This window comes from Hemibagrus wyckioides, linkage group LG02 (genome assembly GCF_019097595.1).
Source record: "Hemibagrus wyckioides isolate EC202008001 linkage group LG02, SWU_Hwy_1.0, whole genome shotgun sequence".
Classification (NCBI taxonomy): domain Eukaryota; kingdom Metazoa; phylum Chordata; class Actinopteri; order Siluriformes; family Bagridae; genus Hemibagrus; species Hemibagrus wyckioides.
In genome coordinates, this window is record NC_080711.1 from 9,595,673 (window position 1) to 9,667,761 (window position 72,089).

The window sequence follows — 72,089 nt, forward strand, 5'->3', positions numbered from 1 at the left end:
ATGATTTAGCAAAGCTATTTGAATTCAGATGAACTGTCATCTTTTATATCGTCACTGTTTCCAACACAAAATAAATAAATGCTCCACCAGCCAGCATGCAGGAGTTTGGAGATTAAAAGAAAATAGACAATTATGCAAACCATTGATTAATTTCTTTTACTTAACCCCAGTAATAATGTCTAATCATTATTTTGTTTAACTTTCCCATAACCCAAACAATCTGCCAGGCTAGACAGCATCCTGACTAAGCTTCTTATTCATTTTACTTATGCTGTATTATCAGGGTACGACACAAGGAACACCCAAAACCTGTGCTTACATACACAAAAATGCTACATATGGTCAAACCTTTATATTGGATACAAAAATATGCACTTAACACGGTGTATATTCACAACAGATTTTTAAAAAAAGTGACACTTTTAGCTGTGACTGGGTGTTGGAGCTCTGATTAAAACAAATTCACTATCACTAAGTGACAGTACAATCATTTTCATATTAGATATGCCTAGTAGTTTCAATTTACAGAGTATTATAAAACTTTAATACCAATACTTATCACTACAACCTAAAAACTAACCTCAGCTGGATAGATGGTATTACGTGAAAGGAATCAGGCAAGGAGCTGAATAGCCTTTGGCCTTTGGTACAGATGTGTGAGAGTAAGTGAGTAAACCTGTTGTGGGGCTCTGCCAATGAAGGTTTTAGGTTCCAGAAGGGCATCTAGCTGGTTAATTATAGGAGCAAAGTATGGATCAGCCAGCACTCGAGCAAGGAAGTCATTATCTCCTCCTTCCTGCTTCACCACAGCCGCTGCCTCCTGAGACAACACCCGGATCTTCTCGTGGCAATCCTGAACTCATGGGTAGACAGAGACATACAAAAGAAAGGATGGGGTTAACGTCAAGATATCAAACACTTTGTGCTATATACAATGCATTGAACATCAGTCAACTAGGACAGTACACATTGAAACAAAAAAACGTTCCTTCAGCACCATAAGGTTACATAAGGGGCTTTCGCACTGGGAGTTTTGTCTGTTGCTGAGCAAGGTTCACAAGAAAAATTGTTATTTTTAAAGCTGTCATATGGAGCAGGAAGCACATCAACCTGAGACTACCTGTAGTAGAGGCATCTGAATTCAGTTGAAACGGCAATTCAATAATAAACTATTCAGTAAGTAAAGTATCCTGCATTTAAGCTGATGACGACATCATTCGTTTCCACAACAGACGTGTAGCATGATGGGCAGGGGAACGTTGTGGAATCCAAAAGGAAAACAGGAACCTTACTTTGCATAATAGCATGTACTTTTGTCATAATGTAACACGAATGCAAATGTACCAAGGGCAACGGGGGGGGGGGGGGATAATCACACTCGGATATGGCAGTATCCAGTGTGAAAACCACTATAAAACTACACAGAACAACATGCGACCACACAGACCACTACAACTACCCAATCATAGTTGTATTAAAACTGCACAGATTAGAGTTGAGCAAAAAGCAAAAGAACACAGGTAATAATACGGCTACACAGAGGTTCATACCTGCCTGTTCCCTCCTGCCTTTACCATGGCCATTATGATGTTCTCAGTGGCCATAAAGGGAAGCTCATGGCGGATGTGCCTCTCGATCACCTACAGAGTGCGCCAGAAAAGTTAAATTAAGAACAATGAAGACTGCGAGACAAACACAGACCAAAAAAAGAAAGGTTTAAGGCATTTAGGTTATTCTGAATGACTCATAGTCTAGACTAAACTGTACATGCACATACCTTAGGATAGACCACCAGACCCTCAGTTATATTCTGTAGGGTGCTGAGGATGATGTCAGCTGTGAGGAAGGACTCGGGCAGAGAGATTCTCCTAAACACACACACACACACACACAGAGATTAGCTCAGATTAGATACTATGGTCTACAGTATGGTCTGGTTAGGGTCTGGCTCGGGAAACAGAAGAGTTAAGAGTTTAAAGTCAGTCATGTTTAGCAAGGTGGGTGATAGTAACAAAAATTCAATGATTAAAATAATTTGGATAAAAAAAACCCTTCTGAGGTAAATTAATCAAAATGCAAACAAATTAAACTGTCAAGTGATTTGATAAAAGATGAGCCGTGTTCATCGCGTATCATTCAGTATTAATATCGAAGAAAACCCCTGATTGAAAATTGAAAAAGAAAGAATGGGGATTTATTCATGTTAAAAAAACAAAAACAAAATAATCTTTATTAAATGTCACGTAAACCCCAGTCTTTCTGCCATAGCATAACAGAAAGCATGGAATTTACATGTTTAAAGCACTGTATAAATGTAACATGGTGTGTGTGTATATACAGTACCTGTTTGCACTATCATCCAGAGTTCTTTCCAGCCACTGTACCGAGGCAGTATGCAGAGGATCAGACACCAGAGCGATCAGGTGCCGAGCGAGACTACAGCAGCGCTCTGCACGCATCGGGTTCCTCTTATACGGCATAGCGCTTGAACCTGACACATGAACATAACACTGTTTATTTTTTCTTCCTTTTCCCCCCCAAATATGTTCTTTTCTATTTCTGTTGTCTTTTTGTTGCTCAGTATTTGACCATGTTATTGATCTAAATATGTTAAAGAGAAAAAATAACACTATAGAATAGCTCTACATCAATCATCCAGATATGCATCTGCTTTTGGGAAAGGGAAAAAAAAACAACACCACAATAAAGCATGCTGCCCTGTTTCGTACTAGGAGTTCAGCAATGTGCCACACAAACACGCTTACTTACCTATCTGCTCTTTCTCGAACGGTTCCTCAATCTCCTTCAGGTTAGCCAGTAGACGGATATCAGTACAAATCTACAAGAGGCACAAAACATGTTAAGACACGACAGACACTACTGCGAGGATACAAACTTGTGTTGCTTCACTTTATCTAAATAGAGGATAGCAAATATTCAGGAAAAACAGTGTATAATCGGTTCTAGTGGAACAGCTGGACTAAGCGAGAGCTTATTATCTGATTGCTGATCTGAGTCATGTCAGTCTCTTAAATGCTCGGTTTGAAATTCCTGTCAGTCTGGTGAATAAAAAAATTCTGGGAAAATTCTTCATCAGCTTGAAATTAATTATAACAGAGGCATTGCTCTGTATAAGCCTACTGAATCTTTTAAAAATGCTACAGTAAAGATGAAAAGCTGTGTGTGTGTCTTACACTAACCTTGTGTACAGTGGCTCCCAGGCTAGCCAGCACAGTCAGACAGTCAACGTCCACTTTACGGCTGTACGTCTGTCCCGTCACTATATATGACCTAAAACAGGATAATGATGACGAAGTGCATAAAATGAACCCCAAGAAAATTTGAGAAAAATGTCACTGGTATCAATAACATCTGAAATTAGTTGTATTGACTGGATCATAATTTACACATGACCAGCGTCACACTCACTTTTTAAATCCAGCCTTTTCAGTCACCATTCTATCCAGTTTCTCTACCTGTTCGAGAAATACGAGAATTATTATTAATGATAAAGAAACGGAAAAAATAACCGCTTCAAATGAGCCCTCACAAAAGTCGATTTGGAAGATTAAATGAAGTGGTGCTTCCTGTAAGCTCAGCTAAAATGAAATGATGCCTAAACACTGGCCTGATGCTGCATGTCTGAACAAATCAGCGACTCCCCTTAATGCAAATAAAGTCCATGGTCCAGATTACAGATTTATTTTATAAACATATGCCAGATATTCAAATATTAAACTGATTTTAATTTTTTGTTTATTAATATGTCATTTGATTAAAGTACTAAAGAATACACATAATAATTATGCTGAATGGACCACAAAGGCCCCTGGAGCCCACTTTGGGAAACACAAGCTTAAGTGGTCTCATGTTTATTCCTATTAAATCTACAGTCAGTTAGATTTTTGTCATTTCAGCCATACAGATCTAGTGCAATTCACCAGTGAAATGAAATGACATTGCTCCAGGACCATGGTGCTACATAAAACACAGATAGAATCCTACACAGTATTAAATAAAGTGCATGTGTTCAAACATGCAAGAAAGAGCAGGACAATGCAAGACAGCACTTTAGTACTGTACAATAGTCAAGTCATATCAAGACTTTACAAGGGCAGTGCAGTATATGGTTTTGTAATAAATAAAGTGCATGTGAAATAAATAAAATGCTGTAAAAGTAAACTTAAAAGACAGTTAGCAAAAGAAAAAAATAGATGGTCCATTTGTGTTGCAACACAGCCACACAAGTCATTTGGTGTTCACCTTTTCATGATCCCCCTCAAAGAGCTGCAGGAAGCTGGCTTGAGTCCCGGTGGTCCCCTTCACCCCTCGGAACCGCAGATCTCCTTGAGCTCTCTCAAGGTTGCGCATGTCCATGACCAGATCCTGCAGCCACAAACATGCTCTCTTGCCCACTGTAGTCAGCTGAGCTGGCCTGAGAGAAAAATACAAAAAGGGAAATTAAATTTTAAGAAATAAAATTGCCAAGGTTCAAGAAAATAATTATGTAAACATTATGACCATCTGCCTAATATTGTGCGATCCCCTTTTGCTGCCAAAACAGCCCTGACCCATCACAGATCATGCACTGTGTATTCTAACACCTTTCTACCAGAACCAGCATTAACTTCTTCAGCAATTTCAGCAACAGTAGCTCGTCTGTTGGACCGGATCACACGGGCCAGCCTTCACTCCCCACATGCATCTATGAGCCTTGGCCACCCATGACTCTGTCTCCACTGTTCCTTCCTTAGACCACTTTTGATAGATACTGACCACTGCAGACCGGGAACACCCCACAAGAGCTGCAGTTTTGGAGATGCTCTGATCCAGTCGTCTACACAATTTGGTTCATGTCAAACTCGCTCAAATCCTTACGCTTGCCCATTTTTCCTGCTTCTAACATCAATTTTGAGGACAAAATGTTCACTTGCTGCCTAATATATCCCACCCACTAACAGGTCACACGTCACCTCTCACTGCTCATAATGTTATGCCTGATCGGTGTAATATGGACATTAGTAGTGGTGAGGAGAAACACACTCACTGGTAGTGGGTGAAGCCCAGAGTTGGCAAGTCGGCATATTTTTCTGCAAAATCAGCCAATCTGTGAATAACACAGGCCAACTGAAGGGAGAGAGCAGAAGAAAGTCAGACAGAGAACTGGGAGATATGACAATACATCAATTATGTGATTGATTACAACAACAGATTTTTTTGAGATACGGTGGATATCATATCGTTTTGTTACAAATCAACCAGAAGTAAAAACGTTCTAAATAGTAAATTGATTACTTAATAATACTGTTGTTTCCAATTGTTGAAATATGTTTTCAAGACATAACATGCGATATATTTTTGTCCCCTAACCGGACCAAACTGCTGTGCCATAAAAGGAATAAAAGGCAATAATAATCTTTGGGAAATAACAGCCCTCTTCTATGCATCAGGGAGCATCACACAACCCTGTTGTTCTTTATTTTCCTATAATAGCATGACCCATCATGTCTTATTCCTTAAAACACTCCATAAAGCTTGTTTAGAGCTACAGTCACCTTGGGCAGCAGGAGTCCAAATCCATCACGAAGCATAATCAGGTCCTAGTGAGGGAAGAGATCCACTTTGAATTAATTCCACCAGTGCAAACATGTTTCAGTATTTAGTAGATACAGCTGCCAGCTTTTGCACTTTTATATTAATACACTCCAGTTTCAGGCAGTGAATTATCCTTATAATCCTCCCACCATGGTTGCAGGTATTAGCCCCTTCTTACTGTGTTGTCTCCCACATAACAGGACGTTGCCCCTAGATGGATGATGGGAGCTGCAGTAGGGCAGCAGTAGGCAAAGGTGTGGACGTGGGCCATGACATCATGTCGAAGTTTGCGCTCCTCCTCAGCTGCCATGGCAAAGTTGATGTCCTCCACGTGATCCTCCATCTCTTTTACCTGCTCATCAGTGATAGGCAGCCCCAGCTCCTGTAGTGCAAGAGACAGATAAATAACAGTTACAACATTGTGCAAGGTTAACCACCACAGTTTACATCAGAAAAGTCTAGAAAGGATTAGTTTTGCACTCCCTCATGTTACAGCTGTAAAAGAATAGTTAAAAATAAAATATGCTTCCATATGTTCATATTGCTATACACTACTGTCTCTACTCTCTGAGCTGTGTGTTTGCATGCCAGGAATAATGTCCGGGACACTCAGTCTCACTCTGACATTTCCACATAATGAATGTGAGGTTTAAAATAACTACATATGCAATGTGCTACACATTCCTCGTTAAAAGGGCACACACATATTACACAGAGTAAACATTTAACACACCGTTAAAATATAGAGAAAACAGTGTTAAACAGTGACTTTGTATTAGACCCAATATTTTTTTTTTTGAAGAATTTCCACTAACAGATGAAAGAAGGACATGCATATGACCAGAGTGAATGGCTTTTCCTGCTGTCCTAATGAAAACAGTGTGGTCTTCATTTCAGATTTTACTGACGCCAATAATGATCTGCACAGAGGCCTAGAGAGGTTAGAACAAAATATAAACACCAGTTCTGTCATAACCACATCGCACCATTACCATAGAGAAGACTAAAAGTCAGAACTACAGTGTTTTGAGAATATCTGAGTTTATGTAAATTCTATTCTGAATAAGAAACATCAGCTGGAAGACACCACCAAGATATAAAGCAACTCAGGACTCGAGTCAAGGACTCAGGAATTGTACAGTGTATTGTACACACACACTGTAATCCCCAAACCCTGGAAATTATTTTTATATGGTACTGCCTATTCATTGAGGCAGGAGGTCCCTTTCCAGAGCAGTCGAACTGACTGTCCCTCAGTGGCAGAATGAACTTTCAACCTCAATCTGGACAGCAAATGGGTCACTGTGTTCAATAAAACAGTTAAAGACCTACCTCTTCTGTGAACACTTAACTAACCCCAACTTGTCCCCACTCTAAAAACAAACAACTCTGTGCACTTTGCTCCTGTAGCACTCAATTACAAAAAATCTTGTATAGTAGCCCTACCTGTATTGTCCTCTGCTTTATTTTTCACTTTGCATGTACTGCCCCATTTATAATCATTTTGAAAAAAGAAAAAGTGTCAGAATGTAAATGTAACATAAATGTGTATATACACATACACCTATTCCACCAGGCTCACAAATGGCATTTTACACCTTAAAAGACATCATCACAACATATATATTTACTATGACAGATGTAGGGACCCTATATAGCATCCATATGCTCTAAGGTATTAGTAAGTTGTTTACCTGTTTTACTGGTGGACAAATATTTTTGATACTGTAATTTTATGAGAGTTGCTGTGTGTGTGTGTGTGTGTGTGTGTGTGTGTTGGAGCCAATAACGAAATACGCTCAGAGCATGTTTAAAAATCAGATGAACGCCACCAACATCTCATCTACTGAAGTGGTTAAATACAGTTAGACAGGGCGAATAAAAACATGCGTTATACAAGTGAATTTCCTTCTTGTAAAGATGCAGCAGCTAAATAAGAAGACATGCATTAGTTTAATTGAAATGCCTGCATGCTGTAAGGCAGGAAATAGAGAGAACATTGGCACTGAGTGCATCATGTGCCTGTGATTTAAATGAAGGGGATCAGCCATCACTAAACATGATAAAGCAGGGTTTTATTTTTTTTGCTGATGTTGGAAGTTAAGAGCTGATGCCTTATCTGGAGGATTTGTTTAAGGTAAGGACTCTGATCCTTATTGGGTGTATGGGTTAATCTCTAATGTTTTGCAATAAGAGGAATTTCTTCACCTTATAGGATTCAGACACGAATTTTAGAAAACAGTTCCTGTTAATAAGAATAAAATAAGTGCACATGCACAAGGCAGATTATTATACTACTAGAATAACTTCTATAGTCTATGATCTGTGAGTGCTGAGAGCCTCCTTCCCACTATTTATAGCAGGAAGCAACTTGAGATGCGCGACTCCTTCAAGGTCATGAACTTCAAGCGTTTCTTTGGAAGCAGGATTAATAAGAAGGTAAACGCTACACATTGTTCCATAACACAAGTGTTCATGTATATTTATATAATATGTAAAACTAGCCAACCTTCTCTGATTGGGCCAAATAAATCCACAGCCTTCTCCATGTTATGAACTTCCTTTTATCACTGAAGTTATAAGCCATTTCCTTGCTGGCGTAGCGGGAGACCAGCGGAGAGCGGTACTTGTCCTCCACAGGGCTGGCCATCGCTGAAGGATTTCTAAAGTTTACAATGGACACTGAACAACACCACGTTTCCTTCTTCTTCTTCTTCTTCTTGTATGTATTGGCGGTCGGCAGACCAACTTAAAGAGTGCATTTCCGCCACCTACTGTATTGGAGTGTGGAGAACAGCATCACGTGGAATCAGGGAGCGAGAGAAATATATATATATATATATATATATATATATATATATATATATATATATATATATATATATATATATATATATATATATATTTCTCTCGCTCCCTGCTTCCACGTGATGCTGTTCTCCACATATATATATATATATATATATATATATATATATATATATATATATATATATATATATATATTTTTTTTTTTCCCTTCAGGGGTCGCCACAGCGAATCATCTCTCTCCAACCTATCCCTATCTTCTGCATCCTCAACACTTGCCCCCACTAGCTTCATATCCTCATTTATTCCATCCATATACCTCCTCTTTGGCCTTCCTCTTTGCCTCCTGCCTGGAAGCTTCATGTCCAACATTCTCCTACCGATATACTCACTCTCCCTCCTCTGAACATGTCCAAACCATCTTAATCTGGCCTCCCTAACTTTGTCCCCTTTGTCCAACATGAGCTGTCCCTCTGATGTAGTCATTCCTAATCCTGTCCAACCAAAGAGAACCTCAACATCTTCAGCTCTGACTCCTGTCTCTTCTTCAGTGACACTGTCTCTAAACCATATCTAAACCGTATCTACCGTAACCGTATAACCGTATCTAAACCGGTCTCACCACTGTCTTGTACACCTTCCCCGTGATTCTCGCTGATATTTTTCTATCATATATTATATTATATTATATTATATTATATTATATTATATTATATTATATTATATTATATTATATATATACTGTCATAATATTATATTATATTATATGATATATGATATTATATTATATTATATTATATTATATTATATTATATATATATATATATATATATATATATACACACATACATACACACTACCAGTCAAAAGTTGAAGACATGAAGACCATCCCAGTAAAGCAAGACCAAAACTTACCTCTGCTGCAGAGGAGAAGCTCATTTAGAGGTGCCAACCTCAGAAATCACCAATTAACAGCACCTCAGATTAGAGCCGTTATGAAGGCTTTACAGAGCATCAGTAGCAGACATATCTCAATATCAGATAGAAACATGCTGGTGAAGGTCAAGTATGACGGATATATGAAATACATCAAACTTCAGTCTGGATTCTCATACACAGATTTCATCACTGAAGGTGAGCAACTGATAGCACTTTATTAGCATGTAGAATCCTAAATGTAAGGGTCATTCTGAAAGTATAAACTTTTAAACTTTGTCATTCACTTTCATTCATCAAGACAGAGATTTCAAATCAGTTTACTAATATTTATTTTGTCAATATTCATCTCTATGCATCAAGAACAGGTAAATGGTCTGTTCACAAACAGGTAGTGATTTAATAGGGAGCTGTGTGCTCGTGTAATTTTCATCTTCTCAAACTGTGCAAGAAAGTTTATATATCTTCAGTTTGTCTTTGCGTTGAGGAAATTATTTATTTTGCAGTCAAATGCAAATTTGGACTGTCAGATGGAGCTCGACTCTCCATGTTTGATGAGTCTTACACTGCAGTGGAAGACGACGTACTTCTTGAGCTGGTTGAAGCCAATCCTGACTTGTGCCTAATAGTTCAAGACAATGTCTGGTCTGTCTTTATAATTCAGTTGAAATAAGTGTGCATTTTTGTTTACTTTTAAAATACAAATCTTATGTTAAATAATATAATGCTTGATTTTACAAATTTATCCTTTACAAATACCCTCTCCCACTCGTCAAGTGAAGGAGATAGCTGCATTGAATGGGGTGTTCCTATCATTGGAGAGAGGACAGAATCTGCTTGTCCCAGAACAAGCAAATCAAACTCGGAAGCTGCAAAGGAGGTACTAAGCATTTAAATTATCCTTATTTGTTGAAATTCAGTGTTTGCAAATGAATATGGAAAAAAAACACGGTAGCATTAAGACAGTTTTGCATTTAGCTAGCTTTTCATAAATACTGTACTATTTCTGGAGCCAGAGTATCACTTCTCATCTCATTTCTTTTCTGTGATTAGATGGTCAGAGATGCTTTGCTGACAAAATCAGGTGGTCAGGAAGGGACTCTTCATGGAAGCATAGCACCAGAAGACAGCTTGTCAATATACTGGTTGCTCACATGATTGAGAAGCATGGGTAGATTGAACAATATAAATTTGTTTTAACTATTCACTCTATATACTCTATGCTGACACTCTTGCATGGCTTTTTAAATTTTGTTCATGCCAGCTTTCGGATTGTCTTTTACAGGAGGATCCCAACCCGAAGTCAGATGGAAAAGTATGCTTTGGGGATTGTTATGTTGTTTCCCTCTCTGAAGGATCCCTTCTCTCCAAAGGGCTATGTGAGTAGTGATTAAAGACTCCATTAAGCATGAAGGTAGAATCTTTTGTTCAGTTGTTGTTTTTTTTTAAAGAGGTGCTGAATCAGTCTTAAGGTAATTTTTGTCGTCTTTGTGCTGCTGTTGGACTGTAATGTGTTTTACTAAGAGGTGTAGTTCTGAATCTTCTCTAATTAGACAAATAGACAAAATATTAAAATCACTTCTTGTATTAATAAATACAAATCAAAAGTAAAAAATTATACAGTCACTAAAATGAATTTAATTAATATATATTATAAAAATGTTTGGGGTTTTTTTGGCCAAGTTTACTGTTGCCTGTTAGTGTGTATGTGACATATATATTACTGCATTTTAGACTCTAATGTTATGTCAAGATCAGTGACCTTTTTTTTTTTCCTTTCCTTCTTGTTGGCTGGTTTTCAATTGTTTTAAATGAAACATCACAGGAGCACTTCTATGATGCTAAAAAAGGTACAGGGTTCCTAGCTTGGCGGTTGAAGACCAGCACAAGAAACAGAGGTCAGCGTCCTGCTAGTCCACCCTCAGCCTCAAGCCCTGAACAAGGACCAAAGCGCAGGAGACATGCAGCTGCTACAGTGACACAGCTGGAGGGAGATGCCTGCAAGGAGGCTATAGCATTTCTTGTTCATGCAAGTGATGAAGCAAGTGTCTTTCACAAGATGAAAGAGACATTCAAACAAGTCTTTCCTAGATTTTTAGATGTGAAAGGATTGGTAAGTTCACACTAAATATTAATATTTACTCTTTTTTCATATGCATTTGGTATACTGACACAGAACTCTGCTCCCTTGTGAAAGCAGCTGAACAGCTTGAAGATGCTGAAACTAGTAAGGATACATATAATAGCTTATGTAACATATGTAGCTTTAGACCTCAGAGATGGCCTTTGTCACAGATGTTTCTTTTTTTTGTTAACTCTTATTTTCTGCCAGACTGGGACAGTGATATGGCCTCCCTGCTGTTGCTTCTCCATCTCCTGCCACCTGCAGCTGGACGCAGAAGGGTCAAAATAAGCCCCACTGATGCTGTGGACAAACTTGTGCATTTTCACAAGGTACACTTTAAAAATAGTTCTGCCTGTTTTGGCTTGAGCTATTGTTGAAACTGAGTTGTTGATTTAACATAATGGACATTTTGGTGGCTGGAGTATTTTTTTTCTTGGTGCTGAACCTAATTTTGTTAGTAGAAGTGTTTCAATACATCTGCAGTTAATATATTTTTGTCCTCCCAGTTCATATTAACGAGAATAGATGAAACGTTAAAACATATGATGTTACACAGTGCAGTTCAATGGCATTACAAAATGCAGCTTCACAAATTTACCTACAGTAGTTCAAGCAGAAATTGGATTACTAACTTTATAAGTAGGATGTATTACAGAACTATTGTTCAATTGCAGTTACTTTTAGATAGGTGTATATAATAAACTGGAAACTGAGTGAATGTTGGGTTTCCAAATACGTTTGCAGCAATCATGACATGGTTTCATCAAAGGTTTTGGGTCACTCCTTCGAAATGGTGCGTTAACTGTCTTTTTGTGGTATTGTGTGCTTCGCAGTCTTGCTGCAGCATTGATGACCACCTGAAGGGAAGAGAAGGTCAGCTGCCATACCTACTTGCTGTTGGCAGAACCAAGAGCGCAACTGACAGGTTCTACATTGTTGTGGACGAACAGCTCATCCCTTGCCAAGGAACCAGCTCCCTAGCTGCATTTGATGAATTGTTTAAATCCCACTTTGTATTTAACCTGTCTTATGAAGAGTCCCTGGCCCAGATGTACACCTTTATCCAGACAACTATTTATAACATTGATGTTGGAACAACAAATGAGACCCCAAGAGTTCGTGAACTATGGGCAAAGCAGCTCAACTAGTAAGCAATAAGAAACATTGTGGTATTTGTCAGGTCTTGTTTATGAGAAACTAATTGCTTGTACCTCAGTTAAGGTCTTGTAGTCTCTTGTTCAAAGCTGAGGTTTATCTGGGTATAAGTTTGCACAGGTAAGGAGTTTAGAACTGTGACATACAGAATGTTTAGGTGTTTCATCTGTCAAGATTTGCATGCAAGCAGCCAGTTATTGTTAACTCACTTAAGAACTTATCATGGTTTCTATCCCAGTTTAAAGTTCAGGCTAATTTGTGCACAAGGTGGCTGTTGACGTCAGTTTTCAACTTTTTCTGGTCTCAGGAAACACTTAAATAATAGTCACCAAAATAACTTAAATAGTAATACAGAGACTGTAACAGGCCAGACATCTCCAGTTGAACCCCAGGATCAGTCCAACAGTCCATCTTTTCAGTTTGGTGGCATAGAAGCAGTGTCATGTCCACAGTTAAGTGACGCAGATGATTGTCGTTCCTACTCTGAATGTTTAGAAAACAATGAATCAAGTGTGTCTCAAATACTGTAGATACAAAGACCATTTATGCCTCTATCATTGCAAAACTCCAGTCCAGTGGTGTTGCAAACAGTGTTGTTTCAAATATTGTGGGTGAACTGGAAGAACTTGCTGCAGGAATACACAGTCAAGTTAAGAATGATGTGGTGTTGGCTTTTCCAACTGATGACCCAATAAGATCTATGGTAGAGCACAGTCTAAATAAATTTGACAATCCACTGACAAATTTTAATACTGAAACAAAAAGAACCAAATATTTTAGCGAGAAGTGGGGAGTTATTGAGCCAAAAGAAATCATGTTAGGTTATGACACTAGGAGAAACAAACAAACAGGCACTTATGACCAGGTACCAGTTAAAGACACTTTTGTTTATATTCTCATTTTGAAAACATTAAAATCTTTGTGCCACAATGCTGATATTTGTAGGCTTCTTAGTACAATTAATGCATCGAAGTCTGAGCTTATTGAAGACTTTTGTGATTGAAATTCTTTCAAGACACATCCATTGTTTTCTAAACATCAAAATGCTCTTCAGATTCAGTTGTACTATGATAACTTTGAAACTGCAAACCCACTTGGTTCAAAACAAGGTGTTCACAAGATTGGTGCTCTCTACTTTGTCCTCAGAAATCTGCCACCAAAAATAAATTCAGCAGTAATGAACATTCATTTAGTAGCACTGTTTCATGCTCAGGATCTTAAAAAATATGGCTTTAATCCTGTTCTGCAGCCCTTAATTGATGATATTAAAATATTAGAGCATGATGGGCTTGACCTTCCAATCTCTACTGATCGGGTTTATGGAACCATATGTCAGGTGATGGGGGACAACTTAGGGATGCATTCAATTCTAGGTTTCTCAGAGTCTTTCAGTGGTCGTTACTTCTGTCGTTTGATTGAAAAGGATGATGCACAGTGTGTTTACAGTGAGGATGACCCAAAGATTGTCTTGTGTGGCAAGGAGGTTTTTGAGTTGCATTGCAAGGAACTGTCATCTGCTACTCACGGATCCACTGTCCTTGGTTTGAAACGAAATTCCACTCTGAACAGTTTAAATTTTTTTCACGTTTGTAATAATTTTGCATTTGATATTATGCATGATGTTCTTGAAGGGGTGGCGCAATATGAGATGAAGTTACTTTTTGAACATCTCTCAGAAAAGTTTTTGTCAAAACACAAATTGCTCTCCAGAATTTATGCTTTTGACTATGGACACTTGGAACGCAAGAACCATCCCACCAAGATTAATTGTTAGAAACCTTCCTCTGATTTTTGGTGATGTTGTGCCAGAGGGAAATCAAAATTGCCATTTATTGCTCCTCTTACTTCAAATATTCAACATAATTTTTTCTCCATCTATTACTCAAGGCATGACAGTGTATCTTAAATATTTAATAGCTGAACACCATGAGTTGTTTAAACAGTTGTATCCACATAGAAATCTTATACCAAAACATCACTACATGATCCACTATCCTGCAAATATTCGAAAAATAGGTCCCTTAATACATATGTGGAGTATGAGATTTGAGGCAAAGCACAGGGTATTCAAAAACACGCGAAAAACTTTAAGAACATCACAAAATCACTTGCAAAAAAACATCATATGGCTATAGCCTATCACTGGGAGACATCATCATTAAGGCACACTGAATATGGACCAATAAAAACATTAATTTTGAGTGATATTGATGATGGTGAGATGCTGGCAAGGTTTCTAAATGTCAGTATACATAAAGACATTTTTTCAACTAACTGGATAAGGCTGAATGGAACAGAGTACAGGGAAGGCCTGGTCATCTGCAGTTCTATTCAGGGTGACATGCCAGTATTCTCTAAAATAACCAAGATACTTCTGTTAGACTGTGTTATCTATTTTGCTGTCATGAAGCTTCGGATTGACTATTTTAGTGAACATTGTCATGCTTACAAAGTCATGGAGAAGAGAAGGATGTTATTAAGGCTGATAGCCTGGAGATTAACAAACCTTTTGATTTACAAAGTGCATATGGTACAGATGAGGGCCTGTACATTGTGCCTTTATTCTCACTGGTCTAAATTTCCCTTTTATTGCTCATTGTAACTATTGGATTTGATCACCAAAATGCAAAATGTACCATTTTATTTATTTATTTTTAGGAGAGCCAAAATGAATGGTGACTGATCCCTGACTGACCACCTTGTTTTAAAAAATAACCTTTGCTACAGTTTTGTCAGCTTTAATTCCTTCTTGTAATTAACTGAATTCATCAGTATGTGTCAGTGTAGTGTAAAAAATACTAACTGGTGATATTAAATAACACTGGGGATGTTGGATATTTAACACTAATGGTGAAAATACATGTATCCATGTAGTGTAAAAACACACTTTATGGTGTTGCAAAACTACACTGTGAGTGTTGGCAATTTGACCAATTTGACCTCCGTACATTTTAATACTCACTGTTGGGTTTGTTTTGATTTTTGTGAAGCAGATCACCAGGATTTTTGCCACTGAAAAGTGGAAACCCCATTCATTAGCCCAGTTTTCTACTATGCTGCAGCAGTCTGCAAACATTTCTCCACAAACAAGCACGTTTCTATGTCATGAGACAGTCTTATCTTATTCGTTTCTTCTTCTTCATCTTCTGCTCTTTTGCATTTGTTTATGGTAGTGCCATATCTACTGTACTGGAGAGTGGAACCTATTGTTGCCAGGTCTGCAGTTTTCCACCTTTTTTGTCATTATGCTTTCACCGTCCACTAAGACAGGGAAACCTGCATATTAATGCGGTTATCAAATCAGCCAATCATGTGTCAGCAGCACAGTGAAACTATTTGATTTACTATTTATATTCTTCCTGGCAGCTCAAAATTATCTTCACATTTTCCTCTGAGTGCTCGTATAAACATCAGCAGAACTGTTGCTTTTTGTATTTTTTGTTTTGTTTTGTTTTTCACACACACTATAGAAAACTCTAGAGAGACTCTTGTGTGTGAAATTTTCAGGACATCAGCAATTTCTGAAATACTCACACCTGTTAAATACTCATTTGTTACCAACGTCCATGCCATGGTTAAAGTCACAGAGATGGGGTATGTTGAAATAAGAGCATATTCCATCATAGAGTAGTGTGAGACAGCGCAATGCAAAGTAAAGCACTGTAACCCCCCCATAGTGGAGAATTTCCCCCACTTACCACAGGTGAGGCAGTGGTAGCTCAGGTGCAGCCCCCAAGGATAAGGTTTAAATCCTCAAATATCCTAAATCCTAAAATCCTAAAATAACATTTTCTACACAAAAGTTGTCATTTGATAATTCCAAAGCCACTCCAAACCTCAAATGATCAAATGAATATGTCCCTTATTTTGTGTAATCACATTTTTTTTGTTTTGGCTACCAGCTGGGGAAGAACAAGATTAACCAATTGGAATTCTGTATTTTTCTCATTTAACTCTGGGGTCAGGTATATTGAGATGATAGGTGATGAAGGACCATCCGAAGAACCACTTCTTTTTCAGCAGAACTGTCATAAAGGAATTTTACATTAGTGCTACTGATATATAAAGATTGGTTGACAGTAGATCATAGCTTAAATCGTTACAATAACTAATTTCTGCTCATACTGATGTATAACTACACATCTACACAAAGTACTAAATGGCCAAATGTATGTGTACACCTAATTTTCCATGCCATGTGTGGTATTCCCCCAAACTGTTGCCCCAATGTTGTATGTGCACAGTTGTTTAGAACATCTTTAAGTTCTGTAGCATTAAGATTTTCCCTTCAACTGAAACTAAAGGGCCCAAACCTGGTCCAGCATGAAGCTGCTCCAATACATCAACTGAGGTCCATGGAGACATGGTCTGTGTGTGATTATTATTATTATTATTAAAAAGTAGAAATACATAAACAAACAAAAAAAAAACACAACTTGACATACTTCACTGTATCAACAATTATACTTTTAATTTTATGTTGTTTTTTTTGTAAATCAATCTAGCGATAGCTTTAGATTATGCAATATCTGTCATATAAATTAGTTTTTACTACAGAGACAATACTCCGTTAATGAGCATGTCCATTACATTAACACGTTTGATAAATACATACATGCGCGCGCGCACGCACACACTTAACAGCTGACGCCTCTTTCAAATGCGATCACAACTTGATCGATTCCCCAAAGTTTCGATTCTTCGATTATGTCCTGGACATTTAAGCATTTTGTTAACCAGCCTAAAAAGTTACCCACGATATTAACTCATCGCAGTAGCTGATTTCCTGGAGCTCAAGTGCTACACAACTATCTGTTATTTCTTTCCTTAAATTATTACACTTCCCCTTTATTTATCTGATCAGAAACATGTGATTTCCTCCACAGAGTTGGTTCTATAGAAGTGTGGGGCGGGGATACTGCTGGAGAGGAAGAAAAGAATGTGAAGAGAGAGAGAGAGAGAGAGAGAGAGAGAGAGAAAGGGGGTAGGAGGGGGTATACAGAGGAACTGCAGCTCAGCACAAAGATGGCTACAGTTCCCTTCAGCTCAAATCCTGGTAAGTCTCTACATAAACATTATCCTCCTCAGTATGTACGCATGTCTCACACACACCTGGCACTGCCTATGTGTAGTGTCTCTATCTCGGGGTTTGTCCTGCATGCTGTCTCTCCGAGAAGGACTATCGTTTTGCAATCGTTGTGGCTCTAGCATTCTAATGGGTTTGTTGCTGTGTCCCACTGGGGAACCAGATTACAGGGGGTTTTCCTTTTTCACAAATGCTTCAGTGTAGACCATGTCTAGAAAGCTAGAATCGTTATCTATCGAAGGAACCTGTGAGAAACCGTCTGAGACTGCAGTTTCGATTTTGTTCAGATCAGAGGTTTGATATCCTTTCATTAACCACTGTTGGGTGACAAATCCAAGGTCTCGTACTGAGTCTGAAACTGTACAGCACTGACTAATAACCTGCAGAGAATTTACTTAGTTGAACTGAGTACTGTAGTCTATGCTATACACACGCATCCAAATATCAGGGACACACTTACCTGCCACTTTAATAGGAACATGTGTCATTTTGCTTATTCATGTTCTTGATAAACCAATGCCGGCAGCGTGATGGATAAAATCATGCAGATAGGCAAGAGCTTCAGTTAATGTTCACATCAAACATTAGAGCAGGGAAAATATGTCTCTGTGATTTTGATTGTGGTATGAATGTTGGCTCCAGATGGTCTGCTTTGATTATTTCAAGAAACTGTTGATCTTGCTGCCATATATATGTTTACAACCATATATGTTATTAGATACCTGGTTTTACTGTTTCTCAAGTTTGCACATTCCATTTTGTTATGTTACACATTGTTGTTTTTCGGCGCTATGTGTCCTGTCTTGTGTTGTTTTTTTGGACGTCCAGTTTCTGCACTGACTTGTCTTTGCACTGTTTGCACCTGGTTTCACTTTATGTAGCTAGGACAAACTTCTGTCCCTAGCTCTGTGTTGTTGTTTCTGTTTTGTAATTATATGTTGTATGTTGTCTATGTACCACCAGGGTCCTGGATAAACGTTTCATTACAGCCAAATGTGGTTGAAATGACAATAAAGCTTCTTGACTTGACTTGACTTGACTTGACTTTCTAGGATTTTCACAGAATGATGTAAAAAAAAATACAGTGAGCAACAGTTCTGCAAATGGAAATGCCTGGTTGGTAAAAAGGATGAGAAGACAATTCCCCGATGACAGGAATACTACAACAAGTAACATAACCACTGTCTACAGCCATGGTGAGCAGAAAAGCATGTCAAGATGCAAAACATGTCGAACCTTGAGGCAGATGGGTTACAACAGGGTTCCTCTCCTGTTGGCCAAGAACAGGAATCTGAGGGTATAGTGCACATAGAATCATCATAACTGGGAAGTAGAAAATTGGAAAAAGATTAACCGATGGTTCTGTACTCTTCTGTGTAAACACTAGAGAGTGTCGTGTATTGTAATTGGCAGGAGAACATTTTCTAAAATTCTCAACTCAGCCCATCTGGCACCAACAACCATGCCACGGTCAAAGACACTGAGATCATATTATATTAAGAGATGACAAAACATAATATTATGTATTGATCTGCATTGGTGCAAACTGTAAATGCATCAAAATCAATGGTAGTGATGTTTTAACATATAGTGTGCTATTATATCATCCACTAAACAATCCTGATATCTATCAGTGTGCCAGAATTTAGTGGACATGCACAACAATAAAATCACTTGCTGCTTTTTATACTCCACTCCTTATTTGATGGACAGATAAGAACCTTTGGCTATTCTGAAAAAAACATGGATGCTTATGTCTTCATGGGCCTCTTGGAAGTATGGAAATATGGACAAACATATGTGAATGCTTGGCCATTAAACCTATACATGGGACTTTGTACACTATTTTCTAAAATGTCTTTGTATACTGTAGCATTAAGAGCTCCTATTTGCTGGAACAAAGGGATCCAAAACTGATCCAGCATGACTGTTTTCATGAGCATAACGCAAGCTCCATGAAAATAGAGTTTGTCAAGGTTGAAGTGGAAGAACTCGAGTGGCCTTCACAGAACCGTGACCTGAACCCCACTGAACACCTATGGGATGAACTGGATCACAAACTGCATGCCAGGCTTTCTCATCTGTCATCAATGCCTGACCTCACTGATGCTATTGTGGCTGAATGGGCACAGAATCCCACAGTCATGCTCCCAAAATTCCCCAGATCCAAAATTCCTCCCAAGATTAATGTAGGTTATTATAACAGCAAAGGGAGACTAAAACCTTCTAATGAAGCAGAAACCTTGAGTAAGTCTAAAATAAGACACTTTCCCTAATCCTGGAAATAAATTTACATCTTGGCTTACTTTTAAGATTTTCTCATGATACCTCTAGTAGACTCTAGTGCTCTTGCAAGATCACTTGTATATTGTTAGACTGCATATTTGTTTTCATAGATTTCTTTAGGAAATTCTGCCTATAGGATATAGATAATTGTTATAATAGATACAATAACTAATAATAGCTAATAATCTCTGCCATCTCTGTGTCTTTATACAGTTGCCCCCTGGATTACTTTCTGTCTCACTTGCTTTGAATAAAACCTGCCAGCTGTGGTTTGGTTTCTGCATCACCTCACTCCCTTTGTTGTTAACTTTTCCCTTTTTTCTGTTAGAGTCACCTTGTCTGTCAAAGAGGCATATCCTTTTGCTGGGTTATCACAGCTCTGGCAAAACCTCATCCTGCATCACCATTACTGGCCAAGAGGATCTACAGGTCAGGCCTTGCACAGAAGAACCCGTTCTTTGCATGAAGACATTGGGAAGCAGTCTCCTTTTTGTGGTGGACACTCCTGGATGGAATATGGATAATGAAGATGCAGCAGGAGAAAAGCTGGACAGCCAGAACTCCACAATGGCCCATATCAGGCATCTGTGTTATCCAGGTATCCATGCTGTCCTGCTAGTGGTGCCAATTGGAGAGCCGTTTACTGAACTCCACAGGAAGGGCATGGTGGATCGCGTGGAGGCAGCCGGGACAGACGTGTGGAAGTTCTCTATAGTGTTGTTCACCAGGGCAGACAGGCTCTGGGGCAACGGTGTAGAAGAGTTTATCACAGAAGGTGGAATGGCCCTTCAGAGACTGGTGGACAAATGTGGGAACCGATATCATGCTCTGGACAACAGCTGCACTGACAACAGCACACAAGTTGATGAGCTTCTGCAAAAGTTGGAAGAGATGCTGAAGGAGAATGAGGGATCCTTCTTTGCAATGAATGAGAGGATTGTTACACCTTCAAGCGAATGGATGGTCCAAGGAGAAGAGAGACAGCAAATGATCACAGGTGATACAGAGGTGATGTCACCCATGTTTAGATCACCACCACGAGGTGAGATCTTCTCACGGTTCTCTGTTACATATATATATGGTTAAGCTGCAACATTTATGATTTCTGACCCCTTGCTCTGACAATACTATTTGACCTGTGTATTTGCAGAGCATGGTTTTGTGAAACAAGAGAATATGATCTCTAGTTGGAAAAAGTAGAGGGTAGAATGTACTGTTTGTTATTTATTCTTTTAGAACAGAGTGTCATTTTTTGACCCCATTTGTTGACCTTCCAATTCTCCCCTAAGAAAACAGCCCTTCACCCAGTCAGTCGGCAGCTACTAACTGGGAGAACGAATTCCAGCTCATGCTTCCTTAGATTTATTTAAAGTCAGCCAACTGCATTGTTTTGAACTGCTGCTCACAGGGCACCATTATAGTCTCAGAGGAAAGTGTTATCAACCCTCTTCCACATACATGAACCAACAGATTGTCTACTCTCCCAAGGTTGTCTACGGTAACTGTGATTGACAGGCGAGTATGCCAATTCCCTTATTTCCTAGTGATAGATGGCTATGATATCATCAGGACTAAAACTATGGAGTTATTGTTGCTAATAATATAAAAGTTGTGGCCAAAGTTTGAAGGTGGAAGGTGTACAAGCCTTTAAAATGAAAGGCTAAGATTTTTGTCGCAGTGTGGTGCAATGTAAACAATACAATATAAAATAAAATGGTTAAAAAGGTTAAATTTAGAATTCTAGAGGGTTCCATATAAAATTCCTTTAGGTAACACTGAAGAAAAAAACTCTAAAGAACCTGAATTGAATTTGAACTGTCCTGATAATGCTTGTATTGAACTGTTTTGTGTTTTTTCCCCCATTCATCTCTCTACCTGTCCCTCTATCTGTCTCTTGCTCCCAGAACTGCGCATGTTGTTAGTGGGATGGCAAGGTTCAGGCAAAAGTTCAGCAGGAAACATGATCTTGGGTGAACGCAAGTTTGAATCAGGTTTTCATACTGAAGTGTCCTTGCGCCGTCAGGCTCACGTTAATGGGCGGCGTGTGACAATAGTGGACACACCAGGCTGGGACTGGTTTTCTGTCCATCGCACACCTCGTCACATCAGAAAGGAAATCAAACGAGGGGCGGGGCTGCTTCACCCTGGACCACATGCTCTCTTACTGGTCATTCCTGTCATTTCCACCCTCACTTCCCGGAAGAGACGAGCCCTTAAAAGTCATTTGGAGATGTTTGGTGAGGACGCCTCTCTCCACACCATAGTACTGTTCTCTTGTGGTGACTGGCTGGGCTGTACACCAATCGAGGAGCATCTCCAAAGGGATGGTGGACAATTGTTGAGGCTGATGGAGCACTGCCTGAACTTCTACCATGTGCTGGACAGCACTAATTCAAAGAGAGGTCAAGAGCAGGTGGGCGAGCTTCTGCTTAAAGTAGAAGAAATGGTGGCACAGAATGAAGAACAGCCGTTCTTACCTGTCAAATGTGAGTACATCTGTCTTCTTGAAAAATACAATTCTCGTATTGCAAATGAGTGTTTAGTAGATAGACACTGTATAATATGGTATAAGGTGAAAGGGTCTAATGAAACAAAAAAAATTTTACTCTTACATAAATCTGGCTTTGTTATCTAAGAATGTAATTTATTTGCAAAAAAGCGTAAAACAGTTTATACCACAATGCTTAAATTAAATTCTAAAAAATAGAATTCATATAAAAAATAGATCTAATTTTTTAAATCTTTTAAAAATACATATTTCACCACCAAAAGAAACATGGAATATTTATTTTAAATATTTTTAAAAAATTGAAATGTGTGTGCGTTCTCAAGTCCCAAATCCACCTCTAGTGACCAGATTAAATGAAAAGAAAGACAAATGAATATAAAGTAGGAAAATAGAAGGAAATAATAATTTAGTATTATAACAGCAGCTCCAAAAGTAGTGCAAGCTGCAAGACAAATCACAGGATTATGTTCATCTGCTCATTCATTTCTATATCTAACACAAGGATTTGTATGCAAATTGCTCGACATTATTATCCTCTGGCTTTTGTGTGTTTTTGTTAATGAGAAATAGCTTTTGTCAAACTATAATTATCAGCAATTTTTTTGGCTTCAGGTCATTAAATAGTTCAGCCAGGAGGAGTCCTGTTTAATCCGGCAAATTTCAAGAGAATAGAAGAAACACTGCCAGTATTTTCACCTTTGGTTTACTTTAACGCTTGACTATGAACTTTCTGTGCATTATAATTTCTTTGCATATCTAATAGCATTTTCTTCTTCTTCTGTGTTTGCAGTGTATGAAGAACAAGACAACCAGACATTGTGTGAGAAATGCACTCTGCAGTGAAAAGAAAAAAAAAAACCCCGAATAAACAACAAATGTACACACTATACAGAGATTACATGATGAAGAGTTTACTTGCATAATCAGGCTGGAGTTATTTTTGCATTCCAAACACGATTCGCATCAAATTTGCTGCAATTCCTCGGAAAAGTACAACAAAACGCTCAAAAGGGTCAGTAAAGGGGGGTTTGTGAAGATACTTGAATTGGGATGAGTGAGGTGTGCTCATTTTTAAAATATTGGCTTTATTACTTATCTAAAGTGCTTTATTTTTCTGTATCCTAAGTGTATATATTCATGAAATAAAGAAGCATGTTTTACTTTTATCTATTACTTTTCATGTATACCATTGTGTCTTACCGTATAGTCACTTACTAGAAAAGTTTCTAAATGGATTTTGTGATATGAATATTGCACTGTTTGTAATTTCACTCGAAAGTGTCATTAGTAGTAACTAATAATAGTGTTAAAGCTTATATCGGTGGACATGTTGCTACTCTGATAGCTCAGAAACTGAATATATAGTAGCACTATAATAAACATCAGGGCATCGTGTGTTTCCCAGCAATCATCACAGCTTTTAATAAAGCAGATATCCAGCCCCAAAATACAGCACTTCTATTTATGTGTCAGACCTTAATAGTGTTTTGCTACTGCATTTTTTGCACATACTCTTTTGGAAGAAATAAAAGTTCTTGTTTTAAAAGGGTCCAAATTGTATGTTTCTCTCTCTTTTTTTTTCCCCTTCTCTCCAGAAATGTTTTTAATGAAACCGAGATAAATCTGTTTGACCAGAAGCTCTGATAGGAATTCCAGCTGCAAGGTTTATATTCCTCATTCTAATATATTAGACTCAAAAGAGAGTTTGCTGAGAAAAAGGCTACACGGGAGAAAACAGGAACCAAGTTGTTTCACACTTTCCACATCATTATAAGCTAAATGTAAATTAATATAAAAAGTATGACATCGTTCTTTAATTCTTACTAAATAGTAGCCATGGGAAATTGCTGCCATACAGTCCCCATCCAAAAGTATTGGAACGCCAAGGCCAATTCTTTTTGTTTTTTACTGTACACTGAAGAGTTTGAGATCAAAATCTGAGATCCGATAGATCAGATAGGCTCAGCTTTCATTTCCTTGTAGTTACATTGAGACAGGTTTAAACGACTTAGAACATAGAACACTTTGTTTCTCGCTCACGCGATCAGGTGACCATAAGTATTGGAACACACGACTAGTGGGTCTTCTTCATTGCCCAAGGGTGCATCGTTAGATTGCTTGCTTAAATATTTAACAGGTCTGAATGTTTACACTTGGTCTGAGCCCTGGGTCTCACCTGTGTTGTTATATGAAGAACTGAAACTGTGTGACATTTGTGTTATGCTATAAAACTTTGTTACACGGAATGTTATTTTACCGATGACTGTATATGACTTTTGCAGTAACCTTTCAGTTAATCCTACACTATTACATGACTCATTTCAAAACACAGGTCAATCATTCAAAATAAGCTTATACTTGCAGATCGTCAGTGAGATATGTGGTGGGAAAAGTATATACGTGGAAAAAGTAGCAACTATATTGGCTCCTTCTAGTCTGGTGTTTACTGGGTTTACCGAGTAAACCATAAAGTATGCACAATGAGTTTAGGCACTTGTTACAGAATCGGAATCCACCAAGCAGATCATGCTTGGTTAAGCTCGATATCCATCATGAGCAGGCAATCATATATTAATAACATGGTTACACAAATTTAAATTTTGATAAATCACTATTATCAACTCTATGCAAACAAATAAAATTCATTATACACAAGCTTGTATAATTTAGCATAGATAACCACGGGTCCGAGGGAAGGCGTAAACCTTTGAAGATGAAACATGTTTTGCAGCAAATGAAGAACATCACCATTCATGAGCCTGAGCATGGAGAATTCAACTTCAAAAAAAGTACAATAACTAAATTTTAAAAGAAATGAGACAAACAAAAAGAATATTTTTCAACTGCTCATTTAACAAAACCTGTTACTTCTTTTTCACAACAGCATTTTTGTAATGCACTTATTTAATGGCACTGCCAGATACACATTTTCAACACAGAAACTCATTTGTTTCTACTAACTCGGTTTTCAAGAGCAGTGATGTGTTTAACAAAGATTCTTTTCCTCTTACTGGATTCATTTACAGAATACAGTACATTCATGTACACACAAACTTGCATCATTTTCCAAAGCTTTTGTTTGTTTCTCTCCACAAGTCAGCTTCGGTCCAAGTGTCAATCTGTCAGACTGTGAAAAAAGGTGAAGCTTGTGAAGTTTTGTAGTTGCAGAATACATGATGATAGCAGGTAACTGCAGCTCATTTCACTGAAACAGCATTAACCTGTATGTTTGAATGAAACATTCTTATACAGAGCAAAGTCAAATTTCTATTCGTATATTTTTATATGCCAGAAGTATAGAGCTACTGAAATGTGAATTCAGATATTACAGCAGAGAGTGAGAGTTGTGCCATTCTGCTAAATCTCAAAAAATCAGGATATACAAAAATATAAGTGCAGATTTAAGAATATTGTGGGCATAATTTGAGACATGGAGAGAGGTGAGGTGTGTAAAATGAATTTGAAAGCAAGCCCATTTTAAATGTCTGTAAAAAATTATATACATAGAACAAAATACACCCATATCAAATAGCACTCAAGCTCAAGTCTACCTCCTCTCAGGCAAATGGGTGACGGGACAACTGCTATACTAAAACAAAATCTTTAAAGCAAATGTAGTTATTTGGTTTTTGCCATGCCATGTGAATAGCCATGAGGCCCTGAGCATCTCTGTCTTTTTTCTGGCTGACTGTACTCGTGGTCTGGCCCCGAAGTTGTGTTGCTCTGTCTTCCAACCGTCAGCCGTCGCCTCCCTCCAAGCTTCGTCTTCCTCCTGGTCACTGCTGTAGGCTGAGTAGTGATGGCAAGTCCAGCACACTGAGAACCTCTACGCATAGTTTTAGCCCTTTTCTTCATTAGGAGACAGCTGTAGCGACCAAACGCATGCATGGCTGACGCTAGCTTCACAGGGTTGTGCTGGACCCGTTCAATTCCCTTAATGAAGTCCTGTGTTGCAGACCACACACTCGGCTGTTTCTCAATGATGTCGCACAGATCAGACAAGCACGACTTCAGCTTGTCAATGGGATTGTCCACCTCTGAAACTGAACATGAAAATGCCTTGAATAACAGACACCAACCACGGTTTAAACCATAGCCATACTATTGTACTTGTTTAAATGGCTCACCTTCCGTGGTGACGATCTCGTGCTCCATGATGCATGTCTGTCCTGTTGGATCAGCTGCCACCCAGGTTGGCTCTTGGCTGGGGAGAACGGAGGAAGATGGACTGGATTCTCTTAGCGTCTTAGAAACTTGGTGGTACAGTCTGCGAAAAGGTAACATTAACACTTAGTCTCTATATTCTAAAAACATACATTTTAACCAAAACATAAAATGAACAATTAATACCATAAAAGTAGAGCACTAACTAGTATGTTAACACTAAACAACAAATGGCATAAAGAATTCCCTGCTTTTATAAATGTTAATTCCCTACAATCAAAAATAAGCCAACATTATTAGATACAATCTAGTAATTTGTTCTTGTGGACTTAAACATAATATTAGTTGGAAGACACAAGATCAGAAACATTTACCTGTAGCAGAACTGTATGTCAGGGCAGATGGATCTGTCTGCTGATGCATATGCATAATCCTCTCCAAGTTCGAGCTGGAGGTCATATTTTAAAACATCCAGGGCTGTAGATGGCGAATGACCAGCTTCAAAAAGCTTCTTTAACTTCTGTATGGCTTCTGGTCCAACATCCTTGTATCTCAATGCATCCGGTACGTGCAAGTTGTGATTGTGCTCATTGGTGATGTGCACAAGTGTTGGGAAAGTTGGCATGTGAGGATCTGTGCTCCTGAAAATATGCAACAAAAAATGATTTCTTTATAGTGTACAGCAGCGACGGTGTGATTTCAGGGTTTAACATCCCACGTGTTAAATACGTACCGACACTGCCTTCCATTGCTTCCCTGTGGGCGATGGAGAGTTATGCTCATTTTCGCAGGGCAGTTTGTGTTTTTGGTCCGTCTCCCAGATGGTTCCATGGTGTTTCTTGGTTTTGTGTTGTGGTGGCATCTGTAGTCCACCTAGTTAACACATTTGTAACATCAACAATAAAATATATTACACCTACAAGACATGTGAATATCATAAGCTCAACTTTAACAACAGGTCAGTCTTAATCATCTTTTCGTAATCACTACATATATTAACCTCCCACAATATTAAATTCCACATTATTCTGAAGTCTGCAGATACAACACCCACTCAGCACACATGCTTCTAGCTAAAGCTGGCGATATAACCAAAATGTTACAGGGATAAACATTTCTATGTTGAACAATTTTACTAATTACCATGAAACTGTAATGTATAACAATGTCACAGACTTGATTCTGAATGATGCAGCCTGAATAGAAATGTTTATTACTGTTAATATATAATATACATTCACCCCTCACATAAACGTAATAGATTTCTCTGCATGACAGAACCCTTTGTCCACTGTACATAGTTGAGACATATCTTCAGCCATGAAATAGGTTATAGGCTGACATCTTCTGCGTGAAAATAAATAAAATAAAGGGCAACCCCAATCTTTTTAAACTATCTTCCAGCTCTCGGGCTTTTTGCTATTCGCCATGTTTCCATCGATTGCTACTGATGCGTACACGATTCCTTCAAGTAGGACGTGCAAGTCAGCATGCAGTTTGATTTGCTATTGTGAAGGCTTTATGCCAACCCTACATGCTGCATAATCAGGCTGCACCAGCTGGTTATTTCCAGAACATCAACAGGAGATATTTGCCGAATTTGAAAACCCTCAACTTATCATTATCAAGGAAAAATTTACAGCAATACAAATCAAGATGAGCCATTCCTCTTAACATTATAAAGTAAGGCAAACCCACCTTAAATATAACTCTCTGTCCTTTAGGTGGTCTGGTTCGATCAATCCTCCAGGTGATGGTCGAGTCTTTCACCCACTGTTGTACTTCTTCAACAGTAGATATACTCATTCTCAAGGTGGCAGAGAAATCTATATGGTCCTGCGTCTGCCTTATGGTCTTGTAGTCACAGACGTGATATTCATGATTACACGGAAGCCAGTTCTAATGAAGACAAGCATCATCAGCTACATAAATCCAACATCCATCTCTGTATCAATCAAGGTTTCAGGTACAACATGTTCTAAAAGCAGGACTTACCTTTAATGCCGGGTACAGTGGCAGGTTAATCTCTGGATTGACGCAGTGAAAACGTTCCTTATTTGAAATACGAGGTTTAAGCTTGCCTGAGGCAGGGTTTTGGCGTTCCAGCCTGTGAAAGATACGGAGAAGATTTAAACCATCAACACCGCTGTGTACTACCCATCAATCAAACAGTTACAGTCTATAGCTTGCTGTGAGCCAAAAAGCAATTACACTTGTGGAAATAAGTAGAATACAATCTGCAGATTATACTGCTTTTCATTTCATGACACACTTAAGAAAAGCCTTCACTGAATTGCACTTATGTCACTTTCAGTTTTAGCAGCAAGTCTGAAAAGCTGGATGATAAAGAGTTAAAACAAACAACCAAGTACGATGATGAACGACTAAAAGGGCGTTTATTCACAAGGACAGCAACACATCCTGGAAAATGCCAATTTCAGGCTCCTCCGATTAGAAACCACACCCCGGCATATGGATTAGAGCTGTGACTGGATTTTTCCAACACTGATTAAAAATGAACTGTAATTTAAACAGATTTATGTTCACTTCGGACACCTGGTCAGCATTTACTTCTTGAAAAGCAATTCCCCATTTTATTTTTTATTACACAGAGTACGGCATGGACAATATAATGAAGGTTGAGCTTTTCAGTGTGTCACTAATGAAATGCAATCCAGTTTGTGTGCTGGACTTCATGTTTTTCTTTCTTCCACATTGGTTTCTGTGCATTCTTTTAAAGCCTTGCACAATATGTTCTCCAGAGTATTGTGAGATGGAGTAAACACCATCAGGACATCTCTTGGCTGCATAACTGGAATCTAACCAGAGCACGCGCATATCTGGAGTATGGGATAAGTGTATAGCGTTCAAAACACGAGTTGTTTACTGTTTCAAAACAAATACGGGTTGTTCCTTTCAGTGTGCTCACAATAGCAGGTACAGGCAGGTGTTACGTTGATAAAATGTCTTGCCAAGAGGCCACTAGAATCCTGCTGGTCCTCTGACTACATGGACAGACATGCAGTCCTGGAGTTTGTGTACTTTCGGTCCGGTGGCGATGGCGGCCATGAAGGCGACAACACAAACTGCGCATACTGCATCCTAATACTATCTCTGGTCCAAAATCATCCAAAAGTTTCCACCCTCTGAATCATAAAAATTACAAGACAGACACAGGTAAAACATATTATAGCGCTAAGTGTCCATAATGTCACATGAAGGAGAGACTGATTCGGAACCGAAACGCGGGTTTGAACAGGGCTGCTTGAGCTAGCTTGCTAACCTGCTGATGTTCCAAATCCTTCGCTTTAAGACATTATTAATTCAAAATATTTCTCTATAATTATTTCTGATCAATATATGGCCCATAGTTATAGTATAAAGTACTTATTATAAGGTGATTAATGAATCATTCCTGATGAAAACAGAGAAAATACACAACTAGCAAGAATGCTAGCTAACAAGGGCCTAGTACTCGTGTAAATAACGTTAATCAGTCAAACTTTCAAAAACAAGACAAAATACTAAGTTAAATAACAAAGTATACTTACACCATCTTGCTCTGTATGTATATTGCGCTAGTGTTATCCGTTGTTGCCTTCGGTTGAAGTTTGCTGTTTATAGCTAAAGCTCAAAACATTCACACGGCCATTTCCCCCTGTAGCTTACAGAAGAGTTACCGGTGTAACGAAAATAGCTGACGCTGTGAAAAGTTGCTACACTAGCGTAAACGCGCACGCGCAGAGATTTGAGCATGCGCTATGTATGCAGGGGCAATCTCGCACAGTCTCGACTAAAATGTTGAGACTCTCGCGATAGACTCTAAGTATTTAAATTTGTTTGCTAGAATGAAAATAAGAAATAAAAAACTTCATGGAGCATGGCTAAAGGTCTTGTTGATGAGAGAGGTCAAAGGAAAAACAAAGGGAAATGATCAGACTTGTCTGAGACGACAGAAATGAGCATGATAAATCAAATGATTATTCTTCACTGCCGTGCTTAAGAGTGAGCATCTCAGAATTGAAGATTACTCTGGTTACAGTCTTTTTTTCCATTTATTTTGAGATAAGCGAAAAAAAGGTCTAATGTTAGACAACCATAAAAAAAAAAGTTAAAATGACACTTATAAATAGTTTTCTTGTAATGTGCACGGCTGTGGGTGTTCAGAAAAGGGGTAGATCTAGACCACTTAGTAATGGCTTCCTTATACATGAAAATATATATACTAAAACAAAACGTCTTATCTGGCTGCTGAGGAAAAGGCGCATGAGTAATAATTATATATGCAACACTACCCTCTAGTGGCCAGACCGTGTCACTCCAGCTAAGACGCTCTCCTGTATTTAAACTGATTTAAATGAAAATTCATTTTAAAGATAAATGGATTCACTCTCAATATATCTATTTTTTTTTAAATATATAATTCTGAATGTAATACATTCAAATGCACAATTTATTTACATATGCATGCACATAAATTAATACAACCAGCTCTTCACAACCATTTTGTAAAAAATCTGAATGATTTAAACACAAATTTAGTTCTATAATAAAAAATAAAATGTAAAAAGGCTTAAGTTGTTTCAGGCTTAAGTCAGACTAAATTGTTGAAGATTATGATGTCTATGTTTGTTTTTTGTTTAATCATATAATTTCTATTCATATAATATGTATTGAGAGAGGGAGAGAGAGAGACAGACAGAGAGAGAGAGAGAGACATACAGACAGACAGACAGAGTGAGAAAGAAAGATTACAAAGGAACACAAAATATTGGAAAATGTTTTTTTTTTATTAAATATTATATTAAAACATTTTTTCTTTGAGTAGTATTTTAAAATAGTATTATACTCAAATCAAATAAAATTTTACTTTCCTGGTTTTTATTTTTTTTTACAGTATAATTAAAACATAAAAGCAGTTCAATATAATTTCCATAGGATAGTTTAGTAAACAAATACAGTTTAAAACACAGAGAGATATTCAGTAAAGTGACAGGTGATGTACAGGGAAGAAAGAAATGTAACTCTGATCATAAGGCACTGAGGTTATTACACCTGGACTTTTAAAAAAAATGTTTAAAAATATTAAAATAATAATAATAAAAAAAAACCCAACGAAACACACCTTATAGGATATCTGAAATAAATGAATGTGGATGGAAATAATTGCACAATGCAAACTGCTTATTTCTCTTTGCAGGCTTGTGTGCGCTGATTTAATTGCAAATACTCCACTCTGTAGTATTAATGACCAGAGGTCAGAGGTTCAGTGAGAAATGTGAGAATGAACTGAAGTATTAGATCTTGTTCAGTAAACTCATAGCAATTTATTTCCAGCTGCTGGCTAGTACTGCCTGAATCTCAACCACCCAACAATCAGCAAGAGTACAAAATTTAAACAGTGCTTTCAACAATAAAACGAATGCACATGACGCAGGACATACTCTATAAACCACTTTGTCAGAAAGTAGCCAGCTTTCTTTGGTGGTACAGCTGAAGGTCCAAATACAACTAAACAGAGATAAATATGAGGACTTTAGCACCATCAGGCTTGTTTTCTGATGTGATGATGCTGTCTGTATTCATGATTTAAAAAAAAAAAAAATCCAGTACCAAGTCTATTGGACTACTTGCAAATGCAATCAAGACTAGCTAAACAGAACCCTACTAAAACACAGTAACATGTTTTTTTGCTTGATTTAGTTGATGCCTAAATGAATCCAGCATTCAAAAACAGTTGAGTTTTATATTTATTTGCACATTAAGGTGCACAGTCCCAGCCTTCAATTCCCTGTGCTCTGATTCCCGTTGCAAGTGTCTTGGTCGGGGAACAATTCCGGGTTTTCAGCTAATGTTGCCCTGATGCGCTTTTTCTCCTTGAAGCGGCCTGAGTGGGAGACTTTAACGTGGCGTCCTTTTGTGGCTGTTTTGTCCACAATGCGTTCAAGGCGAGCATTGAACTGGCTGTCGTCGGGCGTCCCGGGCGTATTGCTCGTCCCGGGTGCCGTCTCAGCATTATTACTGTACTCCTCAGGTACCTCATACAACTCCTTGGCCTCAGATTTCTTCTTGCGGAGGAAGGTCAGCTTCCACCAGGCAGGCGCTGGCTCAGCCGTAGCCATGGCCAAGGAGTGATGAGCCCTGTGGGGAAGAAAAGAATGTAGAGTAATGGAGAAAGAGAGTCAGAAAAGTCAGAACTGCTTTTGTTTACTCTAAATATTTAGTGGATCAATTGAAATGGTAGCTTTCCACTTCGCTACAGACTGACTGTAAAAAGGATATTATTTATAGTGAGGATGGGTTCCCTTCTGAGTCTTCCTCATATCATATCATAGCCACTGTTGCCTTAGGCTTGCTCATTAGGGATAAATATTAAATTCGAAACTTTATAACTTTTATTCTTTGTTTCTATGTTTCTGTAAAAACTGCTTTGAGACAATGTCCAAACTGAATTGAAGTGTAGTTGGTAAGGAGTGAAGACTTGCTTTAAAGATCATACATACATTTTCTATTTTGTTTTTATAAATTGCAAGATGTGGTGGTTCCTTGCACAAAAAAATGTAAATGGAGCTACACTAAAGGCAGGGAAGAGCCTATGTCTTTACTGCTTTCTTTTCTCCTTTGCGAAATGGTGTTACATGGCCCGGATTTGCATACAGAAACATGATAGGCTCAGGTGTTTTATGATGCAAAAACACTCGCTTGTCACATATCCAATCTTAAGTCAGATTTCTAGTAAGATTTTCAGCAGCAGTAGCAGTGACATATGTCTAGTCAAATAAATCGATTTAATATCATTTAATGAAGTTTAGGGAAACTTTTATGTTCTCTGTCTATCACAGCACAGACAGAGAAGTCTATGAAAAGTGAAGGGGGCAGTTTGAGTATGTGTAAGGGGGTTTCCTGAGTGGAACAACAGTGGTGTCCTGTCTCCCCTGTCAATCTCAGTAACTGAGGGATCTCATGTACGTGAAAAAGAGGGAGGATTACTCCTTCCATTGAGTGAGGTATGCTGCTCTGTGATGTAGCATGAGCAGTAATCTTCACTTCTTACAAGGAGATCTCTGGTAGCTGTTGTTTGACAGGAAAGAGCTAGCTGGAAGGTGGGTATAGACAAATTCTGACACATTTGTAAGACAAACAAACATTTAATATATATGGGAAAAAATAACTAAGGTAGTCGTAGCAGCAGTACTAAAACAGATGCTATTAGAATGGCATGAATTCTTCATACCTCCATGCAGTCGGCTAATTCTGTTCTCAAGTGGCTGACTCACTTGTGACGTCTGACTGAATTCAAAGCCAAAACCAGCTACTGTTTGTTGAAGTTAGCTATAAGGAGACCGTGGTGGCGTGCAAAGCTGTCAGGTGTAAGCCGAGATCTCTGAGACTGAGGCTGATGTGGGTGACGGTGCTGTTGAATTTTTCATTGCAATTCAATCGGTGCCATATGGCAGAGCTATGCTATCAGGAGATCTCCTGTTACAGCACGCATAGGATTTCATAGCTACATGGTAAAGCCTGGTTACATGCTAGGAGAATGCTATATGGATTAATAGAACGTAACTGATGCTTAGTGGCCTGGACTGGTGTAGCCCTTTAACCTAAAGATAGCGCTGTATTTTTCAATATATTTTATTGTATATTAATGTCTAAACCCAATCCCTGATTATTCTCATATATCAGGAGCAAAGGTGGGAAACTATAAAAAGACAGAAATTGAATCAGTCCCCGATGGGTTACTGAATATTGCTGAATACTGGGTGTATATGTGGTCTGTACGCTGACTCATCCTACCCTTTGTAGTGGTTTCTTCTGCCTGCTTGTTACATGAATAGGTTTTACAGAGCATGGGCCAGGCTGGGTCAGTGGTTAATCATGTTACCAGAGAGAGAGCCTGTTGCTGGGGAGTTTGTTAGGGCTATAATAAAAGCACAGAAAAAAGCAAACACACCTTGTCTCTCGTACACATACACAGCCACAGAGATAAAGCTGCAGCATTGTGCCTTCGTCTATTCAAAGGAAAGGAGTGGACTTGCTATGGCTGGTTGCGCAGCAACAGAGTGGTGATTTCCATACTGTATGCTAATATCCATGGCCTCACTGGAGGCTTGGACCTTTGGCCTTTTGTGTTTGGGAACAGACAGAAACTAAAGGTGGATCTCTTTTAAACCTGAAGCACTTTCTTTTAGCTTACATAACTGAGTACTTTCTCATGTTGTCTGTTTTATTATTTGATCAGATCCACCAGAAATTCTCCTGAGATTGTTTTTCGTTGCACAGGAGGAATGAAGGTTGAAGTGTCCATGTGAATTTGTTTACACAGACAATGTGTCTGTGAATTTTGGTTACCGGGCGAGTTAGAACTGGTGAATCAGTGGAGTTTATTAACTATTTCATATAGTTGCATCATACATATTTCACTTAGTCAGACTTTTCAACATTTTCATACATTTTCATGATGCTTATCAGTTTTTTAGTTATTGAACTTTTTTTTTTTTTTTTTAAACATTAGCATGATTGGTTTAGTCAAAATATCCTCAAATTCTTCATTTTCTTTTGAATAATTATTCAAGCTCTCCAGTTATTCATTTGAGACAGTCCATAATTTCATAGTGGTCCAGTTTATTAAGTTAACTTCACAGCTTCTGGTGGACGATGCTGATATCAATAATAAAATATAGATTTGAACTTTTATATATCAAGGTGACATATCTTGTGAATTATATAATTCATTAAAATGAGAGGACACTGACAACGCTAAGTCTGTAGCATATTCAATATTGAAATACAATGTGTCCTGATACAGTTTTGAACATCACGCAAAATAAATAACAAATCAGTTTTGACTGAGATGATACAATCTAACAGGAAGGTATATACATGTTTTATTATGAATACTGTGATTTCTGTGCTGTCATTCTGCCAGCCTCCTGTCCTGAATTTATTAAATGTCAAATATAAACAGCTTATTGATTATATAGACTTATGACATGTTAACTATTGAGAATAAAGTTTCTAAGAAGCCTTTATGCATGTTTGTGTTGCTTTCTGTTTCTGTTGGTTTGTGGAATTATGAAAGCAGGGCCTACACAACATACATAAGGAGATCCACTACACATGCAGGAACCCTAGACACACACACACATACACACACACACACACACACACACGCACACACGCACACTACAACTGACTGGTTTCCAATCAGACCCTGAGGGTTTGTTCGCCCAGAAAAAAGAATGCTGACCTTGGATCAAATGGGGCCTTTAATATTAAATTAATGCAGGCATAAAGCCATGCTAGATCAGCAGTTTGGCTGCTCTGGTACAATATGAACAACACAAAAAGTGAAAAGTGAGGTTTTTTTGTGTCGGTAACACAATAGTGTTTGTGTAGAATGGCTAGGTGTAAAGATTACTGTTGCCTAATCGGGATTAAGAATTTGGTATGTAACGGTGAAACATGAGGAAAATGTGATTTCATACAATTGTTCTGATAAAAGATTCTGATAAGAGACAATTGCTTCCGTGCTCCAGTTACCTTCTAATCACGATTTCTGATCTAGCTAATCATGCAAATCCAATAGAAGAAGGGCTGCTCAGGGTTCACAGCCATCCTGCATTTCTCTATAAACTTCACAGCATTTGCACCAACCATAAGATCTAACTACGGTGCTGTTTCTGTATAACCAGTATGTGGGCTATCATAAAAATGCCTATGGTGAAAAAAAAAAAGTAGCTGCGGGATGATAAAGTGCTTCTGTATTGAACAGCATACGCCTTCCTTTTAGTGAGGGTTGAGGTTAAAAATGAAATGAGAACTGGTTTCGTGTTAGCCGGAAAAACATTATTAGATTTAAAAATCCCAATCTAAGTCTGTGTTTACTAAAAAGGATCAAGCTTTGAAAAAGGCACCGTTTTACAAAGTCTATAAACATTACAGGCTTTCTTCTGTTCTCCTCTGCACTTCTTATCTCTGGAGAGATATACCTACTCTAAATATTTACTAAATGTGGGGCAGGAGAAAGAGATTGCTCAGGACTGCAGTGAAAAGCTAGTGTTTAGAAGAGATCAAAAGCAGCCTTGTTGACCTGTATAATGGCACAGAGGACATTTACCTCTAATTTGAATATGAATCTTTGGGGAGGTTTTAGGATGTGAATGAAACTCTGGGCTAGAGCAGGATCTCTTTTTTCTTTTCCCGGCAAAGAATCAGAGAACAATTGTGTAATTGTGTACTCAACTAGAGTTATCCTTATGGCAAATCTAATATCAGAAAGTTAATCTGAACATTGTTGATAACAATGCCTAGTTAGGCAGAACATTTTCAAATAATATAGATTCAAAAACAAACCTGTCTAGCTTTGTATTTCATTTCACATCCAAAGCCCCGGGGCATGATGTAGACAGGAGGATAGGCCTGAGCTGACAGATCATTTGGGCTGTCATTTTTCACGCACGTTGATCTGTTTCCATTATATCATTTATTATTTCTATTTAAATGACTTCATTCTAATTCACTTTGAAACAAATTCCTGCTCGGTTATCATTTCAGGTCACGCAGGCCTGTAACACACACTGTCATCAGTGATGGCTCCCAGTGTGCTGTGCTGGTTAGTTAGTGTTAAATTCTTACTTTGTGCAGTTAATGTGTGATCAAGGTGTCTCACTGACCAAAGATCATCAGGGGACCAGATCGTCTGTCAGCATTATATATCACAAATCAAGGTAATTTAGCATCAGATATACTGTTTCTTTAAACCTGGCCTATTACTGAAACAATATATTATTTATCATTCACACAAAAAGGACAGCTGATTGAATAATAATCTTGGGCTGAATGGGCTTTGTTGATGGATGCTCGCAGAAAGTTTCTCTCACCTGTGCAAGTGAAAAGTGCGTCACAGAGGCTGAAGTTGCTGTCTTCCCTCCAGAGGTTACTGGCCTTTAGTTTAGTCCTCTCGATGCTGTTGACAGTCCAATCTACTGAGTGAGATCATTGCCCTGTGTTGATGACCTGAAACCTTTTTTTTTCTCACCTTTTCCTCTCCTTTCTGTCAGGCTTTCGTGTATACTTTTCTCTCTGACAACCAGGTGCAGCTTAACTAACAGGTGCACACTCCTCCCACTGTATCGCTCGCTTGCTCGCACACACACACACACACACACACACACACACACACACACACACACACACACACATGATCATAGACAGCAAGCTTAGGCCCCTCCTCCTGCTAGTGCTTGAGTAAATAAGGTCATAGTGACAAAACTACAAACACAGAACTACACAAAAATTAAATGAGTCACATCTGTACCGAAATCTACACTCGGTACACCTGTGCCACCTGCACAACAACATTTAATTTAATCAATATAACATGTAAACAGGTGCAGAACTGTGTTCAGCAGTCCACATACTTAACCACATTGAATTAACATAGAACTATACTCGCTAAATCAGTTCCATCTGTCCTCATCACCACACTGATTATATTTCCTAAATCCAATAGAGAGACCATATTTGATCAATTCCGTTGTTAGCTTTTATACAAAGTCCTTTGGTCTGTCCAGCAGAGGGCAGTCTCTTGTTCGTATGCCACCTGCTCAACAGACAGAGATAAAGCTTCAGTGCTGGCACACATCTCTGGCAAGAGTGCATATGGGGTAAAGTTGGTCAGTAACCAGTGACCCGGCTAGTGCCAGTGAAGTCATTAAGCAGTGGGTCGTCTCTGTTGTAGTCAGCTTTGGCCAGTCGGTGACTAACAGACTCCCAAGCTCACGCAGCGCCTGTATGCAGACTGTATGATTAACCAAAATCCTCACTCATATAAAAGCACTATTATTGTAATAAAACACTTATTTAAAAGTAAAAGAGGTCCTCTTTTTCAAAACAACTGCTGTGTAACTACTGTAATATGTGGATATCCTGCAGTGGTGATGACTGTAATGAGATCAAAATTATTCAGGGCAGGAAAATGAAGAAAGAAATGAATAAATAGCATTAACCTCATCATAAATTTGGAACATGAAATGTTTTTAAACATGGATTCAAAGTTCTTTTTAAAATATTTTATTCTAATATCCGAATGGGCAGTAGTATTTAGCCCATAATGTTGGCTATTATAAAAACCTTAATTTATAAAAACCTAAAAAACCTAAATTTTCAACTCATTATAGATAGATAGATAGATAGATAGATAGATAGATAGATAGATAGATAGATAGATAGATAGATAGAAAATATATAGCAGTCAGATCATGGTCATTTACAAATATACTCCAGTGAAAGTAAATTAAATGAACTCTTAGAAACACAATTTAATCGGAAAATAGTCAAATACGGTATGGCTGCAGTTTCCAGCAGATTGCATTTCACTTATTTTTTATTGAAAATGGTGATGTAAAATACCAAACAATAAATTTTAAATTTTACAGTTTGGCAATTTGGCATTACATTCTTCCTTTCATGCTACATCATGGTCTCACACTTTTATATTTAGAATGGCCAAACGACAAGGTTATAATTAGGGGTAGGTTAAGTGTTTCTACCTCTTCTTACAACATCATTCATATGAAATGAACTAAAACGTAGCACATTGCTATTGTTACTTTGTAACGTTTTCTCACGAGATCACTGTTGATGCTGAGAACTGGACGCTCATCAGAAGTGATTCTGTAATGTGCTACTTGAAATCCCAAAGAAACCAAAAAGCCACGTTTAGAGCATGTTTTTGGCAGTCAACTCCTCCACCAGACACTTGATTTGAAATGTTGATTACTTGGAAGTTACATTGGATATGGCAAATGAATAAGTGGAACGACAAACTAAGTCTAAAAGGTTTCATCAGCTATCTGTCTGATTTGCACAGCCAGCCACAGCCTGAAGGCAGTTTGGCCACTGAGGCCTGGCGCTCGGCTTCTGGCCAGGAAAAGAATAAGGTGGAGAAATGTGGCCCATAAAGGGCAACTTTTTTATCTGCTCAGACATCTGCCTTTTCCAAGTTGTTAATCACGTTTTGGCATATTACTCCATTTGGAAATGAAATGAGAAATGATGTAGCTATTCAGGACCATTAGCACTGTGAAAAGACAAGTGCAGGAATTGTCAGGGTTTGAATGCCACCTTGTGGCTACACCGAGCTGTACACCACAGAGAAGTCTCCCCTGTCTAGGGTGAAAGACAAGCGGGTCTCTTGACATGATGTTCCCTTCAGCCACAAGGTGGCATTTCCGTCTACTGTCAAACCATTAGATTCTTAAAGGAAAATCGTACTGATACTGAATGTAGATGGCAATGTTTTGCACGAGACTGACAGCTGAATATCCAGAAAAATACTGTGTGAATTTTCCATGTGTTATTCTTCTTTCTCTAAACTCTTTTTTTTCTACACCATTTTTCTCCCAAACTAACATGCCACACGCACACTATCTAGGATCATACTTGTTACTGAATGTGACAGAGGAGGGACTGACAGTGGTGGTGTCCATCAATCAACACTTCTCCTTGTCAAACACTCACCTCTCCCCCATCACCTCTCTTTTATCTAGCTCCTTCAAAATGGGCAAGAATAGAATCTTGCTTGCATGTCCTTCAGCACAATATCATATGGCCAAAGAAAGTGGAAAACTCACTATTTTCCACTCTGTGAGGCTCTGCTTCAAACCTCTCACCACCTATATTTGCTCAGGTCAATTTGTCAAGCTGAAATCCAATACATCTCTGTTCAGGCCTTTTGCCATGGTGGACAGAGTTCCCTTGCCTTAAATTCCCAGCAATGAGCGTATAGTGACATGGAGATTAAAGAACATGGACAAATAATTTACAAGAAATATATAGGTTAATTATTGATTTTAATATGATGACTAATGTTCTGTTTTGTGAGACTTATAATAGTATGTCTGGGATTTAGAAATTTCATAAAATTAGCTAGGATCTTGCTTTCCTTACTTCCATGTCAAATACCAAACAGTATTTTTCTTTTACAGTTTAACACGTTACTTTCCACCTCTGAGGCTTCTGCATGCTCTCACACTTTTAAATATGAAGCAATTGTCATGACTCACATTTTTATGAAAATGCCCAAAAGGATAAGGTTATGCTTAAACGTTCTTCTTCTTGCATCTTTTTACACTGGCTCTGGAAATTAACTTGCAAAATTATCAATAAGTTTAAAATGTTCTTTTCTAAGACACAGTGAGAAAAAAGCCAAAAACGGGCAATAGCAGAAAATATATTTATTTGTAAATAATAAAATAAGGTCACCTAAATATTACTTTGATGCTCAAACAATAGTAAGTGTACAGTGTAATAAATGCACCAGCACACTTTTCTTTACTAATGAATTCAGCCAATAATGTCTTTATCTTGTGTTTACTTTCACTGAAAGAACCAAGCCACACATTCCTTTACTCAACCAATAAAATCTATATGAACGTCCAAAGCCACACCTGTTTCATTATTTGTGGTTTTGCAATTTTGTAATTAGGTGGAAGATTGTAATAGAGAGAACATTCACAGTACTCATGGTACTCCACAAGTGACTATATGATATACTGTAGCAGATGTTGAACACCCACAGCTGATCTGTGTCTCACAATGCGTATTTTAAAGTGTCAACTATTTGTACTATCAAATAAGTTAGTACAAACAACATAACAAACATAATATATGCAGAAAAAGCATAGCATTAAAAAGTGCATGTACTATAAACGATAGTGCCGGATTGGGTTCAACGCTTCCCGATGTTAGCTAGCTAACTCTAGCATTGTTGTTGTGGTGTTTTATTTTGTTTTCCTTTTTCATTTAAAGGGAATATGTGTTATTTTAAATCTTTTTTTTTTGGAACAATCACAATTAAAATCTCTGAAATCATCAACAGCTTAATAAATAGGACACATTTTGTCTGGTTGTCTGTCATGCTAGGCTTCAGTTTCATGGTGCATGGTGAGACAGATTAGCATTAAAATGTCTGTTGCACATTTTCACGTTTCATTTGTTTGGCAAGTACAAGATATTTCACTTGTTTCATTTCATATTTCACAGTACAAACACAGTATGCTTTAATTTTTTTTATTTACAATATAGACTATTTATTGTACATTACATATTTGTTTATTTATTAGGGGAAATTGTGCTTTTTATTCCTAAAGCTTCCACTGACTTATTATTATTATTTATAATCACTGCTTGTTTTGGGGTTATTGAGGTTTGGACTTTTTGTTGAGGTTTGGAGGTTACTCTTTCAAATAAAGTAACCAGACAAACAGATTAAAAGCAGTAAGAACTCAGTAATAAATATAACATGGATCATAGATCATAGAAAGCTGTGTGTGAAAAACTTCAGGTATTGGCTATGTTTCATGGACCCCCTGACATCCCTGGACCCCAGTTTAAGAAACCATCATTTAAAGGTAGACTATAGCTATATTTTCAGGTAAAAAAAAAATAGCAAGGTACAAAAGAAAAGAGTTTCAGCCTAAGTGAAAGAGAAAGGTACTTTTTTTCTGAGAGTGTGTATGGTGCTTTAAAACAGTAGCCTGTCAGTGTGGAGACTTGAGCAGAAATGAGTAAAGGAATAGCGAGTAGGCTAATTAGAGCCACAGCTCTGCCTGGTTATTTATTGTCCTGAAGTTTGCTGTTGTTTAGTGGAACTTGCTAAATCCCACCTCAGGCTTATTTCACGAAATTTGCCGCCTGTAAAGGGTTAAAGCCGAGCGGCAGCCATCACTTTAATCATAATCAACGCGCCTAAAGAGGAGTAATGGACGGCGCGCGCTCTGCTCCGCCCCAGATTAGAGGCTCATTTGCATAACGCCTTTCTTCACGCGCTTCTCCCCGGACTCAGGCAGGCGTGGCCCGCGGGCCGCCGTGACTAATGGCCGCTCGCGCAGAGCTCAGTCCGCGCGCCACACGGCCCGGCGCGAGAGGCACTGATTGATGGCCTGACGGGGGAAATAGTGCAGAACTTTTTTTTTTAAATAGGAGTGCAAGAGGTGTTTAAAAACCGGCGTAATGGAGAAATATGAAGCCGTAAAGGAACGGCAGAGGAGGAGAGGGCAAGCAAGAAGGGCTGGGAGACATGCATGTGTGTGTGTGTGTGTGTCTGTGTGTGTGAGAGAGAGAGAGAGGTGGGTTTTTATATCTTTGGAGGGATGTTTTGACCTTTGGGGGACATGTCCTGCTGCCCACTAGGAAAACTACAGACTTTATTTAAGAAAAAAAGTTTCTTTTAGGTTACTAAGGTTAAGTGCAGTGTTAGATTTAGCTGTAAGGAGAGCATTAATTATTAAGTACTATACTGTACCTTTCCTCGTCCCTGATGTGGCACCCTTTAACCTTTGTACGTTTAATATGTATTTATCACAAGGATATGATATTCTGTATATATAATACCATATGTGGGCGGTAATTACCTTTTAGAGTACACTCAACACAGGTAAAAGACACATACAAAAGGTACTAAAGGTGTCTGCTACCCTAAAGAAAAGGAAAGATACAGTCTATTAATTATGTCAGTGGAAAGTCCTCACAAGGATAGAGACAAACGTGTGAGTGTGTGTGAGTGTGTATTAGGGGACGGAGAAAAGAGGGCACCAGGGAGTGCATTGCGAGTTAAGTATTTTCCTACCTTCTGCATGATGCCATGCTTCCGTCTCATCCAAATCTGCACCTTCACACCCAACCCATCAAGCTTCATCATTCTCATTGTCACCATTATTATCACTGACATTTGTTTTACCACAGGCAACTGTACACAATGATGAATCCACCCGAGCTATTTGCCATTCTGAGCAGATTCCTGTCTCTGGGTTATACAAGGTGTCTACTGGTAGTACAGCCTTTCAGATTATTCCAGAAATGAACATCTAGCTTTACAGTGAGACTTAATCAGTCCTCAGGGGTTCATAGAACAAGACGGGGTTGTGTTTCCAAATGAGCCGCAGTCCGTATGGGCCTGCATATTTGCTCCAGCAATTGCAAGTTGTGATCCTTCCTGTAAGTCTTGGTCAGCAAAGCTGCGATATTCATCACTGAAATATGCATGCCAATTTAATTCACAAAGGAAACGCACAGAAGAGCATAGAAAACAAGGATGCCAATACTTTGACTCACTTGGATTCTAGTGAATGTGATTTCTGTATTGCTTTTATGAGCCTTTAATTTTCGTGGGCATATGAAGTCCATTTCAAGCAATTTGAAAGCAATTTAAGGGCAAAATAAACTACGGAGAAAAATGTACTATCACCACACAGCCTTTATAATTTCACTGACATTTACCATAAACGTACCCCGCATACTGCGGTCACTCCCACATGCATGCGCCTGCACCCCCACTTCCTTCGCCCACATCCACTTACACGCCGCTAGCACGGTGTCCGTGTACTGTACGTCCCTCGAGTGCACTTGAGTGTGTTTGTATGCAGATGAGTGTGTAATAAGGCGGAATAATGAATTCATTACATGCTATCTGACACCATTACCATAATAATGCCAAACACATACATCAGCGCGCCTTCAGCTGCACACCCCACCTCGCTTAGCTGGACACATGAATCATGTGACACACCAGACCAGAACGAAACCTAGAGAGGGCTAGTCATACCTCATCTTACACTTTCTGGTGTAATGGAGAGAGGTTCGGGTAAAAGCAGTTTAATTCAGTACTGAGTTTACTGACTTTTTTGTGAATATTTACTGTCGTTGCATTCACATTTACAGCATTTGGCAGACACAGTTATCCAGAGCAACATAGAGAAGTACGGTCTATAAATATGATGAGTACAATGAGCAACAAAAATGGTACATATTTAGGTTTTTAAAAACTATTAATGCTCATTTAATTGCTTCATGAAAAGGTAGGAGTTCCTGGTGTGTCATTATTATTTTATGAGATTATAAACCCTTTGAAAGACAAATATCAAGTAATGATGAACCGTAATTGGATAACAACAGTGTGGACCACACACACACCTCCGACATAAGCAGTACTGCATAAGCCTCAGCGGGAACATTCATACGCCGAGATAGATAGGAGACATTAGGAGGACGAATGGTGTAGATTTTTCCTTGCCCCTCATCTTTCGTCAGTGCCGTTTAATAATTTGCTCACAGAGTGACAGGGTTAACGTCCTATCTGCGGTAGGCCTATCTCCTGTAAGTGGCCAAGATCTATTACAGCTATGAAAACACGGTATCACTCATTTATATTAAAACCTGGTGTCATCGGCTGCTGAACAATACGTAGGCTAATGCTTAACTGCAATGCCATATTGTTAGGACGTGCTCGTGCAAAGGGAGGAAAGAAAGAAATGATGCAAATGCACTACGTTTGGAAAACAATCGTTTCAATTTAGACAGCTAGGAGATGAACTAAGGGTGCAGTTGATTGTTTAGGATTCACACAGCGCTTCGGGGTGAGAAATTTGGATTAATAAAGTGAAATAAATGAGAATGACGGATGATGTTTGTCTGCGTTCTGTGTGTGTGTCATGCAAATGTTTTTCAGATGTGTCTAGGAGAATTGATTTGCTTTAAAAAGACCACAGAAAGACTAGACTAATTTGGGGATGTGATGGATGTCAGAAATGATGTTTACAATGTAACCACATTTCCACAAATGATTCTTTGGAGGCTTTGGGGACTAACAGTAGAAAAAGAAGACTCTTACAGCAAAGTTCACACAAACCATTTATACCTTTTAGATATTTCCCATGTTATTTCATTCGCTTGACATGTAGTGCATGTGTTTGGCTTTTTTATGTGTAGATTTGTCACATGATTCATTCATTTTTATCATGTGATTTTTACTCACGTGTATGAAGTTAGTTTTTATTGTTATATAACAGCTTTCATCTGTTTTCACACACATTGCTCACATAATCGCATGGAAAATATAAAATAGACATGTGATTTCTCTCTGAGTCGGTCAGAATGATGTTCCATCGTGACTGGAGATCTGAAATCTCTTGGCAGTGGCTCGGAAATCAAGTCAAGTGATACACTAACAGCTGTCTTCATTAATATGACTAATTAAAATGCAACATCCCTTATGGCTTGGTTACGAGATGTGATTGAATATGACAGTGATCAAGTTGTCAACAAAAGTTTTTTTTTTCCAGTCATGCACTCACACACACCATCACACAGAAGACCCGTCTGTGTTCTGTCACACACATACACATACAGACTCAGCTCATGGAAACGAATTCAGCCCAAACTTACATCCTGTCTCCAATCATCCTACTAGGAGTCATGTTTCTGCTTCCAGTTACCAGAACCCTGCCAATCAATGATTTTCAATCCCACTGTGAGTGTGTGTGTGGGTGTGGGTGTGTGTGTTTTTCAGGAAGTGAGAGACATAGCACACATGGCCTGCTGACCTGGAACTTCCATTTATTACACACGTAAAGTCAAATTGACCGTCGTAAAGGCTGTGTGAAAGTACAGGCCAGAAACAGGCCATCTACTGACACTGCACAGAGCTGAAAGTGTGTGTATGATTCATAGAGGACAAATAAACTTCTGACAGATCGAGTTGGTCAGCCAGAACAGAAACCTGGGCTTTCTTCAATCATGAGAGACTTTTTTATTCGTCTGTATCTGGTCAAACTACAAGCCAAAAATATCCTATTAGTTACTGCTGTCATGTTTTTTAACTTTAGCTTGAGCTATTGATTAATGTTTACTAATATTCAAAGAGTTAAATTAAACTAATATTCCTTTGACCATACTGTATTCTTCCTTAGACTGTTTTGTTTTATGGCTTAACATCCCTGACCTTTGTCTAAGCCCCGCCCCCTTGAGTACCATAACTAAATTCAACCAGCTTTCTAGCCCAGCATATTAACTAGGACATTTTTAATTACATAATTTATAATTATTGTATTAGCAGCATCGCGATGTCTCTGTAGTGCAGTGATGCTAAAAAGATAAATATTTAACCCTGCAGATTCCAGTCAAAGTGTAGGAAGATTCTACAACAAGTTTTTACATGGAGATTATACAGGGAAGGTTAATACCTAATAAATAAAATATGGCAGGCTGATCATTCACAATGCATCTTGACTCTCAAAAATGAACTCTTTTATTTTAATAATAAACAACGGTTTCTAGTTATGTTCAGAATTGTTTCATGTCTGCAAAATAAGTTCTTTTTATTGCTCTTGTGGCAGATATAAACAGCTGTTCCCTCATCAACCTTTCTATTTTTCTCTCTTGACATCAGAAAAGACTGCAAAAAAACATCTTTTCATGTTAAGTCATATTACCCAGAAACCCCAAAGCATAAACTTTCCTTTTAACTGACCAGTGCAAAGCACAGAGACCTCAGACTCCTTCTCTTAATATATTTTTAAAGATGCCGTCATCATATCAATTACACAGCTGGCTTTGTTAAGTAACATAGTATTTGGTTTATTATTAGCCATACAAATCAAGAATTCAAGAGTTTTGGTATGCATTATTATATCTATTTATAATACTAAATGTTTTCAGTTTCACCTAGTAAATAATGATTATCCTCATTGTTCTCCTTTTCCGAGTAATTAGTTAGTTCATTAACTGATTACAGTTGTATATGCTACTGAATTTTTCAACAGCAAAGAAAAGCACTTTAAGCTACTCATTCTGGCAGGTTAGTTAAATATCCTAGAGCAGACACTTCTTTTGTGTATTATTTTCAAAATCCTAATCTGATATCTCTCTTCCTGTGGCCCGTGTTAGTAAACTGGCGCTCCTCTATCTAAATTAAGATAGCAGCAAATCTAAGATATAAAAGATTACATTTCACACATGATGTAGTGGCAAAACGTGCCTAGTTACAGATGCTAAGCTAGATTTCGTTAGCTGCTGTTTAGCAGTGAGTTAACAGGCTACTAACTACTAGCATATTCATTACCTATCCATTAGCCACACAATTACCATGTAGTATAATAAATAACACTGTCATCTGTTCTAGAATTCAAATCAGTCATTTTACTGCAATGTAATTTCAAAAAACAAAAGCAAGCTAGCTTTATAATCTCTGCTCTCCCTTTTTTTTTTCTGGGGCACGAAAATATTACTCTGTAAAGTTACAACTACAAGAAACTAATACAATGGATTTTTCAAACGACATCTAAAACAAGGCAGAAATAAAAACCCCAGGCATGACTTAACATTTATTCTGAGTCTTTAGCAGATAATAGCTTTTAGCCCGGGGAGAAAGTTCACACTGGCATCCTTCATCATGGGTAGTTTTCTAGAAGAATTTAATTACAAGGGGGGAAAAAAACTTAAAAGACTCACTCATGTTCAGCTGTTTTTTCTGCTAACAGAGTATGCGCCAGAACAGATAGCTAGCCTTTTTCTGAAATAGCCACCAGTGCAGCATGCTAGTAATAAACTAGCCAGCGTTAGCTACAACCAAGGCACAAAAACTACCACAAAAATGATATCTGAGTATAACATAAATTTGAATAAACTTTAAACTATAATTACTGCACTGAATTGAACTGTCTGAGTTTAGTATATCGAACATATAGCTCCAACTGAAAATCCTGTCTCATTTTATACATGACAACTTTGGAGGTTTTGACCAAAGCCTTAAGAAGCCTTAAGAAGATGCAAAAACTACTACCATGATTATATCAAATTTCATATTTAAAGAATAAGATATTTGAGGGAGAAATCGATTGCTGCATCTCAGTTTCCTTACTCATACCATGTGCCAAAAGTATGCACTCTGTAAAGAAACACTATATACTTTCAAGTGTGTAGCAAAAGAGCATGCAAGTAGTGGGACATCCTAAAATGTCACATAATGGAAGAGAACATCGCTACCTTCTTACACACACTGGCAATGTAAACAAGCTCCTTGTTGCATTTCATCTATTTCTTGTTCATTATTCCTTATATAATTTACACTGTATTATTGAATTCCTTAGATTTATATTGCCACGTTCCATTTTCTCTAAAATGCATCTCACAAACTGTCACAAAACTCCTCCTCCCTCACGCAAGCAGTCATGGGCAATATTAGCTGAAAACATGTCCACGGATTCGTACTTCTATCTGAAAAAAATCTATCTGAAATAGACCATTTCAACATACTACGATTTGTGACACAGTCATTCTAATCTCGGATGCTATTTAGCACAGACAGCAGTCAAATTAGGATGCAGTAAATGTGGACTTGGACTAAACACATATGGCATTTATGGGCCTATTAAAGTCAGGCCAGGAATTTAGTAATAAATGAGGATATGAAGCTAGTAGGTGCAAGTGTTGAAGATGCAGAAGATAGGGATAGGTGGAGAGAGATGATTCGCTGTGGCGACCCCTGAAGTATGTTTGTAGAGTCTGTTGCTTGATGATAACTTGTCTTCCTTGTAACATACAATAATCAGTAAGAGAATCTAATTCAGTTCACATTAAAAAAGCATTACACCTACAGTATGAGACGTGATCCTCACTACATTGTTAGTCCACTAGCTTGTTCCTGGCATGTTATTATATGTATATATATATATATGTATTTCAATGACTAACACATGATTTAAAGTTAATCCCACAAACACAGAGATGAAACAAAAACGCAAATATGATTAAAATCCCACTGAATAATAATAAATACAGACCATGCTTTATCACATATTTTTTTACTCATTTGACTCATGTTGCTTTTTAATGATGGTAACAATCTACATGCAGTACAAACACCCACACAAGCAGACGCACAAGCAGGCATAGAGCAACTGCCAGATGTCTTTTCCAGTCTCTTGTCGCCAGCAGGACTTTCTGTACAAACAGCAGGGGTCACTCAGCAGCCCTCCCAAAGGTCAGAGGTCAGGTTCCCAGCATAGGGTAGCCATGGAGACAGCATCTGGAGAGTGGCAGCAAGGGTGGAATTCTCTTGCCCTTTCAATCTGTCCACCATTTCCACAACCCACACACACATACACACTCAACACATATACTGACTAATCTAATTTATTTTACACATCATTTTGAAGTGCTTAAATATTTTATGCTTTTTAAATTGAGATGTGGTTGAAATACTTTGTGATTTTAAAAAAATGGCAGAATTTAAGTGTAAATTAAACACACACACACACACACACACGACTGTATTTCTGGTGACTATATTCCCGATGTCCTTCTTCATTTTGTCTCCATTCACTCACGCGCACACACACACACACACACACACACACACATGGTTATATTTCAGGTTCTTTATTTTGGCTTTATTCACATATCCACACACACACGACTATATTTCTGGTGATTATATTTCTGAGGTCCTTCTTCATTTTGGCTTTATCCACATATCCACACACACAGACACACACACACACAAATATGACTATATTTCTGGTGACTATATATCCAGTGCCCTTCATTTGGGTTTCATTCAAACACACACACGTCATGCCTATTCCCCAGATTTCATCCCTCAGGCCCCGGCAGCGGAAGAGCACAGAGTAAACCAACGTCTGCCGTCCTTCCTTCAGCACTCTAGCGGAAAACGTTCCTGCTCACCGAAACCCAGGCGTGTGGAACAGAGCAGCCTTATGCTTTTTTGCTGAGCAGTGTCCATTTCACCATGCCTGGAAGGGGATGTTACGGCATGGTCAAAGGTCGAGGCTGCCAAGAGTTTGGGGCACAGAGCTGGAACAGCTTGCTGGGTGGCCTTTCCCTCAATGAACATTACTGTCTAATGCTAAAAAACACGATTACAATCTATCACATTCATTAGCATTAGTAGATAATGTAATTACATGCTATATTTGTATGATGAAATGCATGCATTCACAGACGCAGCATGGACTGGGATTTGAATAGTGGGGGCATGGGATCATACTGTCAGCTGGGACTGAAGGAGAATTTGTTCGGAAAGATGTCTACGATGTTTAAAGGTTACATCGTCAAAAAAAAAAAAACAATGGCATGATAAAACATTAAAAGTATATAGTAGGTATGAATTCTGTTCCAGTAAATTAACATTTTAATACTTCTTTCATCGAACAACATTTTATCATGGCTGATATTTATTTTGATGAAATATTATCAAATTCGGCAATCTATTGAATATCAATGAATGTAAATAACACGTTTATGTAAAACTTCTCACTGCAATTGCAAGTATGCTGTAAGCTTATGTCATTTGTACAGTTATTGGATTTCTCTTGGTAAGACTTAACTGTGTAACATCGCAAGAGGATTTGTTTACAGTTCACACTATAAAGCTTTATGAAAGACATAAATTTGTTGGTATAAACAGATCACTTTTGAAGGAGTTCAGAAGTTCAGCAAGTTTCACATGCAGCAAACTGAAAGAATTAAATAAATCTAAGATGAATCTAAGTACTGACATGCGCAGTTTAAAAGATGAAGCATTTTGTTAGGCTTTAAAGCATTTTAAGATTAATAATAAATGTATCGCTTATTTATTTTTATGTGCAATACGGAAACCGTGGTCTTACATTCAACAGAAGGATTAAAACATACAGATTACACAAGTTTGTCAGGAAATGACGCTTCTGTAAATCAACTAAAACAACATTCTGTGATCGATTTCTTTTTCCAAACAAGCGTTCATTTATCTTTCAGTCTTTGCTCCACTGATGTACAAAACACACCATATTAAACACAGACGACTGTTTAAACCTTCCTGGTCTGGATTCTCCATGTTTGAAAGTTTTTCTGCTTGATGAGTAATGGATCTGTTTGAGTTTTGTGTCAAAAGGAAGTCAGGATTGTTCAGATTTTTGAGTGGTGAGAGGTTTTAAGTGAGAGTCTTTTTGTATTGTGTTCAGCTGCCACAAAGGTATCAGTGATGATGTGTGTGTGTGTGTGTTGTATCAGGTGTCAGGTAGGGTGAGGGGAGCAGACAGCGATATGTGGGTCATTTGATGATACTGTTGTAAATTCAGAAGGGGCGTTTGACAGTGATGTAAATGACAGCTTTGGGTATAGATGCGTGTTTGTGTGTGTGTGTGTGTGTGTGTTTTCGAGTAAGCTGTAATTGCTGTAACCTTAGTGTTACACAAACAGCACTTTTGCCCTTGTGCTATCAGATAGCAAAATTCCTTCTACACACACAGACACAAAATTCTGTTTTTGCCTCTTTAGTTTCTAATCTGTGTGTAAGGCCTGACCGTCACATCTCCTTTTTCCCTAGTCACACAGATCAGCCTTTCCAGCACAGACAATAGTCAGAGGCTCTCACATTCCAACAAGCAATTTCCATAGACATCTTCAGCATGCCTTTCAGCTCTTCATCTCCACTGTCAATCACGCCACTGAATTATGGCCTTTCTGAGTTGCCGTTGGCCTAGCGGCTGCATATCGCAGACCGGCTCAATTCGCTCTTTGTGAGCTTTCTCTGTATCTGCGTGTGAATGATCTGTGTTTGAAAGGCACTCCCTTTCTCTTCGCTACTCTGAAGGGCCTGACCCCATTGCCATAAAACATCGACTACACTCCCTCTGAATGACACACGCAAGCAGGCTCTCACACACATACACGTGTGGCCAAGCGTTTAAAAAAAAAGATATGAATATGAAAATTCTCTTGTTTGCAGCACATTACTAGCCAAGAAATTGAAATATGAGGAACAGTTCAAAGGTCTTTGTGTTTACCAGCTGACTCCATGATGGACGCATGACGTTTAATTAGAAGTGGACAACAATGCGACAGGGCTTTCAATACACTAATGATGACTATGCTCTGTGTGTGCGTGTGTGTGTGTGCCAGCTAGTACTCTAATATAGCAGCCTGTAATAGAAATTTAATTTCAACATTTTGCTCAAATACAATGTGATTATTTTATTAAAACACATGTCATGAGGTAGCATGAAAGGCATCTTGCATTTTTTTGTAGTGCAAAAGACAACTACTTTGACACAATTTCCTGTACTGGCAAAAGAAAACCTGCAAAACATGTTTACCCAAACATTTGAGAGAACAGAAGTCTAAGTGCAGTTTTTAAAGTCTATACATTTCTGTGAAAGACACGTCTATGGAAATGTATAAAGCAGATAGTTTCGATTCTTCAATCTGATTGGCTGAGCTATTCGAAGCAGTTGTAAAATCACACACACACACAGACACACACACACACACACCTATAACTGTATTACAAGCAAATTTTGTATAAATTCAGGAGGTTTTAGACCATTAAAACCGTCATTGTTTTGTCCATGTCCATCTTTGGCTGTTTGTTGCTTAGCAACCAAAGCTTGCTGTTAACTGGCTATGTGACATTGTGGAAGAATTGTTTGCTGTGAATATTTGTAATAATAAATTCAATTATTTATTAAACACTGGATTTTATCAGATAAGCCACTTGAGGGTGTTCAGGGGGCTTTGTGTTAAGAACACCTTTACCCCTGCCAAAGCTGTAACAGTGGCTTATTCTTTCAAAGAGGAAACATATTTATTAGGGGAAATAAATTGCGGGTTATTTGTTGCCAATTTAAATAGAATTCTACATTGAAAACATTACACATATCTGGAGTTTTACGCTTACAGACAAATGTAAAATATCTGTCCATGATCAGCGCAGGTAAGCTAGAGATGTGGTGAACAGAGATCATGTTGTGAAACGTTAGAGTATTCCTTTGATACATGTCCTAGTGATTTAGACTTTAGTAATACCAAGCCGGGCATCTGCATCATCAGCACTGCAAGTGTGTTGCTATGACTACCATCACAATGGCATTTTGGTGGCCAATTGGAGCCATTGCTGATGTAAACAAGAGCCGAACCAAAAAAAAAACATCAAGGCCGAAAGTGATCAAGCTATAGGGAAAATTTAAATCCCTAAAACCAGTGTTTTATTTTAAGCAAACCAGTTGTGTTTGTGTAGTTGCTCGTTGAGGATGTGAATACAATGTGCGAGCATATGTGTGTAAGTCTGTGAGTGTGTATATGTGTGAGCGTGCGTGCAATTTGCATTGAGAAGGCAAAGATGGTCCCAGCAGTCCATAGTACTTGCCAGGAAAATAGATATCATTATGGAACTGTTTGATATGCATACTGACATGCTCAGGCTCCCCATGCTCTCTCACACACACACATACACACACACACACACACGCAGAAGCACCTGACACTCCATCATGATGTCGTCCCTGCGCCTCCCGGGGGGCTGCAGGCGCGAGTCGGCGTCAGAAACACATTACAGAGGAGAGATTGAGGAGCCAGAGGCCATTATCTCTCCTCTACAGCACAGTGCAGCTCTTCTCCTGCAGAGAGAGAGAGAGAGGGAGAGAGAGAGAGAGAGAGAGAGAGAGAGAGAGAGAGAGAGAGCGTGCATCAGAGAAGCAAAACAGGGAATCCGAGAGAAAAATACATTTGTGTGCATGAGCATGTTTATGTGTGTACACATGCAAGTTGTTCCTTTACTTGCGCTCGCAGAAAGCACAGGAACTCACTTAAGAGAAGTTCACTTAATTTGAACATACAAATAAAGGCAAAGTCAGGCACAACCTCCCGAAATATGTTGTTCTAAGAGATAGCCTTCCTTTTTTTTTAATTCATTATTGAATTAAGGGCTCTGTTTAAAAACATTCCCTAAAACCTATTTAGAGAATGCTGGAATGCTAAAATGGACCTAATCACTGACAGATCGGTCTTTCCATAAAAAAGTACTGATGCCTTCTTCCCATGAAAAATATATTGATCTTTGTCAGAATAATGTTTTTATAACCAAATCAACGTTTTGTGTATTGATGTTTTTACTGATAGGCCATTGATGCTTTTTAGACTCATTAGATGCTGGAAGTATGCATCTCTATAGATTTTATTCACATAAAGGTTTCCTTAGTCATTGGCAATCAATTGCTTAAGGAAGCTGCAGAGAATCTCCTGTGTTTAAAGCTAGTGAATATAAAGTAAAAGCAGCATGAGCTTTGAGAGAAAGAATTTTTTTTTACATGTTTCCTGTTACATGTGCAAGCCAAATATGAGCAAATATGGATTTACTCCTGTTTAAAAACATAAAAAAGAAAGAAAGAAATAACCTCAAAATGAATTAGTATCTGTTTTTATGACAACGTTCTCATTTCACACTCTGAAATATATTGTAGTAGCTGAACTAAATTGGGAATACGCATGTAGTGTATTGATATTGCATAAAAAAAAGTGAATGATGATCCCTCGATTATGCAGCTTTTGCAATTATGTCATTTTATTGCACTGTGTAAAATGATTACGCTGTAATGACAAACCTAGCCATGGTGTAAAGCTGAACATAAATTTCTACATGGAAATTGGAAACTCCTGTAAATTCTACTTTTGCTTATTAGACTGTCATATTATCATAGAGAATAAATTCTGCCTCTGTTTAATATACTTTCATGTTTCTGCTGAAGGACTGTGTAATATCATTTTTGTGTGTGTGTGTGTGTGTGTGTGTGTGTGTGTGTGTGTGTGCATGTTTCCAGCCATTGCAGTGACCAGTTCAGGACCAGGCAAGGGTCAGAGATCTGCCAGGCAAGACAGATGTCCCCCATGATTTCATTTCATCTGGAGATGAACTGCATAATACTTCTCTGAGATTGAAAAAATGGTACAAAAAAAGAAGACAGTGAGGGAGAGAGCAAAAGAAAAGGCAGCAGACCAGGAGAGAAAGGCCCTTTTTAAGCCATATAAACGCTTCTGTCTCAGCTCTGACACATACTATGACAAATTAGGATTAAGTAAGGCCTCCCATGCTCCCAGCAGCGAGCGATCATTAGACAAAGCTGGAAGTTGTCTTCTCCTCATCCAGCTCCAGGATTAAGGCGATCGTAATGAATCGCCCTCGACTGGCTGATTAAGGTTTGTTTGGAAACACACAGCATGGTGATGAGAGGAGGAAGTAGGGCTTATTTTCACAACGGCATTAGACAGGTTTTGGATGGAGGCATATAGAACAACCTGGAAAGTGGAGCAGATTTTTGGTCTAGGTGTACAGTGTGTTGAGAGACTGATATAACTTTGTATAGCTGAGAATTAACGTGTTTTTCTTGAGCTGTCTCATAGTGTTAAGCTGTAATGACTAGTACTTATTATTCACACGATGCTAAACTTTAACACCAACAAATATGTCCACATTTAAAATGAACTGAATTTTATATTAGGGGGCAGTACAGTAATGACTATGTTAGTAGAAAGTAATGTAAAGCAAAACGAAAAATAAAAGATTTTAGAGGAACTGAACCGATCATTTAAATGTTTCTTGATTTGCCTAATACTAACATTCACCACCTCTATGACACACATAATAAAATCAGAAAATGACAACTGTGACAACTGCTATGAAGTATTAACTCGCCGCCTATGAAGTTTGTCACGCTTGACTTCACCCCGCCTCAACGAGCTCTCAGACTTTTGATTGGTCACTTGATAAAAGTCATTCATCATGAGTGGACATAAACCAACAGCAACGCTTATGACAGCTGCCATGTTCCCTTTCTGCTTTAGAATTGCACAGTGACAGAGTTTGTTGGTTAAAGTGTTACTGACAAACGTTTAATCAAGCCAAATGTAACATCTACAGCCAGAAGGGACTTTCGTAATGAGGAATAATGAAACTAGCCTTCTGGAGGTTTGGAAACACATTCCTCCACTCAGCATTAACCCTAACATGTGATGAATGCTGCAACATAGAGCACTGCGAGTTTCATAGTTTTGTCATGATATATAAAGTTACTTGATTCACCTGTGTGTAAAAAAAAAAAGTTAGAAAATGTGCTATTTATCATATACAGCAAATACGCCTAATAATTCTTCAATTATTTTATCTTTGTAATGTTTAGCATGCACACAGTTTGAAATGCTGGAATCTGAAAGCTGTGAAGAAAGTTTCTTATTTCTTCCTTCAGCTGTTTATTGCATCAGGTGCACTTACATGATAATAAATTATTAACAACAAAACTAGGGCAAGTTATATTTCTGAACCAATCATTTTAAGGTTTTTTTTTTTGTTTTGTTTTTTAAGGACAGAAAATATCACTGTGCACCATCACCAACTGCTTAGACCCTAATTTCAGCAGTGGGCTGAGAGCTACACTAGAAGATTTGTAGGGAGATGGAGATTTATAGAGAGGAAGAGATGAAGAGAAAAGGTTGCAGCTGGACTGTCCTATACATGCGAAAGGTCTGGAGAGCGGGAGAAGGTTTCTTGGAGGTGGGGGGTGGGGTGGGGTGGGGTGGAGGGGATGTAAAGCAGTGTTTGCCCTCAGGGGTATGTGGCAGGCCAGGGTGGGGAGGGGAGGGGGGTCTCGACCCTCATCAATCTCACTCAAAGCCACAGTAGAGGGGCGCAGCCCTTAGGCACAGACAAACCCCAACTCCATACACACAAGGGCGAGGAAGAGACCCTGCTATTATACACAGCAGGAGGATGACACACACACACACACACAACCATACTGACAGTGAAGTCCTGCCAGTGAGGATGGAGTAAAAGAGACAGAGAGAGAGAGAGAGAGAGAGAGAGTGTGACAGAGAGAGAGAGACAGAGGGAGAACGAGGAAAATAACTAGGAGTGACGAGTAAGCTTGTGTGCATGGAAGAATGATTTAAGATGATCAGAGATGATCGAGGATGATTTTCTCGAAGTGAAAAAGTTCTCAGACTCTGTCAAATATAAGTATAAGTCTTTATTAGTATCATTTCATGTACTTACACTTGATAAAAAAAACACACTGGCGTTTGATGTCTCAAGGCAGGGATAATCTATCTTCAATATGACACAGCACCTGTCAAATGTATTTACTAAATGTATAGTAAAAATGATAGAAGTATCGGTGTCATGGTAAAGTGTGTGAGGACAGAGAGAGAGAGAGAGAGATACAAGACAATGTAGAAATAGAGTGTTGTAAGCAGGAATATGCACTGGCATGTAAAATGCAAAAAAATGTTGCATTTTATTCCAGGACAGTCTTTAACAGAAAGCCCTCACCTCCTCCATACTACACACAATCCATTCAAACAAAAGGCTGCGGTCAATCAAATGGTCCTTTAATATTTAATATGCAATGTAAGTAATAAATGAAGACCAATCCCGAGTGCAATCATACCACATCATCATAACACAAATTAAACCCCACGCACTGCAGTAGTGAAAGCAGAAGAGGAACGCCGTTTAGCAGCCTGCTACGCATTTAAGCATTCCACTTATTAGAGTGCAAATAAAGTCAATTATTTCCATTGACTGTTGTTTCTGATATATACATGAAAGATGCAGTGAGAGAGGGAGAAAAAAAAGGAATGAGAGAGGGGAAGGCAGAGGACAAGGACCAAAATGCAAAAATCAATTTGCCGACTAAAACAGATGACCCTAAAGGCTGGATGGGGCCGGTAATGGCGGGGGGCCCTCCCACGGTAAATTCAATTTGCCCAGCCCCACCAACTCAATTTACGCTTCTATTTGGAGGCAGGAGAGAGTAGCGGCGCCACGGGATCAAACATCCCCACGGCCCCTGCGGCTCTTCTACATATGTTCCTCTTCCCAAACCTAATCAGACTGCTTTCAGCTGGAGCAAGGTTGCTCTCTCACTACCTTTCTCTATCAGCCTCTACCCCTCTACCTCTCTCTTTACCGCTCTCTCTACCTCTTTCTACCTCTCTACCTCTAACTCTACCTCTTTCTCACTCTTCATGCTAAATTGAAATGCACGAGAATAAAAAACCACTTAGTCACCACTGCCTGACCTGAAAATTAAAAAAAGTAGCTCAGCAGGCAAATATTTATATTCATATATTAGTATATATTTTGCTTACATTATCAGAATTTACAAACTCTCTTTCCTTGTCCTTGATTTCACACATCCCTTAAATTTACATACCACGTCTTCATATCTTAATATTCCTGCAAGCTCAGAGATTGAGCTAGATAGAAATTCAGTTCATGTTCAATTAACTCTTTAAACTTTCACGTTATTATTTACATATTTATCTTAAACCATATTATTCAGTAGCTATTATTAGTTATTCAGTAACTTCATTGAAACTTACAGGAAAGGTATGTAGATACAAAATTAAGGAATGTAATTTTGGACCCACTGAAAGCTCCGGGGAGTTTAAGGAGTTAATAGCACTGGTCCAAAAATGAATAATTCAGATGTAATGATTATTCTGATAAACATTACTCATGTGAATATCAATGATTAGCAAGTATCCCCTTTTAATGATGTGCTCTTGTTTATAAAAAGCAGTTTATAGCCAGTCAAAAAACGATCATGTATTTATGATTCATAATGCATGCGGTCACAAAGGGATAATTATTATGCTGTGAAAATTTACGCACCCAGACATGCCAGTGATTGTCAATCAGTATATCATTATATCACTATGGACACTTCAGTTTAACTACAAATACCTGGAATGAATAAAAGAATAAAAAAAATACCTAGAGATTTGTTTACATTTCTATTACTGATCTATTGAACAAGGCACAAATGTACATGGTTTGTGAAAATAAGTCACATTTATTTATGCTTAAATGCAGAAGATATAATAACATACTCTTATACTTAAATTTTTCAATTGTCTGATCTCACTTGATTGTATATATAAAAATCAAGTGAAGTCAGACAGCCTTCATTTGAATCTCCACCTCTTTTGCTCATTCTGTCTCCCTCTATTTTCTCTCACGTGATTGTTCTCTCTCTCTCTCTCTCTCTCTCTCTCTTTCTCTCACTTCTCACTGATTGGATAGAAAGGTGCTTTTCTCTATTCTTATTGGATCTCTCTCTCTCTCTCTCTCACTCACTCTCTCTCTCTCTCTCTCTCTCTCTCTCTCTCCCCTTCCCTCCCATGATGCTTGAGCTCGGTGAGCAGGAGCCAGAAGTCCGTCCAATCATTGTCTGAGCTATCAATCAAAGCTGACGGGCCCAAGCGACATGAAAAGAACCCTCAGTGGCAGCCATTAACTGAGCGCCCCCTCCCCTCCCTCCCTCTCTCTCTCTCTCCCGCTTGCGCTCTCTCTCAGCCCCCCACGCTTTGTTTTCCTTTCAGCGGACAAAAACAGACTGACAAGATGGAGGGCTGGACATTAATCAAACCCCCATGGAACCACCTCTTCCTCCAAGATAATAAATAAATTCAACTCCTCTCATTGGACAGATGCTCATGGTGGTTGGACCCCTCTCTCTCTCTTTCTTGCTTTCACTCTCTCTAATTTTAAGGGTCCTCATCTGCTCTCGAGCAGGGTAATTCCCTACAGATCAGAGGAGGGCAGGTGTTCTGCTTGCCAGCCGAGACCAGGCACCCCCTTTCCTCTCCAGGGGCCTGGTGTTGCCCTGACAACTGGCCAACCTGTGCCCTGTCTCGCTCTCGCTCACGCTCCTTCTCCCTCTCTCTATTCCGTGCTCCCCTTTTCACCGTTGAACAGGACTTACTGCTTTCGGTGATTGCCAACGGTCAACCCATGTCTCTGCATGTCTGGTTTATCCATATGCCTGACAAACGCCTCTGTCTATCGTTCACTCTCTCTGGTGTTACTCTATCTTGCCTGTCTCAGACATTTTCCTGGCTGTGATATTTCCCAAATCAGAATATGTATGAGCACAAATACATTTGTGAGTGTGCATTAGGCGGCGGTTACCTGTCTACATCACACTGATACACACATTACTCAAAATCACAGCTTGCCCTCGTAACAGAATGTATCACAAAAAATCACACAGGTAATGAAGCACAAACTCAAGGCAGGAAAAAGTCCGAACACATGAAGACAAATGAAAGTAATCAAATGGCTTATCTTTTCTGTCCCATTAGAGCGATCACATTGCATTCTGCTGCATGGGCTGTCCGGAGCCAACATTAATACTGCTTTTTATTCTTTACAGCAGAGAATTCATGCTAACTCAGGGATTAGCATGTGTGACCCTCTAGGGCTACTGAAGGCATTTGAAATTCCTCTTTGAATTAACATGGACACAGGCACACATAGTATCTCAGCCAGAGAAGATCCCTTTCCACATAATATTTGCGGACAGGAAAAGAAAGACAAATGGAAAGTTAACGTGGCACACGGGGGCGTGTGAGTCTGCCACAACGGGTACCACGGCACCCCGCCTTGCAGGGCATTGTGGGATATGTCCTTCGCTGGAGTAGCTACTCAAATGATGTATTACAGCTCAGTGGGAATCGTATGGTGCTGCAGGAGGAGGTGCTACACCAGCATTCTGCAAACGTTTAATTTCTGCTTTTCTTTTGCATGTTCTTGACCAGGTTCATTTGGAGCCCTGCTGTGGGCCCACGCATGTTTGTGTTGGCCCCATTACAGAAGCATAAGGGGCTTGAAAAGAAGCCTATCAAGCTTCCTATCATCAAACAGTGCAAAGGTTTTAAAGCTATATCATCATGCCTAGCATTTCTCATAAAAACACAAACAACAATATTTAAGATATGAAATTCTCCCTTTGTAAGGTGATATGAAAACCTGACACATCCAGCCCATATACACCAGATAGCAGATAAGAAAAGAACACAATAAGGATGTCCAAAAATTGTAGCTACAAAAGAAGGGCATTGATTTCCTGTTAGCAGATCCCCTGCATGAAAATGGAGGAGGGGGTCTCGAAGATGGCTGGATCACAGAAGATATGGTCGCAGTACCAAACCGCTGCTTTTTCCGTGCTCTGATCTGTTGTATCATTGACACATGAATGGATTAGGTTCATGTATCACTGATAATGGCCCATCCCATTGCTCGTATGTCAGAGAGCCAGTGTGTGTGTGTGATAAGCCCTATTGATTATGTACCATATGCAGTTCCCACGCCGTCCTTTGTCCCTAGTCCTCCACTGTTATTTCCTCCCTTATTTTAGTAGGGGGATGGGAGAGGTGGCACAGCTGGCTGGTGGAAAGATGAGTTACTCACAAAGCAGCTTGCAGTAGATCTGGGCCTAAATTTTTCCTGTATACAACATATACAAGGGAACCTGAGATTTTCAAGTCTGTAGCTATTTCCAGAGTCCTTAAACAAAGACATAATTTTAAATAGTTTTACATAAAGATTAAATCATTATATAAATCCTTTATTGTTGAAATTATTCATATGTATCATTGTAACTCAGGTGTCAACACACATGATTAGACAATGCCATGACAAAGAAATGGTCATCCTTATTCATTTTTGTTCAAACTGGTATTACTGCTGACCAGGCAAAAATACAGATTCACAATTCATGCAAAAATGGATAAAATTTATTTTTTATTTTTATTACCAAAACAACCTTACAGCTCATCATTTAAAGTCCATCCAAATCACTGACCTTATTATCCCCCCCCTCTAATTCCAAATGATTCCAGTTACAGTATTTTCGTGGTTCATGTGCAAATCTACTAAAGTCAATAAGATACAAGCCTAACACAGTTCCAGCTGTGTATTATAAACATACAGATAGTAATACTACTTACAGTGCTACTTTGTATAGAATGGACACTGATTTTAGATTCTTATCTTTCGATGATTTACATGCCAATAAAAAGTCTAATACAAGTATTTTTTTGTATTCTAAAAAATAAGTAAAGATTAGTGGGTTCACTGTCAATTCGAAACGAACTCTAGACTAATATTTTCCTTTCCTTAAGTTGTACAGAGATGGACTCGGTGATGGATTCCTCAGTTATGTCACGCCTCATTCTTCAGTGGAATTTAGAGTCTGTCTTTGCATGTAGTAGAGTCATACTGGCTGTGTCGAGAACATAGAGATGATTACTATTAACTGTAAAAGTCAGCAGCAAAACCTTACGTTAAGATTCACTTTACTAATATCTGTGATAACAGTCTTATCATTAATAATAATGCTAGCATTAATAAACTAAAAGAAATGTTAACAAACCAACAAAGACTTGTCTTGAATGATGTTTATACAAATGCTTTTTAATCCAAACTAAAAATATGTCCACTGTGAAATACGTGAATTTATCCTCTAATTAATCCCATTATCATCCTTTAGGAATATACTGTAATGTAGTTTATGCTCATAACGTTTATGCTAAAATGCTAATTTATCACAGATGAAATAAAATTGGTTAATGCAAGTGTTCACATTCATATTTAAGCAAACATTAATTCACTGATAAGTCTTACTATTTACTTAATATTTTTTTTATTTTATTTTATTTATAGTTCATTGATAGTCGATTGAAGTTCATGGTTTGTTAAAGACAAGTCTTCTGATATAACGCGTGTTATTTCATGTTTATTAACACTAACTAATGCAGTGATGAAGTAATTTTTCTGTGACGGGAACATGACAGGAACATTAATTACTTAATCACATATTAATTGAAACGTTAGTTGATTTTAGTAACTGTGGAAATTTTAGTCATGGATGGAATATCAGTAAATATTAATTAATGTTACTTAAATAACCATTAATTAATAAATGTGTTCATTGTTTTGTTAATGCTGATTACTGAGTGTTAATGTTAATGCCCATGGTTTGTTAATGTTAGCTAATGACAATTAATGCTGTTTGTTAAGTGTAGCTTAGTGTAAAGCGTTATCGTGGCAGCTGCTTAGGACAGCTGCTAAAATGTCTGTCTGCGCAGCTTTCAAAAACATTCGAAAGAATGTAAAAAATCCAACATGTGCGTAGGCAGCTTCATAATTACATTTATCTTGGTCCAACTTGGTCTGTCAAATAATACTTAATTACTTAATTTGATACAACAATGATGTTTACTTTGTGCTGGAGTGTAACAGTCCAGACAAAAAAAACAAAACAAAAAAACAGCAATGCAGCTCATTGGTCAGTTTGTGTGCTGTGGTGTCTGTAATTAGCAAGGAGGCAATGTTGGAATAACATTCATAAATGCCTGTTTTTTATTACAAGTATATTTTTTTAACATCAGCTTATGATATATCTGTCAAAGATTTGCATTTGCTTTGGTTTTCTTAAGATTTATTAGATTTATTCTAAAATGCAGGACATAATACTTTCCATGTTATTTTGCACTTAAATTGTGCGCTACTAATTCAAATGAATTCAATTTTATTGTCATTCTATCTTCCAGCATAATAAAACGCTTTTTTCACTGTTCTCTCCAGAGCAACATTAGAAACACAGCAAAGTAACAGACGGAAGAGTGCAGACACACTCAAGATACTGACAAAATGATCGCATCTATTTTTTATGCTAATGTCTAAACAATCAAATGTAGTCTTGAACTTGAACAGGTTTATATCTGATGAACCTCCAGATCTCACCTATGCAAGAAAATCCAGTAAATCAAGACTGTTTTTCCTAATGACAAAAAGATCTAAATATATTAGTAACACATGTCCTACATAGCCAGTAACAAGAACATAGACTAAACCAAATCTAGGATAAATTTACCTCATAGATGATTCACTCCTGACCGTCTTCCAATTTATATCATTGCCAAATCCCTAATGGCAAGAGTGCTGGTGGAGGATTGGGTCTGGAAGCTGATTGGCTGCAAAGTTTCCCTCTTACACCCTATAAATGCTGGCTGTCTTGATGTACAAGACAAGGGACAGGGCAGATATTGATCCAGTTTTGCTATATTTTAAATTAAATGGTTAGTGGATTTTGGAATAAAATTTTTCAACGTCTGAGACCCTGAGAATTTTTACTTTACAACATACATACAGGTGCAGAATTAATGTTAAATTTACATATAATAAACAGCCTCAATGCATCCATTATTCATCACATTCACAGCGAGGTGGAGTCTTATTCATCGTATGCAGTCCCATTTTTACCATTATGCTGATGGTGTTCAGTTCCAGTTGTAGTAAAAATACTTGTTTATGGTTAAGTTCTGCATTTTCAAGGTTTTTCTCAGGGCTTCTTTAGTGCACACCTTCCAAACACTTTGACATATAACAATTCTTTTAGGGATTTTTTTTGTTAAAAGGTTTGTTATTTACTTATTTGACAGTTGAAGGTTATATGCTTTTGCTCAAAAGCCCAGCAGTGGTAGCTTGGCATTGCCGTCTGAATTCTGAAACATTTTTTTAAGCCTTTGCCTTTATCACCTTCTTCCTCACTGCATTCATTTTGTTACAGATTTTTAAACATTTGTTAATATGGCTCTGGTTGTGATTAATTTTTTACTGCTTATGCTTTTTATCTTCATAGGAGGTCAATCATTTATGAGGTGGTCTCATTTTTGTAGAAAAGTTTGTTTCCTCACATTGGTGAATAATGTATATAATGAATAATAATAATGAATATGGATAAAAGCAACAATAGAAACAGTAAAGCTCCTGCAGTCTCAGAAACATTGCGCTAAATTGTATCTCTCATTGTTGCTAGGGTTGTACCCTCAAGGTATACCTTTTGTAGATTTAAAATCGGTTTTATTTTGAAACTTTGTAGTGTACCTTTAAAACGATTTAAGGTACTATAATTAGTTTTCAAGGAAAGCTTAATATGTACCTATAGGTAAACTATACAGTGCACAAGGTGCAAAAGGTCCATGCTTGAGGGTACCATCCCAGTTATTTCTCCGCTTCTGTGTGATTGGAACGGTTCAGTCTTGAATCATTGTGTGATATTTATTTTATACCTCCATTTTTGCCCATTGATCCCACTGACAGCCAACCAATACCTGTGCAGTCCTGTGTGAGAATTCTCTGCAAGAGCTGATTTTCTCCTTAAGGCAGTCCATCTGTCTCTGTGCTCAACATCATGGTGATAACATTTACCCTTGAGCAGGTTTGGAGATTTTCGAACCCGTAATAACAGCATTACTGCCATGGCAATACAGCACAACAACACATAAGCACTCTATACACAGATAAGAACACAAGGCTGCAATGTCTCACTTTTATATGGTGGCAATCTCATGGACTGAACAGTTTATTGATTTCAGCCTCTAAAACAGATTGTAGTTGTGATAGACTGAGACATTCAGTTCCCTCTTTAGATTTTTTTCTGCAACTTAATATGTTGAACAGAAAGAGAAATACGTACACCGTATAAACAGGTACAGGTAATGCACACATGTTTAAAACAATATTTATATCAAATGCTGTAAGTAGAGATGAATATTAAAGTAATCATTTTTTATTGATTGATTGCAAGACCAACAGTTTGTGTAACATAGTTAGATCAGAAATACTATCATGCCATTAATGACATTTTGAATTAAATCAAATGTAGCCCAATTCTGAAGATTCACACCAAACTGGTTTGGTGAAAGTGATGATAAATAAGACATTTCCTTGATGAAGAGCACAATAAACCACTGAAATTGTTTTAATAATCCACTGATGGAGCTGCAGTGAGAGAATTCATTTCAACAGGCTGTTGTTATTACAGTGAGAGAAACCAGATCCTGGTTATCAGCATCAGAGGATCAGCATCACCTAGTAGACTGCAAGACAGTTGGCATCATTAACCAGATAACATGAACTTGGAGCTTTCCCTTGGGTGGCCACCACACGGGCTAATTAGCCAAATGGCTAATGTTTACATCCGCCCCGAGAGTTAGCAATGACATATTAACTGCAGCTGCTTTAAATTTGCTTTCTCAGTTTCCATCCGTCCATCCTCATGTTTTCTCTACTAATAAGGTAGCTGATATGTGTATATATACGAACACTGACAAGAAATTCTTAAATGACTTCCAGTAGGTGTAGGAACTATAACAAATATACATCATTTCTTTATACAATGACATCCAATAGCCTGAGACCACACTGAAAACTTGTTTGGGTTTTTTTTTTTAAACAGGAAGCTGAAGCTAAAAGTTTTTTGAAAACATTAAAACAAACATAAGACAAAGTAATATCCAAATACTTAAATTTAAATATCTGTATTGTTTCAGTCACTATTAATATAAGCTTTTATTTTTAGTCACTATAAATGTAATGTTTTTTTATACTGACCATGTTAAAAGGTCAAATTTTCCATGAGATTTCTCTGGTTCACTGAAGATTATATATGAATGACATTCCCATGGATTTGGTCTGACATGGATCATCAGGTTTTACACAACGTGTGGAGTCCATGGCGGATTGTGTGTGCGCTTTTATTAAAGCATAATTTAAACTTATAGAAGATTAAGAAGTTTGTGTAGATATTTCTATTGTTACATGCAAGTAAATGCTAATAATATTAATTATAATAAAAAAAATAAATAAACTATTAAAACCTTCAAAATTTATCCATTTATTACAGGTATATTTAGTTTTTTTCCCCTTAATTTCTTTTGTTTCTTTTAGTCGAGAAAAAATAAAATAAAAAATGTCCTATAATGAGGTCTTTTTTGTTGTTGTTGTTTTTTTTTCTTTCTATGTGTCAAAATTTTGGTGTCAGATCAATTATTACATTCTTCTATCTATATAATGACAAAAAGTTAGAAGCTGGAAGTTCAAGGAGTAAATATTGCTTATTTCCTTTTCATTTTCACCTTCATAGTCTCGAAGATTTCAAAATAATTTATCTTTAAGAAACCATAATGCTCTCCTTGTAGCCAACTCACTCTCTGATTCTCTTCTTATTTTGGTTGTGAGCACAGATGCTGGAGAAAGGTTGAACAAAAGTTGACCCTCTCTAGTTCCAGGTGACCCAGGGGGAATACTAAATGTGTCCGGAAACACCTGAGGTTCTGGAAGTGGAGACTGAGCAGAGATTCCTAGGGGAAATCCGGAGGGATTAAGGGCCGGGGTGGTGGGGGGGAAGCTGGGGTTTGGGTTGCAGGGGAGCTGAGCACTCATTAACACATCCTATGTTCACAGAACTAGGAGTCAAAGGCTAATAAAGTGTCTGCTTGCCTTTGAGTATTTCTTTGGATAGAGGAGCAGATGCTGTACAGCCTGAAGGAATACTGAGCATTGTGTTAATGGTCATTTCTTTGTCATAGGCACAATTGGCATTCGGTTTTATTTCATTAGGGTACAACATTCAGTGTACATTCATTCGCAACTTCAGTGTATAGCTTACAGAAAAATCATGTGCTTGTGATTAAATAAATTAATCATGTGACAAAAATCTGATCGGAAAAATGAAAACACATGCCCTACATGTGAAAATTTGTTTAAAAAAAAAGTGAGAATAGAAACACATGCACTACGTGTGCAACTGTGTGAACACACAACATGTTTGAAGTGTCTAAAACCACATGTGAAGTTCATGTGACTTTTCTGTAAGGCTGTTTAATGTTGGTTTTACTGAAACAGGAACAGTTGGATTCAAATCATATTATAAATTGTAACTAGAATGTGATGCTGAAGACATGTTATTTACTACTTTGTCTTTTTTAGTAAGAGTCTGTCGGCGTGGCACATCCTGACTTGTTTCATATACACTGATCGTACAGAGATACTCCTTTTGTGATTTGGATGTTTGCTTTGGGTTATTACTGAGCTGAAATGTAAGATTCCTGAAGGTTTTGCACTAAAATGAACAGGTATTTATGATTTCCTCCACCTTTAAAAAACCCTCCAGTTTCCGGCTAAAGAAAAGCAGCCCTAAAGCATAATGCTGCCACTACCATGCTGCACCGTGGCTATAATGTTCTTCTGTTGCTTTTTCCTATTATTGTTTGGGGAAATTTTTATACTTTTTGGAAATGGCCTTATCAGACCTTAACACATTTTGCCACCTGCTTTGGGTGATTTAGTTGAACTTGGATGTTTTCCATCTAGCCCCTCAACCCCATATCTTAGACATGTGAAGAATGTGAGAGATTGTTGTCACATTCAGAGAGAAATCAGTTGTCAGGTATTCCTGCAGGGTCTCTGATACTGCAGTAGGTCTCTTGGCAGACTTCTTGGTAAGTTTTTGTCTTTTTCAAAGATTTTGGACATCATGTTCTTGGTGATGGTCACTGTGCTAATCTCTTTTCTGTATTTGTTGATGATGGCCTTTACGATTTTCCATGGTACATCTTATTTTTTTGAAAACATAACTCACGAGTTTATATTAACACATCTATAATGTGTTATAATATTCTACCAGATAGCTGACCAAGACCTTTGTGATAGAAGTTTCATATAATCGTAAACCTATGTATGATATTGTGAAGCTTTTTGTAAAATATTCATTTAACATTTAGGGCAGGAGTTTGCAGTATCATTCCTTTGTAAATGTCAGAGTTTAGAAGTTTTCTGTCAAGAGAGAGAGAGAAGGATAAACTTGTGGTGTCTGTGACAAACTGCATTTTGTCTTACTTACTTTAAGAGAAAATGATGTCATAATTGTATAGCAGTTATAATGCAGTTGATAACTGGAAACGCTATGTCCTGTCATTCTGCAATGAATAATTGAATTGTTGGCAAAATGCTGTGGTAAGAGTAATTTGTGCTGTTACAGAAGTTCAATAGACTTCAGGGTGGTAATCGCAACACCCCTTTGTTGATTATTTTCATTTAAGCGCACACCCTGTTGTGTTTTATTTGTTACATAGTAAAAAGTACACACAGCTGTTCCTTTCAGAGGAACTGAAACTTTGCATCAATTTTTTTTTTGGAAAAATGGCTTTGTTTCTTGCTTGTTGCTGTCTTTCTTTCTCCCTGCGGGGTTTAAAGTCGATAGGACCCAAAAAAAAAGAGCTCATACATTGGCACTGAGTGAGTTTTGATTGACCGGACGGGGTTGTCTGGGATGACCTTTGACCTAGTCCCATCAGCAAGAGGGACAGCTTAAACCATTTAGGGGACAAAGAGAAGAGCCAGTCACCCAGGCGACGATGATTCCTAGGGACCAAGCAAGGGAAGGCCTCACACATCACAGACACACAGGGCTGACATTGGCATTTTGTGCTTTGAAAACCAATGGTCACTTGTTTTATGAATGTTTAGACCATTTTCATTTTGTTCTTTTGTTTAAAAAAGCATAGCAGGAATACAGTATTATAACAGAATTGAATTTGAAAAAGTTGTGTGATATTTTGTGAATCCTGTGTGTGTGTGTGTGTGTGTGTGTATGTGTATTTTGCTCCGCACACACACATCTCTACAGCTCTTCACTGCTGATGGACAGCTTGAAGGCATACTCAGCAGTGTGTGACTCAGTAAGACTCCCTGCCATGCCAATGCCTTCTTTTATTGCCAAAGCTTTATCCCCACACTGACTTCATAAATATGCAGAAGCTGCAGTTACAAAGCTTTACTAAAATACTTGGCATGGAAAGAGCAAAGGCCGACACTTCGGTTCCAGACAATGCAGGCCATTCCGTGTCCAGGGCACCAGCATGGACATGATGCCACAGTATGTGCATGATGAAATAACCAGTTAGTTAAATTAGTTTGTGAACTTTGTAGTGCTGCTTGAACTTCACAAATATAAAGATTGTTGTATAATAAAATAGTGATTTAAAGCTCTGAGTTCATGGGAGTAAAGTTATTTAAGGAGAGACAAAAAATCCCCTCCAGGGTAAAAAGAAAACAAGGAAAATATTTGAGTCCCTCATGCTGAATTAACCCAGCATGTCACAAATGAACACTGGTAATGCAGAATCAACTCAACACTGCAGGTGTTACTTTAGCACTGTAATTTATTTTTTTATTTTAATCTTGCTGAAGAGTGCAGGTTATCTTCTCCAATCCATTCTACACCACATTTTTCAGGCAAATGAAAAGGTATATGGAAAACTGCTTCGAATCTTGCCTTGTGGTCTATATCACTCTCTAGAACTTTCCAGAGCAATCTGCATGTCCTCACCCAGGGAAGTGCTCTGCTCAGCATCAGCCATTTTGGCCTTTAAGGGATTACAGTGATGTCATTGGCAAGGTCTCACCCCTATTGGCAGTCATCCTGCTGCAGGTCACCGTTAAGTCTGAGCAGCATGGCTTTTGCATGTGCAATAATTCAGAGTTTGACTTTGATGATAATAGCACTAATAACGGTTTGACAGTGACGGATGAATGAAGGCGGTTCGGAGGCCTGTGAAGTGACCCTGAGCCCAATCACAGCACTTCCAGGTTAAATGTGACCTCAGGCTGCTTCAAATGGGGTCCTTTGCAGAGCTGCAAAAGGTGCTGAATGGAGAAAGGAGAAAGGGAGCGAGAAAAAGAAATGTGAGCTGCGAAGAGACAGGTTGAAACACAAAGTCATGTAATACATATGCATTTATCTCTGTGAAAGGTAGCATGGATCCCAACATCTTCTGGCTCTCAACAGTGCACTTAAGAGATGCAACAGAAATGCCATGATCATCACACACCCCAACTGTTGCGTTTAACACACTGCCTCCACGGCCATGCTGCGGTCTCTTGATCAACCCAGACGCCTTCCTCGCCAGTGGTGGGAATGCACGGCCAGGCCATGTGTTAGACATTAAATGCAATCAGAGAGTGCGTTTTTCGTGAGTGCACCAAGAGATTGAGAGAAAAGCAGATCCAGGCTGATGAATAGCAGAGCCTTTCTCATGCCTGTCTGCTTACAAGGAGCCTGGATAATCAAACCATGGCCTGTTTTCTTTATTTACGCCGCACGTCAACGTGGGAGATTTATCGTTATTGTGCAATGACTCTTGATTAGCAGGAGTATGTGGTCAACTAGCTGCAAAATCGTCCACTGGTGTTTCTCATGCAAGAACGAGTTTTGTTGTGGGTTGCGATGAGCAGTGTCACAGGAGAAAAATGCATGGGTGAAATTGTTTTGAAAAGAGAAAGGTGACAGGGACAAAGTATCCTTTGTGGCAAAGAAAATGGCAAATTTCGCATTGTCTGATGATTACCAATGAGGCAGCTTCCAGTCCGGCTCACAGATGACTGACATCTGCTTACTATGCTGGATATATAAAGGAAACCATAAAGAAGTCAGACTTCTTCTATACAAAAATATACCAAGAGCTTTAATTATGTCTGTGCCGTGATTTAGATCTCCACATCAAACAACATTAAAAATACATCTCAATAAATCAAATAAACACCCTACAGGAAGTCTGATGCACATTGCTAACACACGATGTTGTGTCATATGCTGCCCAAGGCAAGAATAATCAGCACTGATCTTCCATCCCTTCCACTGAAGTTGAGAATAAGCCATTGTCTAACATTCCTGCGCTCTTTCCATTGATCCTAATCTATCACCCTTAATCACCACCAAAGCCCAGCTAGAGAAGTGCTAAGTAACACGCTACCTGTCAGATCCACTGGGGTAAGAATGAATTGAATCATGGGGGGAAAGTTTGGACAGTGAGCGGTGTGAATGGGCCGAGTATTGAGACCTGGGGCACCCCTGCAAGTCATAACTCAGATCTTAAGAGCGGCAGCCTGCTCGAGGAAGCACCGTCTGCCAATTGATTTACTATCATCCCAGGTCTCAACCCCTCCATATGATTATGTGCCTTATTAAGTGATTTGCTGAGCATGACAGATTTACTTTATTAGCTACTATCCTTGGCTGCTTTTGCTGCTTTTGCACTAGAGGACATTTCTTTGAATTGGCTCTCGGTTCTGCCTTAATGGCGTTCAAATTGTTATTCATTCTACCTTGCCTGAAGGATGT

General features: G+C 38.3%; 5 protein-coding genes across 7 annotated transcripts in view; 2 read left to right on the top strand and 3 right to left on the bottom strand.

The window, feature by feature from the left end:
- Positions 1-8,326, bottom strand: part of adsl (adenylosuccinate lyase) — a 10,034-nt gene extending 1,708 nt beyond the window's left edge. Inside the window, exons 1-12 of one of the 2 annotated variants that reach the window (XM_058416618.1) lie at positions 8,105-8,326; positions 5,774-5,977; positions 5,556-5,600; positions 5,048-5,127; positions 4,264-4,435; positions 3,430-3,476; positions 3,201-3,291; positions 2,770-2,839; positions 2,344-2,491; positions 1,778-1,868; positions 1,551-1,640; positions 581-853 (exon numbers count right to left, since the gene is read on the bottom strand). In XM_058416618.1, the coding sequence (XP_058272601.1) occupies positions 614-853; positions 1,551-1,640; positions 1,778-1,868; positions 2,344-2,491; positions 2,770-2,839; positions 3,201-3,291; positions 3,430-3,476; positions 4,264-4,435; positions 5,048-5,127; positions 5,556-5,600; positions 5,774-5,977; positions 8,105-8,245 (1,419 nt within the window). In that variant the 5' untranslated portion in view covers positions 8,246-8,326 and the 3' untranslated portion in view covers positions 581-613. The remainder of the gene's footprint in view (positions 1-580; positions 854-1,550; positions 1,641-1,777; positions 1,869-2,343; positions 2,492-2,769; positions 2,840-3,200; positions 3,292-3,429; positions 3,477-4,263; positions 4,436-5,047; positions 5,128-5,555; positions 5,601-5,773; positions 5,978-8,104) is intronic. The other variant, XM_058416613.1, reaches the window with a different exon arrangement.
- A 962-nt stretch (positions 8,327-9,288) lies between these two features.
- LOC131369778 (uncharacterized) lies at positions 9,289-12,433 on the top strand. The gene is made up of 7 exons (XM_058416629.1): positions 9,289-10,219; positions 10,393-10,510; positions 10,625-10,718; positions 11,165-11,452; positions 11,540-11,566; positions 11,672-11,793; positions 12,298-12,433. Exons 1-6 carry the CDS (start codon positions 10,138-10,140, stop codon positions 11,750-11,752), a joined length of 690 nt encoding a protein of 229 aa, XP_058272612.1. The 5' UTR covers positions 9,289-10,137; the 3' UTR covers positions 11,753-11,793; positions 12,298-12,433.
- A 5,090-nt stretch (positions 12,434-17,523) lies between these two features.
- On the top strand, positions 17,524-24,055 carry si:dkey-110g7.8 (GTPase IMAP family member 8). 2 transcript variants are annotated; one of them, XM_058416148.1, is made up of 4 exons: positions 17,524-17,675; positions 20,320-21,033; positions 21,896-22,477; positions 23,291-24,055. In XM_058416148.1, exons 1-4 carry the CDS (start codon positions 17,645-17,647, stop codon positions 23,341-23,343), a joined length of 1,380 nt encoding a protein of 459 aa, XP_058272131.1. In that variant the 5' UTR covers positions 17,524-17,644; the 3' UTR covers positions 23,344-24,055. The 2 variants fall into 2 exon arrangements, with proteins under 2 accessions (XP_058272131.1, XP_058272120.1); XM_058416137.1 differs by lacking the exon at positions 17,524-17,675 and adding an exon at positions 17,698-18,901.
- A 1,278-nt stretch (positions 24,056-25,333) lies between these two features.
- On the bottom strand, positions 25,334-30,373 carry si:dkey-75a21.2 (uncharacterized protein LOC794385 homolog). The gene is made up of 7 exons (XM_058416160.1): positions 30,216-30,373; positions 28,660-28,771; positions 28,363-28,563; positions 27,398-27,537; positions 27,039-27,305; positions 26,628-26,767; positions 25,334-26,543 (listed from the first exon to the last, which is right to left on the bottom strand). The coding sequence occupies exons 1-7, from the start codon at positions 30,218-30,220 to the stop codon at positions 26,119-26,121; spliced, it is 1,290 nt and encodes a 429-aa protein (XP_058272143.1). The 5' UTR covers positions 30,221-30,373; the 3' UTR covers positions 25,334-26,118.
- A 1,870-nt stretch (positions 30,374-32,243) lies between these two features.
- prr15la (proline rich 15 like a) lies at positions 32,244-37,820 on the bottom strand. Its single transcript, XM_058376356.1, has 2 exons — positions 37,548-37,820; positions 32,244-32,805 (listed from the first exon to the last, which is right to left on the bottom strand). Exon 2 carries the CDS (start codon positions 32,784-32,786, stop codon positions 32,448-32,450), a length of 339 nt encoding a protein of 112 aa, XP_058232339.1. The 5' UTR covers positions 32,787-32,805; positions 37,548-37,820; the 3' UTR covers positions 32,244-32,447.
- Between the last annotated feature and the right edge of the window lie 34,269 nt (positions 37,821-72,089).

Bases quoted from the DNA above. Each gene is read 5' to 3' on its own strand.
- LOC131369778 (XM_058416629.1), top strand. From the start codon at position 10,138: ATGGGGTGTTCCTATCATTGGAGAGAGGACAGAATCTGCTTGTCCCAG. The intron at 10,511-10,624 runs GTAGATTGAACA...TGTCTTTTACAG, and splicing joins CACATGATTGAGAAGCATGG to GAGGATCCCAACCCGAAGTC. The intron at 11,453-11,539 runs GTAAGTTCACAC...TTGTGAAAGCAG, and splicing joins TTTTAGATGTGAAAGGATTG to CTGAACAGCTTGAAGATGCT.
- si:dkey-110g7.8 (XM_058416137.1), top strand. From the start codon at position 18,835: ATGAGAAGACAATTCCCCGATGACAGGAATACTACAACAAGTAACATA. The intron at 21,034-21,895 runs GTGAGATCTTCT...TCTTGCTCCCAG, and splicing joins GTTTAGATCACCACCACGAG to AACTGCGCATGTTGTTAGTG. The intron at 22,478-23,290 runs GTGAGTACATCT...CTGTGTTTGCAG, and splicing joins GCCGTTCTTACCTGTCAAAT to TGTATGAAGAACAAGACAAC.
- si:dkey-75a21.2 (XM_058416160.1), bottom strand. The intron at 28,564-28,659 runs GTAAGTCCTGCT...TGTCTTCATTAG, and splicing joins CACTGTACCCGGCATTAAAG to AACTGGCTTCCGTGTAATCA. The intron at 26,768-27,038 runs GTAAATGTTTCT...ACCTTTTCGCAG, and splicing joins GACATACAGTTCTGCTACAG to ACTGTACCACCAAGTTTCTA.
- prr15la (XM_058376356.1), bottom strand. From the start codon at position 32,786: ATGGCTACGGCTGAGCCAGCGCCTGCCTGGTGGAAGCTGACCTTCCTC.